The sequence below is a fragment of the Oryzias latipes genome, chromosome 22 (genome assembly GCF_053564925.1).
Source record: "Oryzias latipes strain Hd-rR chromosome 22, Olatipes_Hd-rR_3.1".
Taxonomy (NCBI): Eukaryota; Metazoa; Chordata; class Actinopteri; order Beloniformes; family Adrianichthyidae; genus Oryzias; species Oryzias latipes.
The window spans coordinates 22976120-23026705 of record NC_136258.1 but is presented as its reverse complement, the minus strand read 5'-3'; the positions used below and the strand labels follow the sequence as shown (position 1 = coordinate 23026705).

General features: G+C 38.2%; 1 protein-coding gene and 1 long non-coding RNA gene across 2 annotated transcripts; both read left to right on the top strand.

Moving 5' to 3' along the window:
• The first annotated feature begins 813 nt into the window (after positions 1–813).
• Positions 814–46371, top strand: aqr (aquarius intron-binding spliceosomal factor). The gene is made up of 36 exons (XM_023951542.2): positions 814–960; positions 1403–1489; positions 1603–1659; positions 2537–2577; positions 2660–2695; positions 2811–2931; positions 3020–3160; positions 3787–3855; positions 4033–4133; positions 4237–4313; positions 5268–5332; positions 7090–7206; positions 7286–7399; positions 7641–7744; positions 10727–10829; positions 13229–13349; positions 13594–13735; positions 13897–14075; positions 14782–14949; positions 16633–16802; positions 18488–18729; positions 18818–18967; positions 19679–19748; positions 21676–21786; positions 22509–22618; positions 25183–25318; positions 26574–26783; positions 29171–29308; positions 29395–29466; positions 29560–29747; positions 29859–30030; positions 33897–34067; positions 39409–39494; positions 44110–44284; positions 45389–45499; positions 45917–46371. Exons 2-36 carry the CDS (start codon positions 1403–1405, stop codon positions 46175–46177), a joined length of 4416 nt encoding a protein of 1471 aa, XP_023807310.1. The 5' UTR covers positions 814–960; the 3' UTR covers positions 46178–46371.
• Positions 46372–47058: 687 nt separating this feature from the next.
• Positions 47059–49866, top strand: LOC105356908 (uncharacterized). Its single transcript, XR_910958.3, has 2 exons — positions 47059–47244; positions 49284–49866. It is a non-coding gene; the product is annotated as an uncharacterized LOC105356908 (long non-coding RNA).
• Positions 49867–50586: the final 720 nt, after the last annotated feature.

Genomic DNA, 50586 nt, shown 5'->3' with positions numbered 1-50586 from the left:
AACCAACAGGTATTCCATTATCAATATATTATCTATCATCATAACTGCTAATACAAAGAGAAAGAAAAGAGAAGAATTTTGAAGCACTTTTAACTGGATTAAACACTCAACAATCATCTCAAAATGTTAAACACCTTTGAGGCAGCTAAAAACTGTGGATCAAAAGAATCAATTTATTTAAAGGGCCCTTTTGAATATATAAAATGTTTTCTTTTTGTTTTGAATAAAAAAAAATACACAACTGCTCAACAGATTTGAAAACATTTTTTTTATAAAGCCATTCCAATTCTCCCACCTCGTCTCCTATGTACACCTAATTAAATTCTGTTGTATGAGTGACCATGACAATAAAAGTATCTATCTATCCTGAAAGTCTCAATAAATCAGCATGGATGCCCCCAACCACCCAAACCAGCTTCCCTAATGCAAACAGCTCCAAAGACATACAGATAAGTCTAAAGAACATACAGACAAAAACGTTAAAAAATATTTAAATAAAAATAAATTAAATATAAAATTGGCTACTAATGAAAAAAATCATTTAAATAAAATAAACAACCAAAAGTTAAACAAATAACCTGAAAGAAAAAATGTTGTGGAAATAATGGGTAAAACTGTTCAAAGCTGCTAAGAGGCATATGAGCCTGTTTAGAGAGGTGCTGTAGCTCAATTTGTTACAAAACATAAAATATATGCCTAAAACTGGTGTTTCGACCTAACTCTGCAGTATTGGAAAAATAATCCGATAATTAAGACGAATCTTGGCCCCCAAAACATTTGAGCCATTAAAAGTTGAGAAATGTATATGCGGAACCCTGTGCTTGTCGCTGTTCCAGGGGACAATGACAGAGACGTACCCATTCAGGAAGTTAGTGGTAATCGGCGCGTTGTTGTGTACACGCTTGTTGTACAAGGCGTCGTTTTTTCACCACGTTTATGTCAAAGTAATTAACTGTTGAGGTTAGTTCATTTGTCTTATTTCTCAGGTGACAACATATGTACAAGTTTTATATCTGAAATAAGTTTGTTTACGCCGCTAAGTAGTAGCCTAGCATATTGTGGGGAAAGCTAACGTTTCTATCTGTTGGCGTTTGGCAAAACAAAAGTACGAAGCCAATCGCAAAGGAAGTTGCCATAATGTTTCCGAGTCTTGCCCTCCATACACCTTTTTTTCCACAAAAGATTTCTAACGGCCTTTTTTTTTTCTTTAGAAGTGCATATTTCTTCAAAGCTCAGTTAGTGTTCTCTTTAAGTTTTACGTTTGTCCATTTCGTTTGCTATCTTATATTAGTAGCCACAATCTTAACCTTAATCGGATTGGCGTTTACTTATACCTTTTATTATCTTGCTGCTTTTGATGTGTCATCGATCTCTGTTGTTTACTGTGGATGTCGTCTCGTAGATGGCGACTACTACGGAGAAAGAACCCGCTGCTAAGAAGGCTGCAGCGCCTTCAGTGTCTCAGATAAATGCAGAATATGTCACCCAGGTAAGCAACAGAAGCACATTTCATATGTACTGCAAAGATACGTTTGAATAATTATACCACTCTCACATGTTTGATTTTTAAGGCTGATTAAATTTTCTCATTTATATTTCCAGTTGGCTAATAAGTATTGGGCCCCTCAAGCTAAAAATAAGCTACCGTTTGACCCCAAGGTAAATCAGAGTTTCAGTATTTGCATGTTTCCCTTTCGGCTTTTCCCATCAGGGGTCACCACAGCGAACGAGTCGCATGGTAAACTTGGCAATGTTTTACGCCGGATGCCCTTCCTGACGCAACCCTCTCAAAGCAACCGGGCTTGGGACCGGCACAGAAGCAGAGAGGGGAAAGAGTTTCAGTATTTGCATACAATAGCTTAATCAGAATTATTTTTTCATCTTTTAATTTGGACTTTTTTCAGTGGACATTAACTGATTTTTATTTTTACTCTGAATAGTCTCAGTAGCTGATCCGTCCTTCAGCTATTTGTCTTTTCTTCTCAATGAAGTATTCCAAGTGCATTGTAAAGACTTTGGACAATGTAGCAACAATAGCAGAAATTAAACACTTGAAGGTCAGACAAAATATAAGAAGAAACTCACATTGCCAAAGCAGTGTTAACTGTCTAGCATAAACCTGAGGAATCTTGATTTGTTCTGCACTGGCTTGGCACTAGATGTGTAATATTTTGTCAATTTCACTGTGCAAACTTTGTAGATTGCATTGGTCCATTTCATTTAATGTTACTTTGGGATATAAGAGGTTTTGGGATAGGTCAGTGCTTTGCTTTAATAGTTGTTCCTGGAGCTGTTCAATAATTCCACAATGGGAAAATATTTGATCTGGTTTGAACAGGTTTTTATTGATAAATTTTACCGAACAAACACTGATCAAAAGGACTTTTGATGCAGTTAACTTTGTGGGTTGAATTGAGACAGTAGTTGTGTCTGCACAAAATACAAGAGAAATATTTTTGTTTTTTTTTTCTTGTTTGTGACTTATAAATTTACTCTGACATATCGGTTATGGATTTTTTTCTGTTTTTGTTTTTAGGTGATGGAGGATGTCTACGAAAAGGAAATTGTGCAGTCCAAGTAAGTCTATACTTTTTCCTCTTATCTGTCTTTGAAATGCTGAACAATCTTTTTCCTTAACATATTTTTTAATTGTTCACAGATTTTCTATCAGAAAAATTATGCTGCTTGAATTCAGGTGAGGAATTTCCATTTGATTTCTTCTAAAATTGCAGCAGGGAAAAAAGGATATTACAATTTTGAACTGTCAACAGTTTTGTTTGGTTTCATATTTTGTCCCTTTTCTATTTCAGCCAATACCTTGAGAACTACCTTTGGGTGAATTACACACCAGATGTGTCCAGCAAAGCTTTTATGATGTCCATTTGTTGCATTGTCAATGAGAAGTTTAGAGAAAATGTTCCAGCATGGGAGGTAAGCAAGGTTATTTTTGCTTTTAATAAAAGGCTGAGTCATGTATTCTAATTTCCTTTGTTATTTTTTTGTTAATAATGTTTGTAAGGTGTTTAAGAAGAAGCCCAGCCACTTCCCCTTCTTCTTCAAATGCGTGATGGAAGCTGTGTTGACAGGCGATGATGCTGGACTCTGTCTGAAGGAACAAACTGTTCTCCTGGTTTTCCTGGATCACTGCTTCAACAGCCTGGTTTGTACTGCATTAACCAAACGTTTTAGGAAAAAAAAGGTGTCGGGGATGAGAGTATTGGATGCTTCCAGTCATTCAAGTATTAAACTTTATTTTAAAAAATGCTTTTCATGCTTTGAGCAGCTCAAAGGGCTTTACAATTAACAACAAAAAGGCACAAACGTTGAATTTACATTTAAATGTATAAACGTACATAAATAATTACATAAAATAATTAAAACATTTTAAAATAAATAACAAGCTAAGATAATAAACAGGCTGCATGCATTTATTTAAAAAAAGCCATATCCTTTGACATTTCAAAAATATCCTTTTAAAATAATACTTTATGTGCAATTTTCTGTAATTGTTTGGAATGCCCTCTAGGTGGCAGTGGTAGCCCGTGCAGTGCTTCTCTTGGCAGGTCGTTTGTATCCTTAACAGCTGCATCAGACCTCAAAGAAACACACGTCTCAATTTAAAATCTGCTGCGATAGCCTGCTGCCCTTTGATTGTATGCCATAAAAGCTTGTAAATAATTTAGTTCAGACTTTTATTAGGGGCTGAGGTGCATTAAAATTTGTCACATGCTGTGCTTTTGGAAAAATCCCATGACTGCATTTCATCTTTCTTCTTGTTCTATGCAGGAGGTTGATTTGATCAGAGAACAGGTACAGCAGCTCGTCTCCCTGCCAATGTGGATGTGCCTCTTACCAGTAAGCTCACATTTTCTAGTTACCGCCCTATGTTCTGGTTGTCATTCCACATCCCAATCTTGTGTTCTTTCAAATAATATTGTCTTGTGTGTATTTATTGTTTAACACTGACTTCTTCCCTGTTTACTAATTCTCCAAAAAATTGGATTCTTACATTTTTTTGCATCATATTTGCAGTCTAGGCTGCAGCAGGAGCTGAAAAAAGTCCCAAAGCTGCAAAAGTTCTGGAATCTAATCAAGAAGAAATTTGACCAGATGGATGCTGATGCGGCTAAGCAGTAAGCCTGTTTTTTGGGTGTTTTGAATCAAATCTACGCCAATTTAAGTTTGCTCTTTATTGTTTGTATTTTGATAATTCTGATTTTTTTGTATCTTCTCCAGGGCAATCAAAGAAAGGACCTTTCTCTCAGCTCTCATTAAAAAGTTTCTCGGCGTTCTCATGTCAGTTCCACCAACAGGTAAATAAATGTGTTTGGTTTGGGGGGGAAAAAGCATAAATGCACAAATGGAAGATGGAAAATTAAATAAAAAAGTCCTTGGAAAATATTAGTTCAGCACTTCAATTCAGATTTAGGTGTTTATGTGATTTTTTCAGCTTTATTCCTGTATTTACCATTACCTTGATATCCAAACTAAATGTAGTATTGCATTCCAAAAACTCACACAACTGGGTGTATGCACTTTTTTTCTGCACTGGGGTACTGGTGAGGGAAACATTTTGGCAGTTTAATCCCCCAATCCAACCAACTAATGCTGAGTTAATGCTTAAGGTGGGATTGAGTCCCATTGTTACCATCTTTGATATGGCATGACCGGGAACTCAAACCCTCGATCTTCTAGCCTTCGGGCAGACACTTTACCTCCAGGCCACTCAGCTAATGTCTACTTTTTCTTATAATTTTGTCGCCTTGCTTTGAGTCGTGCAGCAGCTTAAGAAACATGCACTCCAGCTTCTATACAGTTAAATGCGCTGGCCGTGATGCCGTGATACAGGCCGACACACGAGTCCCCCCCATCAGAATGCTAAAAACTGAGTGTTTAGATAAAATTCAACCTGACACTCTTGATTACAAGCAAAAACCCAGCAGGGTCAGCATCACTCTATTGGCTTGCTGTATGTCTCCACGTTAAGTGCGCACACACAGAGACACACAGAGAGGAACAGGAATGCTTAATGAGGGCTGAGCTCCCAGCATGCTGCTGAGCTGGCCGTGCAGCCTCTCATTGTGAGAGCTCATCCACTTAGCAAGGCAGGTTGGTGTTTTCTTCATGTTTGCTGGCTTCAGATTTTTTGGAAATGTTACCATCTAGCTTCCTGACATTTTGGGACAGTCTATTACTCATGTTTCGCACTTTAAATGAACAACATTGTGTATCTGAAGTAAAATCTTTTTCATGTCTGTTTACCACAGGGCCTCTGTCAATGGACAAAGTCCATTATTGTGAAAGATTCATTGAGCTCATAATTGATTTGGAGGTAAGACAGATTTTTAATTTGAACTTTACATCCCACTCTTGGTTTTCACTCAACTAAAGTTTATATGTAAAAACTGAGATCATGTCCACTGACATTATGTCTAGAATCAGTCATGAACAAAGTAATACGTCATTACTATGGTGTTAGTACAGGTGTTTTAGAATTTAATCATCGTTTACCTTTTAATTTCACTCTAATCAAATTTTTGTCACAGGGTGTTTGATAAATGTCAAATTCCAGCTCCTACTGAGGGCAATGTCTGGGGAAATGGGCTTTGGTTTATTGCCTAGTTCTATTTAGAAATAAAAGTTAATTAATTCAAGTTTTAGTTTGAATTCATATTAGCAAGAATATAAGATAATCATTTATTTTGAAAGATTTTTTTAGCTCCTAGCCATTCCCCTAAAAAGATCTACAGTCAGAAAGGCGCAAAATGTTCTGATGGTGAGTTCTTTTCTGTCAAATCAAACTTTTGTTTCTGACCAACGACTGTCAATGAAAGAAAACATGAAACATAACCCATTGGGTATGAAGTCAGTCTTTGGTTTTGTCACCATTTTGGGAGGATATATCTCAGTAAAACACAACCTTTCCTCTAATCGGTGACTAAATGGGAGAACCAAGCCAAAAGGCTATTGGAGCACACCAAGAACGACTGTTGTAAAGAGATATTATCCATGTTTGATTGTGTTTTGAATGTGAAAATGATACCAAATGATTAGCCTATGACAAATTTGCCCCTATTAAAGTTTACATCTATGTTAAACCTATCCATAGAGATAAAAAAACAATAATGGTGCAAGACTGTTAGTCATTAAGAGTGAATGAGAACTGACCTACTGGTTCAAAACCTCCTATAGGGATTAGTTACTCCACCAGGATGAAGTTAGTTTATGTTTTATATCTGCCTCAAACAGGAAGTTATGGGGATACGTCATTTTTAGGTTAGTGATTGTTGTGTGTATCTTTTTAATTTGTTGGAAATGAATAATTGTAGATATCAGTGTTTTACATTTAGCAAAATCGTGCCGACAGTCTTAAAATAAAGATATAAAGTTGTGTTAAAAAAAGACGGGAATGGAGAACAGTCAAGCCTTCAAATGAGGTTGTTGTGAAGACATGTTGTGCCACAAGACGATCATTTCTGCTGCCTTAGCAGATCAAATCTGTCTAACACAGACGCTCAATAGATTTCATCTGGCTCTTTGCTGACAGGTTAGCCTTGCAGTTCCTGCCAGCAGCTTGTGGTCAGCTAGCCTACTGTCTCCAGAGACTTTTCATGTCCTTCAGCACTATCCTTTCACAAAGCCTCAATCGCAAGAAATCCATACTTCCCATTCTGACGAGAATCTAAATATGATTGCAGGGAAAAGGATCCTATTCCGTCCGAAGGGTTACACTCAAAGGTGGCTTATAGATATTGAATTATTTGATTTATAGTTAGGGATGCAGGCGCTGCAGCTGCTGTCTTTAAAAGGCAGTTTTGAATCATGAAGCTGAAATGTATATCTTTCGGTTGGGAATCTGGCTGATTCTTTTTAAATTTACTATGATGTGCTGTGTTTTCCTCTCATAAATGGGGTTGACTTGCTGAAAAACTTGGTAATTGTTAAGTCAGTTGCTTTGTTTTACCCTTCCTGTTTAAAATGTTGGTGAAAATGCAATTAATTAGTTTTTTAAATGGCTTTCTTTCTTACAAAAGCATTCGTTCATGTCTGCTCAAAAGTACAAATGCTATGGCCTCCCTGTGTTTCCAGGCGCTGCTGCCCACCAGACGATGGTTCAACACAATGCTGGACGACTCTCATCTTGTGGTCAGCTGCCAACTCTCTGGCCTCCTTAAAAGAGAAACGGAGGGCCACCTCTTTTGTCAGGTAAAACAAGCTTTTAGTGACTTTGAAAACCTGTTTTCTCCGTGAAGAAATCCTAATTGGTGTTATTTGTTCTTTTCAGCTTCTCGACATGCTAAAGTTTTACTCTGGTTTTGAGATCAATGATCAGACAGGAAATGCTCTTACGCAGAAAGAAATGACCACGTTGCACTATGACAAGATCACTTCTCTGCAGGTAAACAGCGACTTAATCAGAGATCAGCAGAGTTTCTATCAGCCCTCTGTTAGCTGTGGGCTTTTTTTTTGGACATCCAGTTTTTTTGTCAGGTTTTAAATGTATTGAAAAATCCCTGGAAATGACAGAACCCAATCTGACTGAGAGGATTGTGAAAGAAATCACGTAGTGCTTGAAATTGACACAAGTTAATATATGTTTATATATATATGCACCAATAATTCTTTTTTTCATCTTGCAGAGAGCAGCCTTTTCTCATTTTCCAGAGCTGAATGACTTTGCGATGTCCAACGTAGCAGCAGTGGACACTCGGGAAACCTTGACCAAACACTTTGGCCATCTTAGGTAGGTAAACAAAACTGTTGGGACAAACAAATATCAAACAAATGTCAGTTTGTTCACTCTGGAGTGTTTTTTTTTTTTGTGAGCTACTTCGATAATGACTGCAAGAAGTGATCTAAATGCTTTAACATGACAAGCCTTATTTCATTTGACCAAACACATGTAAAACATGTCATTCAGTCACGCAAACTATTTGTGCAAAGTGAGCTAACACCTGTGCTCAGACGGTGTTTATGTTCTTCTGGGGTGGATGAAAAAAGTGGTGAAAAAGAGAGGGAGAGTGCCTAGTCATCTCCACACCAAGACCCCCGCCAAGGCAGCAGCGGTAGCCAGGACCCCCCAACACCCCACGGGATAGCAGATAGAGGAAAACTGCTGCCCCCCCCCCCCCCCCCCCCCCCCAGGACAGGGGGCCAACCAGCCTGCCTATCTGCCTCCCCCATTTCCCCCCATCAAATCATACCATCATACTAAGGGGTCAGAAACCACCAATACTTTGTTAAACAAGCTTTCTTGTTAGCCTGCCTTCGTTTTGTTTAAAGCAGAAGAAAAAGGTGTTCCATTGATATGAGAACGCTCCGTGTTCTGTTTTAATGAACTTTTGCTTGAAATGATCTCTCAACATCAATAATAACAGATGTTTAAATCAAGGCAGTGTCACTTTGGGGCACACTAAACAGGACACTGGTTGTGTTTCGAACAAAAAAAAACCCCCAAAGTTTTAAATCATGACTCTTGACTTTTCTTGTTTCCATTTTTTAAATGCTGTAGTGAATGATAAATACTTAAGCCCTACAGTTGGTGTCCTCCAGTCTGAATATTATGAGCTAAGCTGAGCTGACTCAGGTGAAAGACTTAGCTCAAGCATTTGTATATTTTTAGACTCTAGTCTCCCTTTTCCCTCCGTTTGGGTCTTGAATATAGCAGGCACTGCATTGTTCCCAGCTTCTCCTTCGCTGTCACCAGAGCGCCTCCCGGGTATCGCCGAATACACCCATCATATTTAACGAGGCAGTTTTCATTCAAACATCTCTCACTAATGCCAGTTTATTCCAGCTGTGCCACCCATGGGCTAAGCTCCCAGTCAACTGGTGTTCCGAGTTTATCCGCTAAGTACAACACAACACACAGACGCAGCTCTTCCTGCACACACACACACACACACACACACACAATGAAGACACAAACACGGGGAGTTTATTTCAGGACAAGGGAGCATAACTATTTCAGAATCATGAACATTCAGCTTTTATTACTGTGAATTACACTTTAGTTGTAGTTTGTGCAAACAATAAGATTTCAGATTTAGTTTAAAATTGGTGTCTTTTCTAAGCATGCACAACAAGATAACAATCAAGCTGTCAACCATATGTAGGGCAAAGTATAAAAAAAAGATTTAAACTTTCAAAATTAGATTTTAAGTTACTAAAATAATGGGTTCATGGGAAGTAATATACAAAACTTTTAAATACCTGATCAAATATTGATCTGTTTATTCTTGTAGAAAAATTGACAGTGAAAAATGAATTGCAATTATCCCTGCACATAAGAAATACATGAGAATTTAAATAACCTTAAGTGGCATTTTTCGTTTAGCACAATAAAAAGAGATTTACATAACTTGTTTTACTTTTTACATGACTGAAAGTTCAACAACATAACTTGGAAGCATTAGGTCAACAGGCCAGTTACTGTTCTATTCCTGCCATCGGTTGAGTTTTTGTCAAATGTCATTTTTCTGACACAGTTGTGCTGCTGCTATTTTGTTGCCAAGAGTAGAAATGGAACCAGATATTTAATGGTACCAGATTATGACAAAGTAAAATATCTAAGTAAAGCATAATAGGGGTGGGGATTAAATACGTTTTCTTCCTCCTAGTCCCTTTTGAGCAAATTGTCAATAACAGAAGATTGATAAGGAAGGGTTCAGTTTTCCTCCTTCCACTTCTTGTCAAGCAAATAAACACTATTAACAAACCTCAAATTTTATGGATTCAGTAGGTATTGTATGTATAACAACAATGCAAAGAAAATTAACATTTGATCCCTGATTAGGATGCAACATCAGTCTGAAACTACATGATCAGCCCAGATTTCCAATCTCATGATTTTGCTTAATTATATCTTAACATATTTTTACATGCGTTTGTTTATGTATGGATATGTATTTTCTTTTACTTTTAAGTTTTTAATTTCCCAATCAAGTCACAATTAGGTAATTGTCCAAAGTTTGATGTATCTATGTATAGATATGTCGTTTTTTTGTTTGTCTTTATTATTTTTGTTTTGATTGCTTAAAATAAACCAATTCAAGTGTGTACATGACCCATGCCTGAACGCCAACAGAGCCACCAAAGTGCACCTCTGGCAGAATATTCCACCCTACCGCTCAAGTGGGGCTTAACAAGCAGCTAGGATGCACATACACGGTCACTCTGGGTCAGTGCCACGTGTGGCTGTCCAGACCTGTCACTGTGTCCAGGCCCTGTCCTTCCCCCTGCACCAGACCTTGCCTCTGTAACAGTGTCAGCTGTATTAGAACAGGTCTGTATGCAGAGAGCCACGCCTCAGCTTTCTGAGACAGAGAAAGGCTTTGATTTTCATAATCCTGTCTCATCGCTGTGCCCTCAACCCTCGACACACACGCTGACTGAGCAGGACCACGGTGTCTCAGCACACAGAGGAACTGCTTTGTGAAGCAGGGCAGACAAACACAAAAAAAAAAATGATATGCGAGTGTTCTATTTGGGGAAAATGATGTCCAAAAAAGCTGAACTGACCTAATTTTGACAGACATCAGATTGTTTTTTTCCCCCCTTAATCTTCATCATTTCACTGCCACCAAATCATTATATCTGTGCTGCAATTAGTTATTATCTGCTTATTGTTATCCCTGCTCTGGATAATATGAGATACATTTGTAATTTGTAAATGCATTTTTTACGCGCCATCTAAACTTCTTGTTTACCTTCTCTGTGTCTGTAGTCCCAACATGCTCCACCGGGTGGCCTCATACCTGTGTTTGCTGCCAGAGCTGCCTGAAGGACAAGACACCACCATTGAAAAAGACTTTCTTCTTGAGTTGCTGGTTTGTTCTTTTAGATGTACCATATTTAAATGTTTGTCTATTCAGCAGATATGTTTATTCAACTGTCATATTTGGAATTTAAGTCTTGAATTTGTTAAATAAGTGTATCATTTTTAAATCTTCTCATCTGTTGTCCGTTAAGACATATTTTAGTGTAAATTTGCATCATTTCTTTTGATAGCCCCAAATAATCCTGAGGTATTTTTATTGTTTTCTATTTTCTTAGCATCTACTTGACCTTTCTGATATTATTTATTACTTACTATGACAAATGGTTCAAACAAATCTTTTGTTGGAATTGGCATTTTTCCGCAGATGCAGGAAATGCTCTTCCTAATGTGTTTCAAGTCTGTTAAATCAGCACTTGCAGAGAGAACTTCTACATACAGTACAGACCAAAAGTTTGGACACTCCTTCTCATTCCAAGAGTTTTTTTTTATTTTCATGACTATGAAAATTGTAGATTCACACTGAAGGCATCAAAACTGTGAATTAACACATGTGGAATTATATACATAACAAAAAAGTGTGAAACAACTGAAAATATGTCATAATCTAGGTTCTTCAAAGTAGCCACCTTTTGCTTTGATTACTGCTTTGCACACTCTTGGCATTCTCTTTATGAGCTTCCAGAGGTAGTCACCTGAAATGGTCTTGAAGGAGTTCCCAGAGATGTTTAGCACTTTTTGGCCCTTTTGCCTTCACTCTGCGGTCCAGTTCACCCCAAACCATCTCGATTGGGTTCAGGTCCGGTGACTGTGGAGGCCAGGTTATCTTGCACAGTGCCCCATCACTCTCCTTCTTGTTCAAATAGCCCTTACACAGCCTGGAGGTGTGTTTTGGGTCATTGTCTTGTTAAAAAATAAATGATGGTCCAACTAAACGCAAACCAGATGGAATAGCATGCCGCTGCAAGATGCTGTGGGAGCCATGCTGGTTCAGTATGCCTTCAATTTTGAATGCCAACAGTGTCACCAGCAAAGCACGCCCACACCATCACACCTCCTACTCCTTGCTTCATGGTGGGAACCAGGCATGCAGAGTCCATCCGTTCACCTTTTCTGCATCGCACAAAGACACAGTGGTTGGAACCAAAAAGGTCCAATTTGGACTCATCAGACCAAAGCACAGATTTCCACTGGTCTAATGTCCATTCCTTGTGTTCTTTAGCCCAAACAAGTCTCTTCTGCTTGTTGCCTTTCTTTAGCAGTGGTTTCCTAGCAGATACCATGAAGGCCTGATTTACACGGTCTCCTTTGAACAGTTGTTGTAGAGATGTGTCTGCTGCTAGAACTCTGTGTGCCATTGAGCTGCTCTTTAATCTGAGCTGCTGGTAACCTGCCATTTCTGAGGCTGGTGACTCGGATGAACTTAACCTCCGCAGTACAGGTGACTCTTGGTCTTCCTTTCCTGGGGCGGTCCGCATGTGGTTATTGTGACTGCACTTAGGGACACTTTCAAAGTTTTCCCAATTTTTGGGACTGACTGCCACTATGAAGAACCTAGAATATGACATATTTTCAGTTGTTTCACACTTTTTTGTTATGTATATAATTCCACATGTGTTGATTCATAGTTTTGATGCCTTCAGTGTGACTCTACAATTTTCATAGTCATGAAAATAAAGAAAACTCTTTGAATGAGGTGTGTCCAAACCTTTGGTCTGTACTGTATTTGTAGCAAAGATAACTCAACATGATTACAATAAATTATGCAGTACGCAGTTATTAACTGAAACCCTTTTAATAGCATTTTGTGTCACGGAGACTCTTCCTAAACTCACATTTGTAAACTGGAAAGTGTTAATGAAAGGAAAGAGCGGATGCCAGTATAGAACAAGATCCTAAAATAAAATTATAAGCAAAGGCAAGCTTTTTGCTTTAAAATAATAATAAGACAATGTTTATTTTGTAGATCAAATATTTTGTATAAAACTAGGTTTACTCTTTTCAGAAGTTTAGGTTTAGCATATTTTAATGTCAAAATAATGTTTAATGAATGAGTATTATAATATGTTTTTGCTCATTGAATATCTATTATTTGTCATTTTTCTTGAAATGTAAACATTTGCTGTGATTTTATAGCTGCAGACATTTAAGAAAAACTATCTTTAGATACAATATGATGCACACATAAGTGTAGCTTTCTGTCATAATGACCTGGGTGGCCTTTTATAAGCCTCAATAGTGGACACTTTTAGCAGAAGAGCTATATTTATAAAGAAAAATGATAAAACACAATGGTTAGGGTGACCCACTTCCTTTTTTTCCTTTGTGTGTCTTCTTGAAAGAGAGAAAGTAAAAATCCTAAACAATGGCCCAAGGGCGCAGTGGGGGCATTTTTTTCATTAACCCAGTTTCTGTGTGTGTGTGTGTTCTGTGTCACTGCCGCACGCACAGGTGTCCCGTCATGAGCGCAGGATCTCTCAGATTGAGCAACTGAACCAGATGCCGCTTTATCCAACAGAGAAGATTATCTGGGATGAAAACATTGTCCCAACAGAGTACTACTCAGGGGAAGGTGTGTGCTGGGAACCAAAGTGTGAACCGTTGTAATTATTAGTACTAACTCTAAGGGGTCTGTTGCTAATCTTATATCTAATTTTTCTGTACAACAAACCATTGGGTCTTTTTTTGAAGCTCTTTTAGCTGTGACATTAAATAGAAGCATATTATTCATTATTCATTTATTCTGTATGTAGTATTTTAATTTTTATTCACAGTAAATATTTGAGTTTATGCACTTTATTGCTGTCTTTTTTTAGGCTGCCTTGCTTTACCAAAGCTTAATCTTCAGTTCCTGACCCTCCATGACTATCTGCTGAGGAACTTCAATCTCTTTCGTCTGGAGTCCACATATGAGATTAGACAGGACATAGAAGATGTGGTTTGGAGAATGAAACCATGGTAAGATGTCTCTGCTTACAGCGGTGTTTATAGAACAGCCTTTGTCCGCCCTTGTTTCTGCAAAAGTAAATAATTTAAAAAATATGTCTAATGAGCAGCTTTAAATTAGGCCATTCTTCAGAAAGACTTGTTCCAGCATCTTGTGGTTTTTGTGCACACAGGCAGTCAGAATATGGTGGCGTGGTGTTTGGCGGCTGGGCGAGGATGGCTCAGACCATTACCGCCTTTTCCATAGTAGAGGTCGCCAAGCCCAACATAGGAGAGAGCTGGCCTGCACGTGTACGAGCTGATGTCACAGTTAACCTCAATGTGCAAGATCATATCAAGCATGAGTGGGAAGGTAAAAGTTCTCTTAAACATAGCCTTCCTTGGCTTTTACTTCGTCCTGCTTCCTCTTCGAATTTTCCTCATAACCACTCCCCCCCAGCATGCAGGTCATCACCTTTCTGAAGCCTTTCCCCTCAACGCACTGACTTTTTATTTTTTCACAAGTATTTTCCTTTCCGCTTTAGATAAAACGGATTTGAAAAGCTTTTGATTCGTTTGAACTTTAGGAATCCGTTTAAGCGTCAGACGTGATTATAGTTAAATAAAGTGAAAATGTAGTGTTTATCTGTAGACTTTGGGGATTGCACAGTTGTTTCTTGTTATTTCTCTCACCGCACAGCAAGAAGGGCCTGGTTCAAATCCTTTGTGTGTGGAGATAGCATGTTCAACCTATGCATGCGTGGGTTTTCTCCAAGCACCCCAGCTTCCTCCGGCAGTCCAAAACCATGCTACATGGTTGTGTCTCTGAATTGTCCCTCAGGTGTGAATGTGAGTGTGTGGTTGTTTGTCTCTGTGTGGTCCTGCGATGGACTGATTAACCTAAGTAGCCGGGTAGGCTCCAGCAAACTCGTGACCCTGAACTGATACAAGTATATGTAAAAAATGGATGGATGTATATCAGTCTCTAATTCTGTGCATCCAACAATAGGCTCTCATTCCAGTCTGTGATTCTGTTGTCTTTTTCATTCTATCTCTTCCTTCCATTCACCCTCCATCAGGTCTGCGGAAGCACGACGTTTGCTTCCTGATTACTGTACGGCCCAACCTGCCCTACGGCACCCGCTTCGACCGGCGCCAGTCCTTTGTGGAGCAGACTGGCCTTGTGTATGTGAGAGGCTGTGAGGTGCAGGGTATGCTGGATGAGAAGGGACGCGTCATTGAGGAAGGTATTCCTTTGCATCTGCTGCCCTTATGGACTCACATATTGAACAAAGATGACACAACATTCATGAGAAGTGGGAAACATTATTATAGTACATTGATATGGATCTTAATGCCTAAAAAACTATTATTTATTTGCACAAGAAAAGCTATGTTCATATGAAGTGGCTATAATTTATTAAGGGAAACTGTTTTTTTGATTGCTAATTAGCTAAAGCATTTTTTACTTGTTTATCTTTATCTGAGATCTCTGCATATTTGTAAAGGACTCTTCTATGACCTCAATAAGGATAGAATTGATTTGTTTATGTTATAATGCATAATGAACGTGCTGAGATCAAAATTGAACCATTTATCTATCATAGAAGGTACAATTTTTTTCAAATAAAATAAAACAAAACCAAATCCTGCTTTGACTGTTGTACACTCATGTCTGCAACCCAGACCAACCCAAAAAGTGGCATTCACCTAGTTTAGCCTTTTTTATCTGTAAGAACATGGATACGAGTGTTGAAGCACTCTTCCTTTGCTGTCTTGTCTGCTTGGATTAAATATGCAGCAGGAGTTCTCTGTAAATAGACCCTTTGCCAGGGAATGGGCCCAAACTATCTGTAGCTCTTTGGCTAACTGGCTGATTCAACAAAGCTTTGTAAATTTAGGTGTTAAGTTATATGAGCCAAAATGAAGTTTCTTTGCACATTTCTTTGTAGTTTTGCTCATATCATCTTTTTTAATTTGTCAATTAGTGACGCCTGGATGAAAGGTTAGATGGGCACCTCCACTCTGGATGGAGGAGGAGGAGAGGAGAACTTGGGCTGTTTGTTTCTGTTGACCGCTATTTTTCGGTTTCTTTGCAGTCACCTTTTCAGCCCATTGTCAGTAATGCTCAAACAAAGTCAATTTATTATTGTCTCCCTGATTTATTTTGTAAATAAAAATAAAACAGAATGGATTGGGGCATATTTTATAAGACAGAAGCGCGTCAGACACTAAACTGAACCCATCGCCTCCTCAGCTAGCTTCAACAGGAAAGCCGCCTCAACTTCAGTGAAAGTTTGAAATAAAATGAGCATTTTGGCTGTTAATATAATCTCCAATAATGTTTTAGAAAATAGAAGAAAGCATTTTCAGGTAAAACATTTTTCTATGAAAAGCAGATCTTCAGGCACTCACCTTAAATAATGGCACATGCACCTCGATGCGCGTTCCACTATTGTATTATCTGTAGCTTCCACTCTCCAGCTATCCCGCTCTCATTTCAGTAATGGGGTTTGATGGTTTCCCACGTAACTGCACATGGCCTCACAAGTTGAAAGCAGATACGATTAGTGACATCCTCCTGCGTTCTGCCCCACAGCTTCAAACACAATCTATTTGGATATTTGTGAAAGCTGCACTAGAAAAGACACTACAGCCCGAGTTCTGTCACTCAGGTTATATTTTATGAAAGCTACAGTTAGTTAAATCTTTTCAGTGTTTTCTCCTTTTCAAAGTGGGTTTATTTGTCAAAATTATACAAGTTGTTATTCAAATATTTTGGCTGAGCTTTATTTTATATAAAATGTATAATTATCTTCTGTTTTTTTGTATTCAATTTTATACTTGTTTGCAGAGAATCTCTTGTATAGTGTATAGTTCTAAGCTAAAATGCATTGATTCCTTGTTTCTGTATTTATGTTGCGATGTAGGACCTGAGCCGAAGCCAAAGCTTCGTGGGGACAACAGAACATTCAGAGTGTGGCTGGATCCGAACCAGTACCAACAAGACATGACGAGCAGCATCCAGAATGGCACAGAAGATCCATATGAGACTTTTAACATCATCATGAGGCGTAAACCCAAGGAGAACAATTTCAAGGTTCGCTCTTCTCTTCGCTTTCTGTATACTAGCAGTCCCTCCTAGGGAAAAATAAATGATGGTCCAATTTTAGTGTTTGTCCCAGCACCAGTACCGTTTTTCTAAAAGTTGTGATAAAATTTGCAATGTCTTTCAGTATCAATTTTATTCGTAGAATGATGTACACATTTTGAAATAGCTTTTTTTTTTAATAGTTTATTAAAGTGATACTTTATCCAAGTCGACAAAAAACTTTCTTGATGAAACTGTGCGTGAAACAGGGCTTTATTGCAGGATAAAACAAAATTTTATTATTATTCAAGACTGACTGTAAAATGTGTTATTTCAATTAAAACGACATGCTTGCTAAATTTTACACAAGAATGACCTAAAATATCTTTATATTTAGTTGAATTTTGACAAATGCAGAAAAGAAACTCAGATTTAATCAGTTTTACTTGTTTAATTAAGTAATGTTGCCAAAAAAAAGTTTATTTACAAGAAAAATCTGTTATTTTTTGTTTAATTAAGTTAAGTCAAGCACACAGACAATGGCCACTTAGCTTTAATTTTTTTTTAAAATTAATAACTAACATTTAATCTGAACTTCAATTTTCTCTGTAATAATAAAAATCTGTAACATTAGAAAACAAGAGTTTCAGTTAGAAAGATCACTTTGGCTAAACACTTGTCTCTGCCTGTGAATAAAATCATTTGGAAACATTGTAACTGTAAATTATACATTTAGAGTTTTTGTTTATACATCTTTTCTAAGAGAACATTAGTAATTAACATTACTATGTGGTAAAAAAAAAATTATCCTTTATGGCTACCGGTATTAATAACCTTAAATGAGCTCATACTTCATTCAACAGTCTGGCCAAAGGGGTTGATGGGAAGTTCTGAATATTTTCTTGCAAGCTGTAACTGCTCTCGGTCATGCGTGTTTGTAAAAGCATCAATTAAGACCTGGTCTTTTTTTTTTATTTTTGCAAAACCTTGCTGACATTAACAAGGAAGTGCAACACGACAGAACTTGTTCAAAATGAGAGTGACTGGCAAAGTTGCAGCGAAGTGATTGTAATTGGACAAAGTTGGAAGGTCAAAAAAAAAAGGAGTTGGTAAAATTTTTGGGAATCGTGTGATAGAAAAATGGCAAAGTTCTGGACGATTTTACTGCTAGGTGATTTATCTTGTGCCCGGGAACTTTTGATCTACTAACACTTCAGTGGTGTATCACACAGCCAAATTCCTCTGTAGATTGCGCAGGATGAGTCAGAATAACTCTAGTGGTGCTATCTAGCTAATAATTCTCTTTAAATTCCTCTATTCTTCTAGAAATATAAAACTTCCACTGAAAATCCTCATCCCTTAATTGTGGAGAAAGCTTGATATTTTACCACTTTTTAATGATGGCTTTGCTCAGTCTGTTGTGTCTGATCCCACACTTTTCTTCACAGCCAGAACTTCATTTTATATTTTGGATAGTGGAACTAATTAGCAAGAATCCCTTCTTTCTGTAATTTTTTTTTGTACAGACATAGTCTGCAAGTGCCTAATGTGTCTGGTTCAAACAAAAAACTCCTTATATTAGCCAGTTTCATCTGCCTCATCGTCCAGTCAAACTAACTATTTTTGATATGGCCCTTAATCCGTTTTGAATTCTAACAGAAAATGAAAGTGTATCACGTTTCTCTTTACTGTAGGCGGTGTTGGAGACCATCAGAAACCTGATGAACACAGAATGTGTTGTCCCAGACTGGCTTCACGACATCATCATTGGCTACGGTGACCCAGGCAGCGCCCACTACTCCAAGATGCCCAATCAAATCTCTACGTTGGATTTCAACGACACTTTTCTTTCCCTTGAGCATTTGCGATCTGCCTTCCCGGGTTACTCCATAAAGGTCTCAGAGGAGAACGCCGACCTTCAAATCCCTCCTTTCAGGTAAAAATTATAAACGTTCATGGAATTGCAGAAACAAAGATGCATCATAACAGCAAACTCTTTTCTTCCCTTCTCTTTACATTGCTAGAATCAAGTTTCCCAATCAAAAGAAAGCAGACAAAGGGAAGAAGAGAAAGGCCAATGAAGATGGGGAAGAAAAAGAGGAAGAGAAGATCTTGATTGTGGAGCCATACGTCACTCCCAACCGTGGACCATATCCCTACAACCAACCCAAACGGTAAGCAATGGAAACATTCAGGTGGGGAACTCCAGCTCTCAAGGGCCACAATCCTGCTGTTTTTTTTTAGATATACCTGGTCTACTTGCTGCTAATTACCTGGATCAGATGCATTTTATTAGCACAAAGCTATAGGGGGGACCAGGTCGAGAGGGCTGTGTGTGTACCATTGTGCACTTGTTGGTTACAAAGTTGGACTGTTTCATTAAGGCAAATCTTTTCTTGGCTTCCTTTCATGTCAGGTAATGCAGATATATCAGACTGTCCGCAATATTATCTCCAAGTTAGCATTATCTTTATAAAGCACAGCTTCAGTCTATGTTTTTTCCCAATTTTGTTGGTGTAAAAAATTTTAGAGGCAACAATGTCTAACAACTCAATTATGACTTTTACTTGTTTGCTGTTGTTATGCATCTGTTATACACTGAACCTATTTAATAAGAGCTGTACCGACTAAGCTTTAATACCCCGAAACTCCTAGACCAAGCGGAAAATTAAGATTCATTTAAAGGTTGTTTTTTGCCCTGAGATTTTTCTTCTTGCTTTGATACTTAAGTCTTGATAGAGACAAAATGTGCATGGGGATGCTTAACACTCTTGGTATTATGCATTTTTCTGAAAAACTAATGAAAGTATTAGAATGCAACATTGTGCTCAATGTCAAGGGTGTTCTGCAGTTTTTCTGACATTTGCAATGTAAATTGCTCACAGGAATACAATTCAGTTCACGCCTACTCAGATTGAAGCCATTCGAGCTGGAATGCAGCCAGGACTAACTATGGTAAGGATCTTGTTTTTGCATTTGCATTGTCTAAGCAGCACTGAATAGTGTTATTATAAATATATTTTTTAAAGTGAAATAGAGTCAGACTAAAGGATCATTTCTTGGGACCCTCCTGCTCCTTCCTCTCTGTTTGCAGTGAAGTGGTTGATGTGTCAGTGGAGCTACTAATCCGCTCTTTCCCGTGCATAAAATCAGCTATGTAATCCCTACCTGCTATTTTCATGCCAGGAGTAGTGACACAGAATGCTGTAAGGGCTATTTACATGTGATGGTTGTAGGCTGGTGCCGGGATCCGAGTTGTTTACCGTGAACATAATTGCATTTTCAGGAAAGTGTCAACAATGTTTAAAAAATTGACTGCGTGCTTTCATCTGCCCCTCTTCAACCATTCTTACCTTCTCTTCTGACATATGTTCCTCTCATTAACTGCTCCAACAGCCCCTGCTACCTCCTGGTTTGCCTGGCTTTCATGTAGGGAAACCAAGGAGCTTATTATGATCTGATTTATGCAGGAATAGGTTATTATGCTTTCTATTTTTAGCAGGGATTACTCACCTGAGAGACACAAGCTAAGACCAACCTGTTTCATGAATATGCATTAATTGTGGGCCTCATTTACTCTTTGTTTGTCTAAGGCAGGTTCCTGTCCATTTTTATCAGTAACCTGTACAACATAAATGGTTTTTAAAAAAACTGTAAAACGAAAAATGCAAATGTTGTACAAGACCATATAGGACAGATTTCTATGAAGATGGATCACAATAAAGGGGGGCGGCCGTGGTGCAGCGGTAGGGCGGTCGACCCATGATAGTAAGGTTGCAGGTTCAATTCCCGCCTTGCACGCCCATGAGTCGAAGCGCCCTTGGGCAGAACACTGAACCCCACCTTGCCTCTGGTGGCAGACGGGCGCCTGTGTTTGGCAGCGGAGCGGCCACCAGTGCTTGAATGAGTGTGTGAATGTTTGTGTGACTGGGTGAATGGGTCTGTGACTGTAAAAGCGCTTTGTCCTTGTAGGTAGAAAAGCGCTATACAAGTACAGTAAATCCTTGTTTTTCGCGGGGGTTACGTTCCAAAAAGAACCCGTGAAGTAGAGACCTCTATTTTTTTCTTACAATAATACTCTATTATACATTGAAAAGAAAGAAAAAACATTTTACAGGCTCAAGCATTTGTTTCACAAATAAAAGTACTTTAGAAACGTTTTTTTCAACAAATAACTTCTGTACTGTACTGACAAATAATAATTTGAATCATCAATGTGAACAGAAGGCTTTAAATTGCGGAGATTAGCCCCACCCACCGCGATCCGAGTAATTGGATTAAACGGGAGAAAATTTGAAATGATTGTGAAAAAAATACAAAGTAAGGTGGGACAAATAGTGACTCCGGTGTATTTCACCGCTCTGCAGACTGAGCCGCTGCATCCTGACTCCGCTCTGCAGTGTTTTCTTCTTTTGAAGCCCGCGGTGCAGCTGTGTGTTTGTTCGGGATAAGATCGTAGTGATAGGCAGTTGTTGTCGCTCTTTTTTCTATTGGTTTTGGAGAAACTCGAAATTGCAAGATAATTTGCACGTGCGTAATGTAAATTTGGCAAGCTGTTTTACATACGTGTACATATTAAACTGCAACGTTATTGACGCACAGGTAGAGAAGAAGCGGAGTGACTTTTTAGCCAATCAGAATGCAGAACACAATGCACAATGCAAATCCGTGTGGTAGCGAAACCGTGAAAAGTAAACCGTGTTATAGCGAAGGATCACTGTATGCGCCATTTACCATTTAAAGCATTCACAGCACAAGGTTTTCTACATTATTATATTCTTGCAATGAGTTTTTTCCAATGCCTTTTACTTATTTATTCCTATTACTAGATTACCAGATTTATTTTCTGTGTTTTATTTATTTATTTTTGCGTTTTCTGTAGGTTGTGGGACCACCAGGCACTGGAAAGACTGATGTTGCGGTGCAGATCATCTCAAACATCTACCACAATTTTCCTGACCAGAGGACGCTTATTGTCACCCACTCTAATCAGGTTAACACCCACCTTCAAGATGTTCCTTACAAATAATACTGAAGCTGTCTTAAAGCTTTGGGACCCCCGCTTACGATTCTAATTAGTACATTTTTACTTGGGATGTAAAGATTTGTTTTTAACGATTTTATACCATAATTAGTAGTTGCTGATCAGATTCATTGCTGATATTAGTTCATTTTTTATCTATTTTCTATTTTACCTACCTAAAATGGATCCAGGACATCTTTGGCCCACTGTTGTTTTTCCACATCAAAATAATCCAAAGGGGACTTTTTTAGAACATTCTAGCACACTGCATGGTCACAGGTCTTTGCCAAATTCAAAGGTTTTTCCCTGGATAGCTTGCTCATTTTTTGCTGCCATCACGTGTGTGTGTCTGCTGTGACACTTGGTCTTTCTTACATTACAGTAAAATAAACCCACTGTCTCAATCCAAATGGTATTTTCCAATATTGTTTGTGATCAATTTATTTCATTTTGAAATGATTTTATAATTGGTATAAGACGATTTTATTTGATTAATCAATTAAGTCGATTGATCATTACACCCGTAAATTTTTACCATGGGGGGGTAATAGAGACTCAGTTATGTTCCAGTTACTGCCCCCCCCCCCCCCCCCCCCCCCCCCCCCCATTCTTACATGCAAAAGTACCGTAGTCTTAAATAACCACAAACATTATATATACATATCGAAAAATGTCATTTGAAATCTCTTCAGGCTTTAAACCAACTGTTTGAGAAGATCATGGCTTTGGACATCGATGAGCGCCACCTTCTGCGTCTGGGCCATGGTGAGGAGGAGCTGGAGACTGAGAAAGACTTCAGCAGGTGAGGACAGCAGATGGCAGGTGGGAGGAGGAGCCTAAACAAGCAGCAAAACTCTGCGACTTGAACTCGCATATTCTCAAGTGAGACTTCATGTAACCTATTAGCATAGGGACTGTGTTCCACAAAACATTCACATATGCAATTGAATGTCCTTATATATAAGGACTGAAAAACAACACTTAATTCTCCTACATACTAGACCATTCACTTTTTTAGACAACCTAAAAGTAAAGGAAAAAAGATCCTGCAGCCCTGCACTTACTGCTTGAACCTTTCCACTATTGATTCTGGACGACGAGATGAAAAAACCCTCTGTAGACAAACAAGAACAAACAGCAACTGCTCTGCCTCTTACCTTTTGTACCTTGCCTATAACCAAAACCAGGTTCATGCTTCCATTAACAGTCACCCCTACCCGCACTCTTCAAAAAGGCAATGCACTGCTGAACTCTTGAGATAAAAGCCCACCCACCACAAGGACACAGTAATGTGAAAGAACACTTAGTCGAATGTACTCAGAATTTAATATTTTGATTGGTTACTATTGTTCTGGGTTTAGCTTACTTAGCTTAAGCTTGTGCATATTAATTGTTAAAAAACTTATAAAAGATTGGGTATTACCAGTAAATTGTAAAAAAAAAAAAAAAAAAACTAGGAAGGTAGATTTCCTGCTCTAGAGCTAAAATATTTGTTGAAAAACTATGATTAGATAAATAAATGCCAAAATAATAGACTGGTTAGTATATTCTCAGCTTAACAAACTGTATTTCTTTATAGAAATAAACACTCTGATCATCTTGGAGCGTTCCCAGTGATTATGATGCCTACCCCGTGTATTTTCTACGTCCAAAACGTTTTTGATTCACAATAATTTGAATAAAGAAACACTCAGAAATGCAATTTTTAGTTTAATTTTCCTAATGTATGTCCTCTATCATCAGAAAAATCACGCAAGAACATGTTAAAAACAACCAAAACATAATTTTTATCAGAGTGAGTCTTTAATCAAAAAGGTTTGTGACTTCTGTGTACACACACTGGGTTTGTTTTTAAAGTGCTCTCAGACATGACAACCTCCGTACAATGAAGAGGCCATGGTAGTTTGCAGCACTTTATCCACTCTAAGCATTCTGTGTGTGTTTGTTTGGGATTGTATGTGTGTGTGTTTTAGTGCCCTTAGGCACGGTGACTCAATTTTTACTACTGAGACACAGGGAGAAATGGGGTTGTGCATTATAAGCATTCCTGATGGATTTGAGGAGGACTGGGCTTTCTAAAGATACCCAAAACATTTACAGATCTACGTGACAGTCGCTAAATTTACCACCATGACTGAATTAATTGGCCATCTTTTCTTTTTTTTTTTTCTCTCTCTCTCTAGAAAGGTTTTTCCGCCAGCTGTTGGATATAAATAGCTCAGTGTCGCTGAATATTAAAACATTTTTTTGATGCCACTATTTAAAGTTACTGTATGGGGTGCAGTTATAATCTCTGAACTAACTTCATCCTGTACCTCAGCATTATTTCTAAAGCAGGACAAGTGCATATTTGTCATTTAGTATTGTGTAGCTGCCACGCAGATGCATTAGTGTTGTATGAAGACGAAGGCATTAAAAAAAATTGTGCACATGAAAGCATGCTCATGCTTTCTTAAATTATGCAGCAACACAGACATAAAAAAGAGCTTTCGCTAGCAGCATTTAATACAGCCCCCCTGCCTCGATGCCTTATAACAACATGCAGACTCCACACTTCTTCCAGCCCACTGACACTAGGAAGACGAGGGAGCCAGAGTTTTAATTAACACTTTAGTAAAAAAAAAAAGGATCTCTGTGCTTCACCAAACCCCTAACAAGGGGAAAGCTACAGCATCATTTAACAAGGCTGCCTTAAACCTGATTAGAATCTTTTTTTAAATTTTTTTTTTAATTAAATTAGATGTTAACCATAAATCCTGATGGAACCAAGACACGATTTGTGTTTTTATAAAATTAGAAATAAAGGTTTTTCCACAGTCGCTTCCAAAATAAAAAATGTGAATAGTTTTCTTTAAATTACAACCCACTTGTTGGTGATTCTAAATCCAAAGCTTTAGTCTTGGATAGAGACTGACTGCTTAACAGATGTGTCACTCTAAGAAGCAAGGTCGTTTCCCATTTTTAATTTTATTCTGGCCAAACAAGCAAAGCTGTGTGATCCTCTTTGAGTCATCTGCTGACTGTGAATCTTTGAAGAGGATCTAAAAATAGTGTTCACCTCTATTATTACCCTACAACCCCCGCTTTCTCCCTGTGTCTGTGTGCATCTTCTCATTGCCATCTCAGAATTGCTTTGACAGGCAACAAAATGGATTTAAAAAAAGGAAAGAACACAATGGGGTTCCACCTGCACTTTGTGGGGGAAAAATAAATAAAAGAAATGTCCTTTAATTTGTTGGTAATCTGTATTTTTAAGCAAATAAAATGTTTAACAAGAACAGCCTCTTAGTCATGCTAGTACCAGTAGTTGGGTTTTATTGAGCAGTTATTTATGAGCTAATGACCTAATTCTTGTGGCGCCTGCAGATATGGAAGAGTGAACTACGTTCTGGCAAGAAGACTGGAGCTTCTCAAGGAGGTGGCAAGGCTTCAGGAGAGCCTGGGCGTCCCAGGAGATGTGTCATACACCTGTGAAACTGCTGGTCACTTCTACCTCTATCAGGTTGGATCAGGACCTTGTCTTTCTTTGCAATGGGAATTGAAAGTAATGAAGGTTCTTCTTCTCAGTTTGCATGGTCTTTGACAGTGTTAACGTTTTCTGAAGTTCTGAATTAAATCCAACTTGGATATTATCTTGGGCAAAAAAAAAAAGAAAGACAATCAGACTTTTTTAATGGTTTTTCATCGTTTTTTCTGGATTTAGTTATTGCGTTAGAGCAATAAAATCAATGAAAACTATTTACAATTTTAAATGCATTTAATTTCTATCTGTTCCTCAGGTCCTTTGAATTGAAATAATTTGACTGAAGTTTGTATTCATTAAATCTATTAAGCTTTTTTCAAAGTGTCACAGTTTTCCCGTGGACTCTCAGTTGGTGGTACTTATTCCCGCCATCTCAGAACTATTTCTTCAAGCGCTTATGAGGAATGCTTTTGCAGGCAGTTGTTTATTTCTCAAGCTTCATTAGCAAAACTCTAATTAAGAGTTTTTCCTTTTAAAGACACCCACAATCCATTTCTACAATCTTTAATAAGTCATAGTTTTATCTCTCTAGAGAGTTTTGAGCTGTCACTCAGTTATGGACTTTAACATTAAAAAATCAAAGTATTCCCAAACCTTTTGTTTCACAAATCTTTTTTCTTTTTGTCTCTTTTTTTAACATAGTGGGTTTTGTTTAAAACTGGCCCCCTAAAAATAATTAGTTGCTTTAGAGAGGCTATTTTTGCTTTTCCAATCATTTTAAGCTGCAAAACAAAGTGGCAGATAACGTGTGTGACATTTAAAGAGGTTTGTTTCCAAACTACTTGAAGGCGATTGTGTCTGTGATTTATGATGATTGTGTGCATCTTTATCAGTTAAAGGTTTCTATAATAAAACGAGCTATGGAAAAAAAAGTCCACACAGATGGTTAATACCCTGTTGAGATAGATCATTAAACCAGTTTAGAGCTTCAAGTTGCTTTTTACCTGAATATTTGTGGGGGATATTTATTCTACTGCTTAGTTTAAGCTTAGTTATTACCTCCTCAGAAAACACAAAGCTAATCTTTTCTCATTGCTGTGTTTTATTATTTTTGTTGCAACAATAAAATTAGAATCAGTTTATCCTCATGCTGTCCTCTGGCATTCAGCAGTTGCTAAAGTAGATTTAAGCAGTCACAGCTAGGCAGTACTCATCCTCTGACACTCAAGTTCATGCCGACAGAAAATAGAATATCAGTAAATAAAGCTTGATTGATATTCCTCTCCCATTACAGGTTATGTCCCGCTGGGAGGAATACATGAGCAAAGTCAAACCCAAACAAGGCAAAAAAGCGGACGTGGGCGATGTTGCTGCACATTTTCCCTTCCACAAGTACTTCTCCAACGCGCCGCAGCCTGTTTTTAAAGGCCGATCATACGAGGAGGACATGGACATCGCAGAGGGCTGTTACCGCCACATCAAGAAAATATTCACCCAGCTGGAGGTAAGGAGGTCACCGACAACCAACGTTCACTGGTTCCTTCTTTGAGCTACTCTTTAGATTTATTCAAACACTGCATCCCATTCCATGTAAAGTTGAGATAAACCTCTTTTGCTTGAATAGTTTGGTTTTTGCAAAACAATAAAGCAGACTTAAAAGCATGTAGTTGCTTTTTAAACATTGATAATTAAGAAAATGGCATTTATAAAAACACGTAATTACTATGATTTAAAGAAGACAACATAGGTAGACAATTATCCTCTTTTTTTCTCCCCCCTTTCTGATTAATTTAAAACACTTGACAAATACAGCTGACTAGGTTCCATTATTTCTTCTCAGCACAAGCGTTGGTCTAACAAAAAAACACCTCTGATTTATGGGAACACCAAGATGGTCTCCAAAAAGCAATAAAGAAGTTATTGGCTAGAGGTAACATCCCGACATGTGTGGTGACCTTGGTTTATCTGGCTGGCCTCTGTATCACTGCATCACAGCATCTCTCCCTCCTCCCTCAGCCTCTCCCATGCTGCAGTGAAATCTGCAACCCCATTAGGAGGTGCTGCTTTTTATGGTGCAAGGTAGCAGGAGCAGCATCCTTCTACTTTAGCTTATCTGTCTGTCTTTCAAATCGAAAATCCATCTTGAATAACTCCATATGCTGTCTATTTTTGGAGACAAAGGGTTACTGCAGATGCTCTGACATCCAACCACATTTCTCTACTTTTTTTTAATTTAACTTTCTTTTTCTGGAATTCTCTCCAATCCTTAATCCCTTAATTTAAATTTCTGATCACTCTGGAGTCATAAAGGTTAAAAATAGACTTTATTAATTTTGCATTTTTTTGATCGATTTAATATTAATGCTAAGATAGTAACACATCAAACATTTATACCCCAGTGCTGTCCAAGTCTACTTCTTCCTTCCTCCCCCTTTACCCTTTACATGGCTTATGTGGTAACCTGAAACAGCCGGCTCACCCATACTCCTACTCGGTTTTATGTACTGGTTTTGCTGGAAGAAACTGGTTGGTTATTGTCAAAAACCCAGCTACTGTTCTTAGATGCCATTCAAAACCATGCATGAAACGCTTTTTATAAAGCTGCAGTTTTTTTCAGCGATTTAATCCTCCAAGAAGGAAAGGAAAGGAGCATGTGGGTTTTATTGTCCCCCCTTTGAAATTGTGCTAAAAAAGCAGATATTTGGTTCTTTCTTGGGTTTGTTTGGCTTTAAAAAAACACATATTACCCAATAAAGAGGAGCCGCCTGTAAGAGAATATTGGTATATTCCCTCAGAGTAGACACTTCTAGTGTATTTACATTCAATTATTTGCTTATCTGCTTGTTCTAGATTTGTTAGTGATGGTCACATTTCTTTTAAGAGTTCTTAAACACAGACACAACTGTTTCATATTTTAAAACTGTATTATAGTTAGTACAGATAGTATATACTTAGTTTAAACACATAAACCTTTTTTTTTGTTTAAATAAAGACATACAAAACACAATTCTTATGTCCAACAACTGAGCAAACAGATCAGAGCTGAAGGCCTTTTGCGTTGGACAGGTTTTACAATCACAAAAAGAGGTTATATATCTTCAAAAAAAACCATAGTGTAAATTTGTATAAACCCCTTTTTGCTTTTTATTATTTTTTATCTATTTGTTACATTTAGTGTGCGTGGGGAGGGATTTTAACATGTTTCTAAATATGTTTAGTGATTTAGCCTCTTTGATTTGTTGAAGATCTATCCATACCATAATAGCCTGCATTGAAAAACATATCTATTCACTTTACTTCTAAATTGAGGTTTCTAGAAAAATACATTAAAATTAAAATACATTTTTCTTTCTCAAATTTATTTTGTATATTCTGGGGTAAACATTTATGATTTAAAACCAAAACTATATTTTACAAAACCGGTGAATTAAAATACCGGTATATATTTTATTTGGAGGATGCCTATAGTTACTTCCTGTGATTATTTTTGTTGCCTTTTTCCAAAAGAAAATAAAAAAAATTGAACCTGTAAATGTTTTGTTTGGGTTTTCTCAAATTTCAATACAATAGATCAAGTATGAATGTCTTTGACAGGATTTTTATTTTTGGATTTTAGTTAGAGTTTTTAGTTTAAGAAATCATTAAAAGTGTTTTTTTATTTAACTATTGTAATTTTCCCAGGATTTGAAGATAGAAATAATTGTCTTTGCTCACAGGAACTGTTCATTACATTCTGCAGTGAAACTGAACTTTCCAAATACAAAAGGCATGAATAATAGAAACAGGAAGTTCTGTCACACTGATTGTTTTTTTTAAGCATCATAGCTCTATAGTGCATCTTTTTGCACTATAAAGATGCACTACTAACCCAATCTTCATCCTTGTTTATAGGAGTTTAGGGCCTTTGAGTTGCTCAGAAGTGGACTGGACCGTACCAAGTATTTGCTTGTGAAAGAGGCCAAAATCATTGCCATGACCTGCACGCATGCAGCACTCAAACGTCATGACCTGGTGGAGCTTGCTTTCAAGGTAGATTCATTTACATCAAGATGTAAGAAAGCATTCCGTAACACATTATTGAGAAACATAAACCAAATGAATCTTCTTATTGGTAGTATGACAACATTCTGATGGAAGAAGCTGCTCAAATTCTGGAGATTGAGACCTTCATCCCCCTTTTGTTACAGGCAAGACTTTTGTTGTAAACTAAAACATATTGCCAATTTAGACAGTTTTTCTGTAAAAACAATTATTCTATCTTTGTATCTTCTTTTGACTAGAACCCAGAGGATGGTTACAGCAGACTGAAGCGTTGGATTATGATTGGAGACCACCACCAGCTGCCCCCTGTCATCAAGAACATGGCCTTCCAGAAGTACTCCAACATGGAGCAGTCTCTCTTCACTAGATTTGTGCGCCTGGGAGTTCCCACCATAGACTTGGATGCACAGGGCCGTGCACGCGCCAGGTGGGAACACTGACGAAACAAAGCAGGGTTCTGGGGTTAGCTTAACAGTGAAAGTGCTGCTTCCACCCTGAAAGGCTGACTGAAAGAAAAGTTGTGTTTGTCATTCCACAGCCTTTGTAACCTTTACAACTGGCGCTATAAACATCTGGGTAACCTGCCTCATGTCCAGCAACTTCCCGAGTTCCAAGTGCCCAATCCCGGCCTGACCTTTGACTTTCAGCTGATCAACGTGGAGGACTTTAACGGGGTGGGCGAAACCGAGCCCACTCCTTACTTTTATCAGGTAGGTAAAAACGCTTCAGTGTACAAAAATAATGTAATCCACCAAATTTGTTGTAAATCCTTTTAGGGAAATCATAGTAGTAGGATTAAAGGTTGTCATCTGGAGAATTGACAAAGCCTTTTGGATAAGAGGTGAAACGTCTTCAACTTTAAAAACCAAGTCCCGATGACAACCTTTAAACCTACTACTATGATGGAATCAACCTGGATGAAAGAGAGTCGTCATAGACACATTTTAGGGAAAGCTTGTTTGTGAAAAGTGTTTTTAATGGGATTTACGGTACCTGGTTTGGATGAGTAGGTGGAAAAAACAATTGGAAAATAGGAGGAAACCATAACAATCTTTTTTTTTCAGAGGTAAAAGAAAATGTTCTTTTAAGCCAAACATTTTCTCAAGTTTTATATTAAAATGCACAGTGACAAAGAACTTTACATTTCTTTTTAAAAAGACAATGCAGCAGGTGGACAGGCTTTGCTTAAATTGGTATCTGTAAAGACTGGAGACCTGCTCACTCATCCCCTGCTTTGATTACTTTTAATTAAAGACATTTAGTTTAATTAGTGACTGTTTCTCATATTTATTGCCAGCCTGCAGTGATTTATTGCCTCCAACTGTGGACTTGGTTATTACAGCAGATTATCTGCATGTTCTGGATTCGTTGGACACAATTTGACTGTAGTTTTAGTTTTTATTTAAATATTTTATGGGAAAACATTTATTACAACCTTATGAACTTAAAAAAGTAGAGCAGAGTAAAAACAAAAATAGGAAGTCAGTCTTAAAATCAGACATGAAAACTGGTAAGCAAACGGTGTAGAGTCAATTAAGCTTTTTGAAAAGTAAATTTTGCACCGTTTTGTACGTTTTTAAAAATTATTTACAAATGCAGTTCAGATATGTTATGTTTTATTTTTGACCCTCATTTAACAGTTGAATGAGTGACAGAAACTACATTTAATGTTGTAGTTTCTGCCTGTTAGACTTGAAGTTTAAAACATAAAAAGCACTAACGTAGTAATTTTTTTAATTTGGTTTTGTACAAATGGCCTTTAATTTGATTTAAGCGTCTTGAAAATGTCGTAAAAATCCTTAAATTTAACTTCTGTAAATCTGTAGACACTCTGAGATTTAGGCAAATCCAAAGTGTTTTGGTGGAGGAATTTCATACAATCGAATCATGAAATGCATCAGATTCATGGATCAATTAACCTTTTTTGAATTATTTCAGACAATAGTTTGTTTGTTTTTAGTGTAAGAACGAATCATCATATTGATGAAGTTCCACTTTTATGCAAATACTTTTTTTGCGAAAGGTAATAAAATCATTCACTTTTAGAAATCTTTAAATATAGCAAATCAAAATAAAGTCTTTGTCTAGGTTTTTAAATGTAATACTTTGCTCTAATTAAATTAATCAGTTATCATTGTTCTGTAACATTTTAGCTAGCCGCTCGACCAACACTTAATGTTTCACTGCTCATATCAGTGGCATGGTTTGTAATCAAGGACATATAGCTGCTAATTCCTCTGTAATCCCCTTTTTTCCCCTTTCTTTTACTTTAACGTGCAGCATGAGTCCGTATTCATCCATCACTTCATTTTCAATGACATGACATCAGTATCTGTTACACCTGTAGCACCCATAAAAACACTGCAGGATCAGCTGAATGGCTCATGTTGCACAATATGCAGCACTTTCTGAGCACAATTGATTGCGTTCTTTTACAGAGATACTGTCACGTACACACGTCCTCCAATGTGGAGAATCGTATTCCTGCTGTGCCTCCAGCTCCTCCTAAGTGGTTGTTTTTACAGCAGTTTCATTCATTTTTAAATTTCTGTGGCTCACCTGCCAGTTCTTAAGTTAAATCTATTACTCTGCAAGCTTACAGTGGTTGTCCGGCACCCACTAGAGGGTTTGTCCTTCACATCAGGAGCCAGATTGAGTTTCATCATGACATTGCTCAGACTCCAAAACAGCGTGCGGACAGGCGGATCTGCTGATGGGGTTGTTTGTTTTTGCACAAACACCAGCAAAATGCCATTTATTTGGTCAAATGTTATGTCTTATGCTTGTCTCAATGCTGTATCCACCTGTTGCAGAAATACACAATATAAAATTATAAAGTTTCACAGAGAAACAGGTTTTTCTAAATGACAATACAGCTGTTTGTATTAGATTTTTAGTTACGCTGATAATATTTGACAACCTAAAATGAAACATCAGACGTTCTTTTGAAAATGTAGATGTTCAATAATTGTAAAAAACAAACAAAACAGCTCTTTTGATTATCAGTAGTATAAAATCAAAGCATTTTTTTAAAATAGTCTAATTGCGAAATGTTTTGTTTATGCATATTCAAGATTGCATTTGCAACATTATTGCAACATTATTAGTTACACAATTTCAAATTTTTAATTAAAAAAGTTTCATTTCTTAAAAAATAATGTCCCATTTTTTCGTCTCTAATTTTAAATATTCAGTTTTCGTTGTCTTATGTTTGCTTTTGCAGATAACTTATTTATTTTTAAATGATTTTTTCATTGATAACTGTTTTATTTCGTATTTTTTCATTTGATTTCACAATAGTGTACTGCTCATCAAAACGTTCTCTACTGTTTCACAGTCCTGGTCCTTCTTCTGGTTGTACCATGCATTTTCCTCAGGCCTTCATTTACTCCTAAATCCAGATCATGTGCGCGTCTTAAGGCAGCAGGTCACATGAATCTCGTCTCCCCTCCAGGTTACCAGTTTCTCACTTAGTTGCCAGGATATAAAAAAACAAATACTGACTTTCCAAGGAGACGGATGGAAAACACTGGAGTTGAATCCAGACCTGGATAGTTGAACATGTTTTGCATTAAACTTGCTAAAGCTGAACCATGTCGGAACCAATAAATGCATGCAGAAGTCTTTTGCTTCTTCCCATTTTCTAAATGAAGTTTAAATCCATTGATGTTACTTCAGTGTTGTCTAAGGGCTCATGAACAGTGAGATCAATGGCCTTTCTGTCACACAGCTTATACATTTCTGCTTCACATTATGCATCTTATATTACATGAAAGCAATTGATCTGATGAAACCGATGGCAGTGTAGATTTATGCTAATCTTTATGTGCAGTTTATTTCTATGTTCTTGTTCTATCCCTTCGTCTTTTATGGTCTGTATTTTTACTTGAGGACTTTCTAAATTCTGGTGACTAAATTTAGAAATTTTAGATTAAATTAATCAAATTCATAACTTTTTGAACATTTTTGTTTAACAGGAACATGAGGGTTTGAAACTGGAATGGTTAGACATATTTTAGATGGTTTTCCTGGTGTGCACTCTGAAATTGTTTTTTTGTAATGAACTACTGCTTCTCTGCAGAGACACTGTCCTATAAAATGACACAGGTTTGGCATAATCGTAGTTAAAAGGCCACTGAGAATGCTTTTAGAATAGATCTAAAGATGGTCTGTAATGTCATTTTCCAAAATATACAGAGCAGTGATTAGCTTACGTTTACCGTTTATTTTATGTATAAATATATATAGATATAACCTGTATGTGTATGGGTCTTTTTTAGTACTGGCTGTTGGAAGGCCAACAAAAGACGTCATTTTTTTGATGTGTTGATTTCAGTTCAACTGGATCAGAAACTGTTGATGGAGCTGCATAAATTACTAGGAGAGATGAGTGTCCTGTTTATATTTAATTGAATCTGGCTGAATAATGCATAATGTTGGGTATTTTTTTGAATAATTCTGTTTCAGTCAACATATCAGTTTTGCCCGTGTCACAACATGAAGGCAAAACATGGTTTGTGAATTATATTTTGATAATGTGTGTTTTTTTCTTTTCATATTTCTTCTTTCTGTGAAGAACCTGGCTGAGGCGGAGTACTCGGTGGCTCTTTTCATGTACATGCGTCTGCTGGGTTATCCTGCTGATCGCATCAGCATCCTGACCACATACAATGGACAAAAACACCTGATCAGGGATGTCATCAACCAACGCTGTGCTTCAAATCCTTTCTTCGGCCAGCCGAACAAGGTAAGAGGCCGTGGAACTGGATTGCTTGTTTGAGCTTTCATCTTTGAAAGATTTTTTTTTTCTGAAAACCTGCTGCATCTTGCAGCTCGCAAAATACTGTAGATTAAATCGGTGTTTCTTCTACTATACAAACCACTCCAGTATTGGTGTTATAGCAAATACTTGTAAAGCCTGTGGATGTCTGTAATCCATCAAAGAAGTAGCTGTTTGGATTAAAGTCTGATTTAAAGATTGAAGTTTTTTTAGACTTGAGGCAGGTTGTCTTGTCATTTTTAGTGAGACTTGTCTGAGCTTTCCTGCAATGGTGAGAACAAATTCTGCAAAGGATGCAAACTATTTCACTTTTCAAGGCTGACAGAACCACAACATACTAGACTCCAAATGTTTGATCCATTGACTGTAAATGAGAACTGAATTGGCTGAGTGTGACATTGAAATGGCTTATTTCCAGCTCCAACAAAATTAACTCAATTCAGTCGCAACAAGGACGCCACCATGATGGAGCCAGACGTTGTCTGTAAGCCGTAATTAGTTCAAGTTGGTCTAAATTAACAATCTACAGCAACCACTTTGGCCAATCAGAAGCCAACTTGTCGGAAAGGCCACACCCCTACCACTTGAAAGTGGCGTACACAAAATGTATCAAACATTTCGAACATTCAACGTGACGCCACATACTTGAATTGAGGACTTGCACCATGAAAAAAATATGAAAAACAAATTAGGATTAGCAAGAACATGTTAAAAAAGGTTGCAGAGCAAGAGTGGTTCTTCTGACGAATAGAATGACTGAGTCATAGCTGTTTATTTCTTAGTCAAAGTCTATAGCTATGTCCGAATTCCCATCCCAAGCCCTAACTACTAAAAAACAATTTAGTACGGGTATTTATAATGCCCTGCATTTTAAAAGCAATTCGGACACCACGCTCATTTCTTTTTTTTTCTTAAACTGCGAATATGACGTCATCAATTTCAGTTAAAATTGATATGTGTTTTAGGATGACTATTTATAAATCCACTGTCATCTGAAGATAAAAACGTTGATGGTTTATTATAAAAATACATTTAACTACATTTTTTTGCAAAAATTGATCGAATGCAATGCATTGTGGTCTATATTCGCCAATCTAGTAACCACTGATGCACACTTGTTTTTTGCAGAGACTTTTGGGAAATTTCTAGGGCACTCGATTTTGGAATTGTAGATTCGGACAGCACTAAAACATGGCGAACACTGTAGTAGGAATTTAGACACAACCTATGAGATTTTGGGTTCCTGGAACTAGCTAACAACTTCCTGTTTGGACATGAGTAGGGAGGGGTCACTCTGTCCAGTTCTAACGTGTACAGTCAATGGTTAAATCACTTGAAGGTGACATGGCTGCTTTTTTTTGTAATAAGGAAGGATTTAGCACTCCCAAAATACACGTTTTCTCATGTTTATGTGTAAAAGTCTCACTAGAAAAGGGGAAACACGCTCAACTTACAAGGAGAGCTTCTAAAGGGTTTCTTCACACCTTAAGATGTCAGTGTGAAGTCCAACCTCTTATCCTCTATTGCACCAAGAAAGTCATTTACAGCTCTGACTTCTCACAAGACTTCAATTACCGTGGACACTCTTTTTTTTGTGTCCCCTTGGCGGTAGAGCATGTGGGTCATACAGAGACTTGATTAATCTGGAACAGTTTAAAGTTAAAGTGAAACCATGAGTTTTTCAGCACATAGAGCTGCTTAACCCCGGAGAACCCAACAACAGTTTTCTTCAGGGCTTTCAAAGTTAATTAAACAAATTTGGTTTTTGTTTGTTTATTTTGGGAAGCAGCAATTAACAGCTGCGAAAAAATGAAAAATATAAACACAAAAATAATTTAAAAATAGGGGAGAAATATTACATATGAAAAAAAAAATCAAACGATAAATAATAAATAAACAAGGATGTGGATCCTTTTTCTTATGCGATGCCGTGCCAACAGCCAATGGCAGTTATCTATCCCTATGCTATTTGCTCTACTAAATGGTTGTACTGTCTCGCCGTAGGTGGTTTCCTCTTTATTTATTCTTTTTTTGTTCTCCCACCTTTCTTCACCTCCTCTTGGATTTTTCACACATGCAAAAAGGTCACTTTGTCTTTAGGCATTCCAGGGAAACTTGCAAGATTAGAGTGAAAATGTCAATCCAACAGTTATATAGTGATGTTGTTTGTGCCATAGCAACCAGTAAACAGTGCAGTTCAGACACAGTTCACACATGTAGCTGTTTCTAACGGTGAAATATTTGATTCCTTTTTTTCTGTTCCTCTTTTGACTTGAGCTGACAATAGGCAAACGAATTTCAGTACTTGACAACAGGAATATTTGATTACTGTTTTTGTTGCCAATATTTTAATTAAAATATCCTGACTTTCAATATGTTCTGTCTAGGAAAACTAAGAAATAATCAAACTGAATGATTCGGCCATGTCTAGACATTACAACAGATGCCACATAACAGCACAAGTCAGAGCCTCGTCTTTAAAGTGAAAGATGAATTTCCCTGTCCTGTTTCCCCTTTCTGTCTCTTCCTGTCTTGTCGGCGGTTGCCACTGACTAAGCGACTCCTCACTCGCTGACTCCTCCAAAGTAACTTGCATACCAGACATTTAGTTGGAGTCTGCCTGCGAGCTCCACTAATTACATTTTTAAAACATTCACACGTCATTTGGTGACCGTTTGTTAAATGTCAAGCTTGCTCCCAGGGGTGTCTTTCAGTATCTCTGGAAATGTTTCTGAGGCGGAAAACTTTGCGTATGAATGTAGTTTAAACAGTGTTTGATGTGTGGGGGACCTGAACTGGCAGGAGCTGCGTCGGAATGACGGCGCCATCAGCTGCACTTCCGTGTCTTTATATCCCAGTTTGATGACTTCCTGTCCCGCTTTTGTCAGATGATGGAAAAAATCCAAACAAGAATAATAATAAGTAAATAAGAACATATCATAAAGTTTAGGAGGAGAGGGATCAGATTCTCCTCCATGTTTGTTTTGGACGGTGCTTCTTTTCTGAATTGCTGTCAAGAGAAAATACTGATACACATCCAGCTGCTGTTAGTGGGAAACAAACGCTAAAGAGCAACCGGTTGTCAGTGGGGAAAAATTGAATATATCAGCCTATTTATGTTTTTAAAAAGTCACATATGTCACTCCTAATTATAAGTCACACCCCTGGCCAAAGTATGCAAAATAATCAACTAGTTTTGGGACAATAAAGTTTACTTAAATTAATAGTGAACTAGTTTGCCTCTTAGTTTTTAGTCTTTGTGGCCTCAAGCAGCTCATTTGTTGCTTCTGAAAAGTAAAAAGTGGGTCATGTGTGAGGGTCATCATCCAAAAACATCAACATCATTTAGGATCGCAATTTTAGAGTCCAAAATAAATCCCGTTAGACCACCTGCAGGTTAAATGTCCCACATGTGGTTATTTTTTCCGCTGTGCAACCGCACCTTCTTGCATTGTCTTGAGGTGCATTCCCCTCCTCTGACAGGGCGACAGAAATTCTGCTGATGCATGTGGAGTGTCCTGCATTGTTAAGACATAAAGCATCATTCAGTGTGCTCACACCCGTGGTCGGTACACGTGCCCGGTCATAAACTGACAGGAGTGACAGGCTGCTGGATTTGCTGAAACGAAGGCTGGTCAGACAGCGGGAGGGGAGGGGAAGGAAGAAGAGGGATTCTTGTGGGAAAATGCTGAGCAGCTGAAAGGTCAGACGCTGAGCACTGGGCCCACAACATGCCTGACAACATGTCACAATGGCTAAACTGAAGCCAGGCGAATGACAACAACTTTACTCTGCTAACTTTAATAAGCTAAAAAAAAAGGGAGGAAAAGCCAGTTAGCACCAGTCAGCCTCAAAATACCAACCACTAGCATAAAGCCTTCTACTGAAGGGGAGAGACGTTTAGGAAACATCCAGTCATACATTCTTTATTATGTTTGCCTTTACCCTGTTATTTTTATGCACTTTCATTTTTTACTTTTAAATGTGAAGATGTTATCCAGGTCATAAAATAGAGGATTGCCCCAAATAAAAGGAGTGATGGACTGGAGGGAGCAGGATGGGTTTTACCTGCCTCAAAGAAGAAAAGTGGAAAGTTTTCTTGTTTAAAGTTCTCTACACTCGTCTACAAGGCCACAAAAAGTCTTTTGAGAGTTTATTGTTACAGAAGCTGCTAGAAGAAAACCTGCTATTAAAAATTTGATAATGACACTTTGACAGGCTTAGCACTGAAGCATCGTTTTGCATGTTTTTCCACATTCTCAGCTGTGTATCCGCAAGTTTGACTCTGCAACATGCATAATAGCTAATTGGTGAGGAATAGTAGTTTTATCCTTTTTCCTGCAGCTCTTTTAGTTGACAAGGCCAATATTCCCTGTACAAAATCGGTTTGTGTGTGTGGCTCATGGTACATCACGTGTGTTTGTGTGCCTCCTCTTGTTCACAGTCATGTGTCACATTGACACGACCTCTGTAATTCTCTCCCTGGAAGATTTCTCATAAATAACTAAACACCATGCAAAATGATGTGCCTTAGGGAGATTGTCGATATGGGCTCCTGTCTGTGGGCCAAGAATAGCTTCCTGTCTAAAGCCCCTCTGACTGCAAGTTCTTAGTTTCGTGTGCTGAAACATGCATGCAGATCTGCAGTTCATGTTTGGGTTTTAAAAAACACAGGCGGCGATTGCTCGTTCTGCTGTGAAACCACCATATTTTAGCCTGTGGTCCTGCACCTGTTCTACATAGCAACAAAGAAGCAAAAATGGGTACTTCATTAACCCCTATGGCTCACCTTTTTACACATTTTGCACATCCTCTCTCATACATGCATTTGTCACATAGCAGTCCATATGTTCCAACTGCAAAGCAGTTTGTTAAAGGTTGCTTCTTAGTGCCCGCTGCTGTGGGTCTGGTTGGGTTCTCTGTGGTATTCGATGTTTTATTGATTCTCAATGCTGTTTCTGTCGAAAATAACCTTAGATCGAGTAAAAAAAGGGGGGGGGGGGGGGACCTTCCTGCCCCCACCAATAACTAGAGGCGTATTCTGGGGGGCCTTGATAAAAGGCTAGTGGTGGTGAAAGCTTTGTAAGCCGTATTGGCACTCCTGGGTGCCCATGTGGCCCTCAAAGATAACCGGAGTAGCAAGACAGCACCTCTCAGAAAGAGAAAAACGCGATTTAACATTTTCATGTCTATGCTTCAGTTTAAACCACCCAAACATTCCAGCTGCCGAAATTTAGCTGAAAGTTTTTACTTATACGAATATATGTGCTTACCTTTTAATCAACATAATTGATGTGTTTTTGTCCAGGTTACAACTGTGGACAGGTTCCAAGGGCAACAAAACGACTACATCATCCTCTCACTGGTCCGAACCAAAGCTGTGGGACATCTGAGGTAAGTCATTCCCAATGAGCAAAAGAAACCAAACACTAAATAGTTACTGACTCCCCACAACTACTCTACTCATAAACTGCTGTTGTACCTTCAAGTTTATCTAAAATAAATACCTTGAAGTAAACAACATGACAGAAAAGCTGGCACGGGTGTCTCCTGAGACAGCTGCTCTGGAGACTTTATCTGAAGTTTGGAAGTTGTAACTACACCGAAGCATGTCTTAAACACGCATAAACAGATTGTCACACTTATCAGATCTCTTTTATCCTTTTCCTAAATTACACATTACCTGGGAAAATACTTGTTTTTGTGGCCTCTAGCTGTTGCTATTGCTGTAGTTTTTAACTATTTTTCTTTTTTGAAGTAACAGTTGTGCTAAATATTCCTCCACATGACTGAACATTTTCAGCTTCTTTTTCTACATTTCCTTTACTCTTAAATGGTTGGATTTACTTTTGAGAACTTCTTTCTGTGATTAAAGAAAATTTATTCCTGTAGCTTTTTGTTAGTTTTTTTACATCTGTTCATAAATGTAAACAACATGTAAACATGCTGTTGTTAATTTTAGTACCAATGACCATTCAAGAGACTTCACGTTTGTCTGCAGCTGAGTCTCTGTACCTTCCTCTTCTGCCTCCATTTAACTGAACTGAGCTGTTGTCAAACTGCTGAATTGCTCAGCTGCCATGTCATCCTATAGATCTTGCTTCAGTATGCTGCTTGTTTTATTATCTGAAAATGGAGGGAAAATCATACCCGGCTCTTGTGTAGAAAACACTGGCCGCTGGCTGTGATGCACGTATAGCTTCATTGTAGCACCGGACAGCCAGTAAATTGAAGTCTAGCTGGGATAAAAGCACTTGGAGTAGCTTACAGTACGGACTTCCCTTTTAGGTGAAATAAAACTCAATTTTGTTCTTTTGTCATCTAGCAGATAAAGCCACAACGTTGTAAATGAGAATTAGATTGGCCCACTGAAAGTGGATGCTTGTTTCGCTGCCAGTGACTGCTGTTCTGTCTGTTCCATTCATCTGATCTTATCTCACTCCTGATATTACATCCAGCCGTGTTGGACAGCGTCCAGCTGTTTAGTGCACAGGATGTTATAGTGAAGCATCTCTAAGCACTGAAGCCTTAAAACATCGATTTAAGTTAGCACTTTGTCATGATCAATATGTCTACAATTTTTATATGTTAACGTGAAAACCTTTGTGTGAAACATTTTTATGTCAAAATAAATGCAAAGACTATTTCCTTCTTGATATAAACTTCTCAAATTAAAATACAGCCGATTTAAAATTAGAATGCTAGACAATTAAGAAATCATTTTACAATGTTGTAAATTTGATCAATAATAAACGTTTACAGCCAATAAAAGCCATCATTTAAGACACAATGAAGAGAGATCAATCAAAACTGAGCCTCCATACTATGTATACCACTTGGAAGCAAGTACCAAATGTTGCAATTCCGCAAATGACCACTGGAGGCTGGTTTCAGATCCTCAAACATTAGACGTGGGGGCCAGTAGCCACCACATACTTTTACAAGGCATCTGATTGGTCAGTTTATAATAAAAAAAACTTTAACAAAATAGAAATAGCAAGACCATGGTTAAAATGGTAAAATAGCTAGAATGGTTATTCTGACAAAGACAGAGTAATAGCTTTTTATTTTTCAGTAGAAGCCCATGAGATCTTAGCTTCTTGGAACCAGCAGACACTTCCTGTTTGGAACATGAGGGGTGAGTCGAAATTTGGTTGGCACAACTGCAGAGTGAAGCCCCAGAGTCCCCATGACCTCCTGTGTGAGGGATAGGGGTGTCCATCCTCCCGTTAACTGAAGTGTTACCTGGAGAGAAGTGTGTGGACAAGCGGGATGACACTAAGAGTGAGCTCACTGGAGTATTAGGACAGGAGTTGGGTAGCTGCGGTGCTCGCCAAAAGCGAGTGCTCCAGTCTGTGGATGGAGAACCAGAGACTGTATAAAGAAATGGACAGCCAGGTGTAACGTCACCCATAGAAAATGCCTTACCTGCGGTTCCAGAGAAATTAATCCGATTCAATCGCCGTTGTTCTGTGATATGGGCATCGCCATTTGAGCCGGTCGACAGCGATTCGTCGAGTCGGTCTGAGTCAACGTTTCGTATGGCAACTACTGTTGCCAATCATGAGTATGCTTGTTTGAAGTAAGCTAAATGGAATTGGCGTTTTTTTAGACAGCGCTACCTGATCGATGCACTGGCTCACAATACCACAAGCACCTGGCGTCTGCATGACTGTGCACAGGGTGGGTGGAGGCTCTTAAAGGAGTCCGGTCGCTATTGGAGACGGGCGTCTAAAGTAACAGGCACCTGTTGCACCCGGCGTTTATTGGAGATCAGCGTCAATTAAAGATTGGCGACTGTTGGAAGATATACAGTATTTTTCTGGATTTTGGCCGCTTGGAGCTAGCAGGTACTTCTCGATCTGTGGACACTGGACAGTTTAGCTGGCTACCAAAATAAAGTCAGAGATATTATCCCAAGCAAGAAGAGGTGTTTCAATGATGTTCAATGAGCTATTTATAGAGAGGTGATGCTATTGTCACAATCACAAGCCAATCAGATTTGGCGTAATTTCAGAAGTGCTTCTGAGGAATGTGCAGTGGGGTGTATTCCATAGTGAGACATAAAAATGAATGCTAAGAAAGAGAATTATGGGAATTTGGCTGCTTGGAACCAATGACTACTTTTTATTTTTTATTTTTATATTTTGTGTGAGATTTATTCACAAGCTAATGTCCCAGTGTTTCTTAAAGAATAGCGAGGCTGTTCAAAGAAAAAAAAAGAAGTGTTGTGTGTGTGGTGCCATAGGAGGAGGATTGTGACAAACACTGGACACTCTCCGTCCCACTCCCCCGGACTCGCATCCTACCCAATGGCAGCATGCTGCCATGACAACCACAGCTGACCATATGATGAGCTGACCCCTGCTTTGACAAGAGAAGCATTCCCGCTGATACACACAGGCAGACTCACATGCGGGATCTCACACTTTTGACAGGGGAGCGCAGATCCAGACGTGTTCTGGCATGCACATGCACACATCTGAGAACACAAACAGAAATAGCTTTGGTCCACTTTTTGTCATCATGTCACAGCATGGCACAGTACAGTACAGGTGGGCATCTTTCAGCAGTGTGTCCACAGGCTACCATGCCTTAGAACAGGTTCATGTCCTCCTCAGTGCTGCTCTCATTAGTGAAGGTTTCTGTAATTTGTCTCTGGGGAATATTTTCATACAGTTTATAGAAATATAAAGTACATTTGAGCAAAATCTCTTCAGTATTGTGATGCTAAGGTTAACATAGCTCTGCTCTCCTTAGCTACTCCATAAGCCTGTTTATGTGCATATTCATAAATCTCATCATACACATTGCAAAGATTAATCCCTCTAATCTCAAGGTGCTCAGGTGGACTCTAAATTCCATATTTTGGACTGCATTTCAGTGTGAACTTGTTTTTTTCATACATAATAGGTCTGCACAATAAATTTCAAATTTATTGTTATCACAATTTCAAGCTGTGCAATACCCATAATCTGGTTAGGGTTAGGATTTTTAGTTGTTTTGCTATTTGTTCATGTATCGTAAGCTATATCGTCATAGCAATATTGATCACCTATATGGCAAATTGCAAAATTTCGTCATATGGTGCAGCCTTAATATATAATATTATTTTCTAAGGCAGGACTTTTTTAGTGTGTGCTCTTCCTGCTTTAATTTAAAACAAAAAAAAACTCTTAAAGACCCATTCTGATCATCTTTTGATATGTTTAAAAAGCGTTCCCGGTGGTCTTTTAATTATGATCATGCAGTTTTAAGCCACAATCGACAGGACAGTTACTGCAGAGCGGCAGGAGTTTAGTAGAAATTCACTAATTTGAGTGCAGAAATATTTAGAAATGCAACTCAGAGCTTAATATTCTTTGTATATTGTTCCCATCATCAGAAAAATTCAACAAATACATGCTAAAAACACCAAAAAATATGGCTTCCATCGGAGTGGGTCTTTAAAATCCAAGAAAAACAATAAGGAACAGTTACTTCTATGTTGAAGTGTTCCACAATATTTGACTGTGCTTTTTTGTGTTTTAAGAGGCCATGCACGGTTACAGTGAGGTGGCTAAACTCCCACCTTTGCCTCTTCAGCAAGCCAAGCAGAACTCTTCATCTGCTGGAGAAAATGACTTTTGTCTTTAATCCCTTAGTTCTCCACAATGGGGGGGGAAAGTTACTAAACCTACTCTTTCTTGTACTCTCCCACTCTCCCTCTCTTTGTCTTCTTATCTGTGCCCTTTGCCTCCCATTCCTTTATTTCTCTTTGAGCTTTCATATTTGTTCCACTAACCTAGTCCTTCTTATCCGTCTTTAAACCTCCCTCCTCCTACACCACACAGCTTTTTCCTTGTATCATTCCTTGTATCATCATCCCAGCTTTGTTTTTACCCCTACACAACAATTTTTTTCTTTCTTTTTTTCCTCTCCTACTCACATTGTTTTGATTTTCTTTTTTTATTGTCCCCTTTGTGTCAGAATGTTTCTGAAGTGGATTTCTTCCCCTCTATCTCCACAGGGATGTGCGGCGTCTGGTTGTGGCCATGTCAAGAGCCAGATTGGGTCTGTACATCTTTGCTCGGGTGTCACTGTTCCAGAACTGCTTTGAGCTGACTCCTGCCTTCAACCAGCTCACTGCCAGGCCGCTGCAGCTGCACATCAGACCGCACGAATACTACAACCAGGAACAGCCTGTACGCGCACGCACACACATGCACACGGTCGTCTCTTGACCCATTATAAATGAATGCGACATATGTGTGCTTTTACTTCTGTAAGCCTGGAGCATTCTGTGCATCACTTTTAGGACACAAGCTATTATAGTAACAATTTCTATTCTTACAATTATTACCAACTGTAGCTTTTTCAGAAAGGCCAAGTTGTTTTAAATATTTCTGAAGCTCCTAATTTTTTAAAGATAAAAGCAATTGTTCTACTTAGCATCCCATCATTCCACTGCTGCCGCAGCTGTCAGATCCCTTCCCTCTGTAACAAAAAGATGAATTATTCCTCCCAAATTCTCTCTGATCTAAATCCTGTCATTAGTATTAGTCTGAAATGCAGGCTTTATCTGCAGTTTAACCCATTGATCAGAAGACGAAAGCGCACGACACGACTCCTGTGTGGTCAGTGCTTCTCACTGACTGGAGTATGTAGCAACTGGGGTGTCTAAAATGCCCCATAGCCCCTGACACTTCCTGTGACTCCAGAGTGCTCATCCCCATGAGGGACAGCTCTTCTCGGCACACACATGCGGCCCCGGCTAAGCCTGTCCGTCTGCAGTCAGAAGACCCCTGCTGCTAACACACAGATGCAGATTAGAAGTCAGATTTCTGTCTGGCAGCTCTCGCCTGTCATTGGCTGTTGAACTGCACAACGTTTAAGTAAAATTACTACTCTTAATTCAATATGTTTTAAAAAAAAAAGTATTATTTCACTTTGGTTTACTGATCCATAAACAGCAGTGAAATTACACAGTAGGAAATGTTTGAGGCTGCAGCCGGCTCTGCTAATGATTTTTACCCACTTGACTCTGCAGTTTAAGCAGCAGATTTTCATATACTGTCAGGTCACCAACTGCATCCTAAACCGTGATCAGTATGTGAGCAGTGACAGCTGGAGAGGAAAATTAGCTTACAACTAACAAGCAGGTGAAGGAACCGCAATTTCCTCGTTTATTTAGACCCCGATCAATATTTCTGTGGGTGAAGCTGAAGGATTGACTTCTAATCAGACGGACAGAAATCTTTCACAGCACATCCTGAATCCTAAAGAACCTTCCTGCTTTTGCTTTTCAGAGAGATGAGTCTGGGCAGCCAAACCAAGTGGTGAAGGACATGCCAGAGATGGCAAATCTTGTGTACAACATGTACATGCACATGATGCATCGCTCCCAGAAGTACAGACAGGTAAAAACATTTCATCTTCAGTAGAATCTGTCGAGGAAGAATAATCTGAGCATTGTTGCAGGTTTGTTTTAGTTTTTGATTCTGGATTCATGTTTTTACTGTGACCCCCAGGACAAAGGTTTTGTATTTTTCACTGTGTTTGTGGTTTTAGTTGAACCGTTTAACCACCACAGCATCTCAGCTGTAACAGGAGGAATCTGCATGTTGACATTTAAGCGGCTAACGTCCATTTTATTCAGTGAAGTTCAAAAGCAACCGGTTAGAGATGCATCCTGCCTTGTTCATCAAAAGAATTGAACATTTTAATAAAAGTTTATCAAAGTGCTGAAACTCTTTTGTTGGTTGTAAAAATAAAAAGCCTGGCTATTTTTTGCTTTGTGATGCAATAAGGTTTTTTTTTTTGCTTGGATGTCTCAGGAGCAGCAGCAGCAGAAGATGGCTTTGCCACCACAACAAACCAAGACGGATGCTGGAGCTGAGGAAGCACCAGACAACTCCCAGAAACCACAGGATGACACCCCCATGGAGCAAGACACCCCAGGAGACACGGGCTCCGAGCCAAACACAGGAGACACCAGCGAGGCCCCGACTGACCAGGGAACAGAAAACCATGCCAAGATGCCCGAGCATCCAGGCCGAGACAGCGACAGTGATGAAGACGAGGCTGGTGATCAGTAGAGCATCCTCTGTGGGGCTGCTGTTGAGGGAACAGTTGATTCCTTTGGATAAAGGAAGTTTGTTTTCATTGATTATGAACAAGCGTTTTTTTTTTTTTTTACTGCAGAAAAACCATTTTGATAAAGTTTTATTTTTTTCTTACGTCTTAGTATGTGTTGCCATCAATAAATGATTAAAAAAAATCTGAAATCCCTTTTCCCGAGATGAAAATGTGTCTTATTTCTCCATCCCACATCCCTCCTATGAGAAACACTATAAAGTCATCCTCTTTCAGGTTTTCCTTGATTCCTTGATGCTTTTATCCATTCATCTGCTCAGTTCCCCTGTGCGTTAAGCACAGCTCAAATCTGATTGGCTCAACCTTTACCAGCAACACGATCTGCAACTAAGCTCCATTTGTAGGTCAGTCACTTCACCCAGGAGCCAGCGTGCATACAGGGGGATTTCAGTCTGCCCCCAGGACATACAGCCACTCAACCAGCATTAAATTCATTCATATATTTCTAAGCTAGACTAATAAAGTGGCTTGCAGAGTTGTTGACATCCTCTGAATCACTGTTGGAAAAAAAAAAACAAGCATCTTAAAATTTGCAATGACAAAAAAGTAAAAGCCTTGTTAAAGTCCTGGTAAAAAGAGAAAAAACAAACCCAAACCATTGATGAAAAGAACAAAAAAAGTTGCTTTTTTTTGTCAAATTGAAAAATATTTTTGCAGTCAAATTTTCAAGCATTAATATACTCAATTTAAGGAAGAAATTAAGTATTTCTTGGAGTGTAAAACCACAAAAATGTTCTAACCTAAAATCACGTGAAACTCATTGAAAGGTTTTGGGTCACATGTGTCTCTGCGTTGTGTAAAACCGCCTGTTCCTGTTCCCTTTCTGCCTTCTCCAAGCTGCCTGACCTCATGACGGTTGAGTTATCTGTGGTACTTTGTTGTAAATTGGAGTTAACTGGTGGGACCTGGCTGCTGCTCCCACAGTCCTCTCTGGAAGGCTCAAGCAGGATCCGGGAGACTTGTTAGGCACAAGAAAGAAACCGGGCACTCGTCTCATCAGACGCTGAAGGTGAACATGTCTTTTATACTCACAGGAAAGGTATTCAATAGATTCACTGATTTGCAAAGCTCTTCTAATATTTGCTCAGAACTAAAATAGGACAGAGACTAACTGCATGCAAGAAGTCAGAAGGAGTTTGTGCAAGTGCTGTTGAGAAATGTTGCTGATTCACAGATGCAATAAAATCAAATGACTTTATTTGTCAATTTAGAACCTAATTATTGTCAAATGGCATTTACACAGTATTTGCTTTTTTGCAGTCGTGTTTTCCCCTCTTTTATGTGTGGGAGTTGGCCAAAATCCTGAGATCAGCCACGAGACTTCCTCGTGTGGAATGAGGAATTTATTGCCTGACCCTACATGACAGTAGTGTCACAACAGGATATTACACATAACATGGAGCAGAGCCTTGTAGTGGAGGAGGGTTGGACTGTTGTGTCTTCAATCTGGAACAATAAGCATTAAGACACACAAGGACTTGACTTTAGGATGGATTTTATGGTGCATTTTTCCTTCAAAAGCTGCTCATTGAAACATTCCAATTGACCTAGTTCATTTCCTAATTGATATTGATCCCTATCCCATTAGAATATTTAAAACATAGCTTTGAAAACCACGGTCCTATTACTGGGTCCGAGTTTTCTGCCCTGTAGTGGATTATTATTCCACTAGAGGCAGTAGAAGGGCTTTTCCTGTTATTTTAAAAATGAAACACTTAATGGGAAAAGTTTTGCTCCTATTTTCCGGAGTATAAGTTGCAGGAGCAAACAAATGCATAATAAAGAAGAATCAAATATAAGTCGCAATTTAAGGGGAAAGGGTTGATGTTTCAGAACAAATCCTCCAAAGCATCGGTAACCACATCTCCACGTCTGTCATGATCTTTCAGTCTTATTTTTAAGGCGATCTTTTCCCTTTTTGTGCAGCGAAGTGCTGCATCTGAATAACATTCAGTGGTTCTTCATCCTCTCTGTAACCCAGTTTGATGACTTGCTGTCCAGCATTAATCCGAGGAGGGAAAAAATAAAAACACAAATTATAACGTGCTGATGCAAATAGGAAAAATATAATAAGTTCAGGACGAAGATCAGCTTCCACTTTTGTTTTGGACGGCGCTTCTTCTGCGTCAACTGATTGTTATTTGATAAAATAATCAATATATGATCTTATTTTTTTTTTTTAAATCAGCTATAATTTGCTTCTGAAAATAAGTCTCACCCCTGGCCAAACTAAAAAAAAAAACACGACTTATACCTCGAAAGATATGTTAATTTTCAAAACTTTATGGTGAGATCATCTCATATATTGTTAATATGTTTTTAAAGGACTTCTTGCTGTATTGAAATTATGCAAAATGTGTTGATAATTCTTTATAAAGCAATTGAACCATGTTAAAAATGTGTGGATCAAGTTTGAGACGGTGGGTAAATAAGGTGTTTTTTTTTCTAAACATGTCAATATTTTTGCATATTGAACTAATAATCGTGAGCAAAAACCCAACTGATTATGCGTTGTATTATAACTGATACAATCTATATCTCATAAATAGAATATTCCAAAAAACTTCTAGTGGATTTGTTTAAAGGCTTAAAGCCATCTTAAGTCCATAAAATCTGAATTTTCCGTTAATCCTTTGATATGGGCTTCATAGGGTCAAGATTGTTTTTCTTTTTTGTAGAAGACTCCTAGTTCAGAAAAACTGCTTGGCATTAGCAGTTGTTATTTGTCAGTGTTGACATTTCTTGTCATTACCAAAGATCTGACCTCTACTGATTTGCTTTTAGTGGGTGACTAATTTGCCAGGTCAACACAATGTCAGTGGGTGGGCACTTGACCTCAGCAGGCAGACTGGCCTGGTGGGTATTTGCGTTGTAGTTGCTGGACCATCATTCTTTATCAAGATTGCTGCCTAATTCTGACAAACATTTTGAGATTATCAACAGTTCTTCTCTCTGTCAGCTTGGTTGTGGTGTACGGCTTTGCTTTGCAAAAATACATCTGTTCTGGTTCAAATGTCCATCACTCTGAACTTTCAATTTTTCCTCCAGACTAGGATGGCCACTTGTGGGTCATGCTTCTGGTGCATCGTGTGGCTGCTGGTCCTGCTGATCATTGGCTGGCCCATCAGCATCACCTTGGGGGGTCTCTATGGCCTAATTAGCCCCCTCACTACCTGCCTGGGGTTGGACCGCCTCTCTGATTTACTGCTGGAGGGAGCCAACGTGGGCCGGACCTGTGCCAACAATATGAGACACGCCAAGCCTTTGTGTTGAGAAATCAACACTTGATCACACGGATCACAGCCGACGTTGTTGCCTTCACCTGAAGAGAGAGCTCCCCTTTCAGAACTGTTAATGTCTGTTTTTTTAATACACTGAAAGTTTCAAAAGGTCTGGAAAATGGTTTCCACTTCAGCTGTTAACACAAGTATTAACCTCAGATTTATGGTTTGTTTGGGTTTTTCAGGAAGAAAATAGGCTTTGGGTTCACGGTCTGAGCTTGCTGTTTAATTCATGATGACACTGCGTACAGAAGATAAGAAGGAAAAGAGCATTTTTAATAATGGACATATTTTGACTTTTAAATGACTATGGAAAGTTATAATGCGATTAAACATGCTTTTGAACTTGCCCTCTGTGTTTATTGATTGGTTGATGGTGTGCAGCACTCTGATGGAAATTTATGCAGAAATCTTGAGGTAAATAAAGTCTAAACAGACTCGATTTAAAGGTTTATTCACACATCTTGTTTACCATCCTTTTCATATTTAGGCACACAATGAGTTTAGGTATATCCCAAAATAATCCAAAGTCTGGTCATAACCTAAATACATGATGCTTCATTTTTGAAGGTTATATGCGTTTAAGTTTATTGTAATTATAAAATTATATTTTTTGTTCAAACCTTTACTTATATCTTGCTTCTAAATGTCTTTGTTTAGGTCAGTGGTCTGCAACTTTCAACACTTAAAGCACCATTTGGGTTGATTAGTTAATATTTACCATAACTGAGTCAAAGCAGCAACGTCTTACTTTACACTTGAAAAAATAAGACACTGATTATGTTAATGTCAATATTATTAAAAATATAAATAAAGTATTGTTTTTTTGCATAAATAAAACAATTTTTTAAAAATTTATGAAATAGTTAACTTTGTCATAACTTTTTTTCACATGACTTCCTTTCAAAATAAAAGGCAATATGTACAACCTAGAATCGTATCATTGCAGCAAATGTACCAGTAGGCGGTTTGATGTCAGCAGATATACACACACACACACATATACATGTGTATATACACATATATATGCCTTATAATCCAGTGCCTCTTAAGTATAATATTTGGTTGTG

What these genes read in the sequence shown, in the direction of transcription:
- aqr (XM_023951542.2), top strand. Translation starts at nt 1,403, where the DNA reads ATGGCGACTACTACGGAGAAAGAACCCGCTGCTAAGAAGGCTGCAGCG. An exon ending in TCATCCCCCTTTTGTTACAG is followed by an intron (nt 29,467 to 29,559) that starts GCAAGACTTTTG and finishes TCTTTTGACTAG; the next exon opens with AACCCAGAGGATGGTTACAG. An exon ending in TCTTCGGCCAGCCGAACAAG is followed by an intron (nt 34,068 to 39,408) that starts GTAAGAGGCCGT and finishes GTTTTTGTCCAG; the next exon opens with GTTACAACTGTGGACAGGTT.